The sequence below is a fragment of the Thunnus albacares genome, chromosome 14 (genome assembly GCF_914725855.1).
Source record: "Thunnus albacares chromosome 14, fThuAlb1.1, whole genome shotgun sequence".
Taxonomy (NCBI): Eukaryota; Metazoa; Chordata; class Actinopteri; order Scombriformes; family Scombridae; genus Thunnus; species Thunnus albacares.
The window spans coordinates 4299001-4371089 of record NC_058119.1 but is presented as its reverse complement, the minus strand read 5'-3'; the positions used below and the strand labels follow the sequence as shown (position 1 = coordinate 4371089).

The window sequence follows — 72089 nt, the reverse complement described above, 5'->3', positions numbered from 1 at the left end:
GCCACTGATGGAGTCCGGAGCCTGAGCCTTATGTCCATTTAGTTCTTGGAAAGCCTCCTCCACTTCCCTTTTTAGCAAAGTGTCCTCTGGTGTCTGTAATTTCTGCTGTCCATCACTGCCCTAGGCTGTTAATCCACCAAGTATGGATGTTCTCAACCGTTCAGCCTGCATGAGTTTCTAAAGACTGAAGCTAATAGCACAGAATTCCACTGCTGTGCTCAAACTTATTTACTACTAGCTGCTTTTGTAATATTTATTATTTATCTAGGATTAGGACACATCTAGCCATGTTAACAAAAAGTTGTTATCATAAGCAGTACACAGGCATAAAACGAACACCAAACCAACTCCCACATTTCTATCTCGAAAGCTTTAAGGAAGAGAAGCCGCTTGAGAATCCGGTGGAATAAGAATGAAAATAAAACTTCAGTGTGTCAGTGTACAAGTGCACTAAGTGCATATATGAACAGGAATCGCTTTTAGAATGTTGTAATTTTAAAAGGGACTAAATGTAAGACCTTGCTGAAATTTGCACCTACACAAGCCCAAAGCCTTAACTGATGGAACCGAGGGCCATCATCAAGTCCTGGTGGAACATCTTGTAGGTCTGTTAGTGGCCGAGAAGCATGTGAGAGCCACAGGGTAAGTTGAGGTTACAACCTCAACAATGTGGTTTCTTGTCGGCAGCTCCCACCTGACCAGCAGCTCTGCAACTCTGGTGACACTATGGAAAATTTTATGTATGTGACACCTCATTTCACCTCATTTCATCAAAACTTGAAATTGAGCACATAAAACTTACATACACCAAATGCCAGGACCTTCAGTTCCACGATTGTCAATATACTAAAATATCACATACACCATGCATAGATTAATATCTGTACCCCAAATTGTGTGCATATTATTTTTGCAGCAGAACTGCCATCTCTTCAGCTGTGCTACACTTCCTCCTTTTATCCATTCATAGCTGTCCCACCCAAACAACTAGGTGAAAATTGAGATGAGAAATGCAATACAAGAGGAAATAAGATGAGCATTATCTTCCTCTATGAATTTCCTAAAAAATACAGTGACAAGACTGACTTTTTCCAGTGGAGCTGGGTCATCCTCATCCTTATCACTGTCACATTTGGGTTGTGGCCATTGAATGTTCTGGATCACAGTCTACAGGGGATCAAATACAAACATGTTTCATTTTAAGATTGAAAGACTTGTTAGATGTTGCAGAATGATCTTAAATCGTACAGCATTGTTTTTTAGATCTACATACCTGTAATGGAGACCTAACAAATGAAATTACACAAAGTCTTTGCAAACAAATCCCAGCAATAACATAAATCCAATGAAGACAAAAGGCAGCTTACCTGGGAGTTAAGCTTCTCATTTGACTTCCATGGGAAAATTATGGGGTGGACATCTGGCCTATCTGAAAGAAGCGGCCGGATTCCTGTTTCTTTAAGGCCTTTCTGGATCTGTTTAATAGGCTGCCTAATATGGTGAAGTGTCTGAAAACAGAACTGACAGGACAGAAGGCAACATTTACACTGAGGTACTACTTTATTGGACAGACACCACATGTACAGATGCCGCATGAGTCTCATGTCCAACCTCCAATATACATCCAAATTGGTTAGACTGTCATGTTACCATTATATTGTTTGAATAAGGATATTTATAAAATGATTACAGCAGTTCCTAGAACAGCCAGTCATGATTGGTGGAGGTTGGAACAGGGAGAAACCAGGACAGGCAAAGATCAGTCACACTGGTGGTTTCTGCAGTAAGTTCTACATTCTTGAGCTAAAACAGGTACACACTGACAAAAAGGGGAAAGAATTTAAGAATTACATGCAAAGTTATCTCTGGGCAATCCACAAAAAGGCAAAAGGTACAATATAAACAGCCAACATCTGGATTAAATCACAGGGACACAAAAAGCTTTGGAAATCACGTCTTGCCAAACAGCCCAGCACTGACCCATGAACTGAATGTATTTGATGATGCGTGAGATGACAAACACATGTAGCATTGTGGTGCATTTGGTGTATGGCATGCCAACTTTTAACTGCGTTACTCACAAAACCAATTGTTTCACGATGGTCAAGATCAGGACAGTCCTGCAGAGTCAGAGCTGATGCTGCAGTGTTGGTACTCCCACCAGTCAACAGAGTCACCACGGGCAAACTGAGTCCTGAGAAACCGAAACCACCATGCACGAAGGAATGGCCTATCATCCCACCTGCAATCTCAAACACGCTGCTTTCCTGAAGCGCAGCAGCTGCAGAAGGAACCCGATGTTCTTTTTCCCCTTCAAAATGGGTTATAAGAGCAGAGGGGCCTTCATAAAAAAGGAGAAAATGTATTAAACATCATGTAACGCCATCACATCAATGTAGGTCAAGCAACATTGAGCAATCTGTTTCAAAACATGCACAGTTGAACATATGATCACAGTTAAACCAAAACTCAATCTTTGGAGGTTTATTTAGATTAAACTTCAATAAGTGGTTTATTTAAATTAAGCTGAGTGTTTATATGTCAATACTACTCCCTCATTTGATGAAATCAATGTCAAAGAAATATACTACAATTAATAGAGCAATTAAACATGTTTTAACATGAAAAGATAATGGATGACACCCCAACCCTTTCTGGAAGTGTGTCAACATATACACCTACTCTCTCTCTATGCATGGCCATTGACAAAACATGCCGGTAGATGCCTTGGCCGACTGCTGCATCTACTTGAAAAGATGACCTCTGATGAAAAGTACAAGCAGCCAGATGATATCCAATATACAGTTACTAAGACACAACATGGCTATTGTGCTACCATCTTTTGAGCTTCCACTACAACAATGAATGCAATGCATATTCTGTCTTCTGTGGATTAAGGAACATGCACTCAACTCCAATTGTGCAACTAAGAAAAAAACAGTCAAAATTCATTCCAGATAATAACTACCTACGATGAAAAAAAAACCAAATTACACTGTTTAGCAATACTGCTCAGCTTGCACTTGAATGGAGCTCAGTGAAGTGAGCCCAGTTAACATTATTCATTTACAGAGGGACATCAATGAACAGTCCTGTTCTTCTTCTGCATCAAACATTTAGAGTAACCGAAAGAGGCATGGACATTCAGATTTAGGGTTCAGTAGTTCTTCTCGAAACAATTGATATGCTTTTTGGGGGTCTACCTCATTTGCCCATGCTGAAAATGTAAAATGTAAAAAAGTAGTTGGTGCAAAGGAAATTCCAAATTGTATACTCATACCAGCTTCCATTCCAGAGTCAATAAATTTGTTGTATCGACAGTGATATTTTGGAAGCCCTGCATTTTAAAGCAATATATTAAAGGTAGGTATTTGAAATAAATATTCCTTTTTGACATTACTGGATCAAAGTTCTTGCAGCATTTCTTTTGGGGTTCACTGTTTTGTAACAGTGTTTGTGAGTAGAAACTTTCTCAAACCATTTATAACCAAAAAATGGTCCAGTTTCAAACTACGCCATAGCAGTAATGTAAGAAAGTAAAGTAAGAAAAGCGTCATGGTTTATTAACCTCTCTCAGACATGTAATATTCGCTAGCTACAGAAAATATAATTCTATGATCAAAAATGAGTACATATAGTGTGTGTGTCCTGGTACAAAAAGTCAGTTTGGTGAGATGTGTTATACCCCACCTATTTATATACCTGCAAGCATCACGTCATTATGTACTGAAACATCTGCTACCTTGCTTCCCATGGTGAATAAAGAATAAGGCTTTATTACTGAGTTGCAAAGTAACACAAAAGACAGCATTGATTACCTCCAAAGAATGTCCCATCCCTGTGGCAGGTGGGACTGGCTGCTCAATAACTGGGCAGTCTTTATCAAGAAAAATCCCAGATTCACTCTCCTAAAAAAAAAAGAAAAAAGAAAGAGAGCTAGGGCTATAGACTTTGAAACACTCATTTGTACAAACTAAAAATTTTCATATTTATTTGAGAAATGAGAGAAATGTTGTAATAAGAGCTTACAGTTAATGTGCCATTGCAACCCTCCACATGTAATGGCAACAGCTGTAAAGTCATTTGACTACCACTTGTAATGCAGTTTGACTGTGGCATCTTGGTGTACTCTGCTGAATCATAAGGAAGTGGTTCAGTAGAAAGCTGCTCCTGTAGTGGAACAACTAATACTAAGTTTTTGCCATTGTTGAACACTGCTTTAAGGAGCCTTGTGGAGTACCCCTCAGACTCAGCTGGAATTATGGGCAACTTGCGACGACCACTACCACCTATTTTAAAATGGAAAGTGGTCAAGTGTCATTTAAAACCTTGCAATCATATATACATTAAAATCAGGCAAATAAGTTATACTTTGTCAGGCAAACTTTCAAGTACTTAAGTACTGTCCTCTACAACTTGAAGAGTGATGTGAATGGTAATCCAAAGTAGGATGTCACATGACACATCTCTGGAGCTTTGAATGTGAAAAACATTAACAGCCATATTTTTCATCATTGGAAATTGAGAAAAATACCACCTGTAGAATTGAAAAACATCCAGCCTTCTTTTAAGGTCTTCAGTTTAGGAAATTCCTCTTCAAGTAGAGCAACAGTCTTTAAAACAGAGTGAAATAAGATTCACTATTCAGAAAGTGATTAACATTTTTTAAAGCATTCTACAATATTGTATACTATATGATTACCTCACTGTCTCAAGTGGTCTGGTAGACTTAGCATCCTCTTCTCAAGTTTTAGCCCTCCGGAGCCCTTTGGTGTGAATTGACTGGGTCAGGACATAATGTTTATATGAAAGTCTGCCATAATGCAAGGGGCAGGAGTTGAGTCTCGTCTTTTTCCTCGTGGCTGATCAGTGTTGAACATACACGGGAATTGCCTGATGTGGGAATGACAAAAAGATATGTGAAGGAAACCAGATAGTCTATTAAATCTACAGCAAGATTGGTGTATTATGAAAATGTATGGCTTCAGTTGATGGTTATGTTTACCTTGTTTTCAATAATTGAAATTATAAATAGCTAAATAAAAGTATAAAATACACTCACACTGTTCAGTAATGTTACAGCCACCATGCTTGTGATGTTCTGGACACCAATATTCAATGCTTCAGAAAAAATGAATCACTGGCAGTAAAGTGAAGATGTGTAACTTAATAGACAATACAGGACACTAAGCTATATCTACATACTGAAATCTTTGTTGGACTGACAGTGATTAATCTTTTTTGAAGCATTAAAATATTGGTGCCTATCTTTCACAATTCAAGAACATTTCATGACTTGCGACAATTTGTAACAGTTGGTAACAAGCCAAACATGTTATGTTTCACTTACACTTGGAGCGCCACTATCAGACGCCATGTTGAAGTTGACCTCTGACCTCTGGGCACCTGGATGTAGTTAGTTCATGTGTTAGTATGATGTCCATCCTCCTGCTCATAATTGCAGACTGCGCAGATGTATCACTGTATAATCACATTAAATCATACCCTTCGAATCCACACTCATCTGATTGGCTACAGATAATTCCCTGTTGAAAAAAATATATTTGTGGATCGAGTCTCAAAAAACCCATGCACAAATGCAGTAAAGTTCACAACTGACAAGCAGTTTGTAAGTGCAGTTTCAACAGTTTGTAAATGAATATCACAACATCCAAATATGTTTTTGATGGAAATTGCAAATACTTTTAAATACATATATTTGTGGATTTCTACTATATATATTGAAAACAAGAAATATTCTTGTGCATCAGAAATACATTTATGAAACTTTTTTTTTTTACACTTTTTTTGGATTGAATCCGTCTGTGCATTCATTAATATTGAGACTGATCTGTCCTCATAGATGATTACTGAATGTAAGTATAATGAGCTATTACAGAAGAAATGCAAAACATACATATTATCAAAAATAGGATTCAATCTCATGATTTTTTTAAGAATTATAACTTAAAGTGTTAAAGGAAAAATGTATTTATTTTATAACATTACACATAAAACCTAATATTTAACTATATTTTTATTTGTATAAAACGTTAATGTTTTGACTTTTAGCTACCTTTGACTCAAGCAAAACATTTTTGTTCTTTTTCCACTTTCACTTTTCATTTTAGTTTGGAATTAACAGAACTAGAATACCTAGAGTCTCAAAAGTGTAGTAATACAAATGTGTGTGTGTGACAGAAGGGACAAAGAAGCGTTGCAGGCTATGTAATGCTCTGGCTCTCTGCTGGCTGTGATGTTGTGGACAGAGCCGTGAAGAGGCTCCCAGGCAGCGCACCGTGTCACCATCACTCGCCATCACACACAGACCTCTCTTTCTCCTCCTCCTCCCACTCGTCCTTGCCTCCTCTGTTTTAAGGAGGTGAACAACAAGTGGAGAGAAAAGAAAGAGGTTTGCGTGCATAATTGTGTTGTTGTCATGTAGTCACAATTTGGATAAGTTGGGAGCAGGCAACTGTAAAGTGTGTAAACAACAAGGGAGTTGAGTGGAAGACACCAACAGATAAAACTGGGGAAAAAAAGAGCAGGGATGGGTGGAACAGAGGTGTGAGAGGAAAATGGGAAAGGTACTGCATGAATACAAGTGAAATTAATATGATCTGCTAATAAAAACTATACAATATAACATCTGGACAGAAACCTGAACCTGAGAGCTGACTGCAGACATACTGGATATAAAAGTGAACTTTTCATTTACAAAACAGTTGGGAAAGTGCCATCATACAATTTCTTTTACAACATTTATTTACCCGATATGTAACCAAAATTGATATTTTGATTATTGGAAAGTGGATTTGATGTCCTCCATCAGTTACATTGACATTGCTTTAGGAGGGGATCTCTTTGTGGCAATGTGGACAGGAGGAACATGTACAGCAAACAAAAACTTTCAAAGTTTGTACATGTGGGTATTTGAGTATTGTTTTAAGCCAGCCTTAAAATATGAAGCTCTTCTTTAGTGAATGAATGAATGACATTTGTATTATTGTGTCATGCATACAACTGTATGCCCAGCCCACATGGGCTTACAAGACACCATAAATTCCAACAAGCCAGGACCAGAGTACAGCGTATATATTGTAAAAAGAAAATCTTTCACCTTCAAATCTAGAGACCATCATTAAATAGTAAAGACATCCTAATTTACTGTCAGAAGCTTTCCATATATTACTGAAAATCTAAGTAAATACTAATTAAACAATCTATCTTGCCTTCTTTTCCAAGCTTTTGAGATAAAATTAGCAAACTTAAATACATCAAAATTGAACAGCCATTCCAGTTTTTGCTCATCTGAGTTGTTTAGTAGTTGTTGGAATGAATAGATGAAAATCAGATTAATCAGATCAAATTGTTACAATGGTAGAACAGACAACAACAAGACTTAGACATCACAGCCATGTTAGCACTTCTGTGAGGCTGTACTTAGGTACTGTTGTGTTTTGACCTCAGAGTGAATGTCAGCATGCTAACATGCCCAAAATGAAAGCAGGCGATGTTTACTATAAATGTTGCTTAGGTTAGCATGTTGCATTTAGCATGCTAATTAGCACTTAACACAAACACAGTTGAGGATGATGGGAATGTTGTTAGTTATGCAAGTATTTGGTCATATACCAGAAAGAAAATTTGACCTGATAAAGGCATTAGATGAAAAGTTAAGGGATTACCAAAGTGATTACAATTAATTCTGTAGGAAAATGAGGGTCTGTACCAAATTTTATGTAAGTCCATCCAATACTTTTTGAGACAGACCATTGCGTAGATTTGGAAATATTTTACTGGATGAGTGGAACTTTGATCTGTTGGTGGCGCTAGAGGTGGAGTTGGGGGATAAACAAAGTCTTGATAATGTATCCTCTGGAAACCATGAATTTCTGAACAAAATTTAATGGAAATTCATCCAGTATTTGAGATACTTCAACCTTGAAAAAAGTGGTGGACCAACTGACTGGCTGAAATTGCATCCACTAGCAGGTTGAAACAAGTTCCCCAGCTGTAGGCGCTCGATCAAGTAAAATATCTTTAGAAACTACAATTACAAAAGTACAAAAATCTCTATTGAGTGCTTAGAGGTTCACAGAAGAAGTTCACAAAGGTTGCAAAAACAAACAATTGTCATTCAGTCTTCTCACTCAGCAGAGCTTTATCATATTCCTAAATCCTAACCCAACCTCTTATTACCAGGCAACTGTCCTCTCTTCGGAGGATTTCCTTCATCTTTCTATCCCTGTGTGGACATTTCAGTTCATACATCCTCATCCTCAGAGAAGTCCAACACACACATGCACAGGCACACACACTTAAACCCAGTCCTGCGGGTGTATTGCCGGGTGAGGCAGAGATGTCGCTCCTTCCATCTCTCTCTGGTGTGAGTGTGTCCAGTCCTCCAGGGGGAATCCCATCCTTCTTAATCCTATTAGTGGTGGAACTCACGGATTGGCGGTTTACTCCTCTGGACCTGTCCACAGTCATTATCCTGACCTCCACTCCATAGCCATCTCCATCCCTCTACATTTCTAACTCATACCTCTTTCTCTTTTTTCTTTTGTGTATTTCCCTCCCTTACCCACCCAGCCATTTTCTTCCTTGTGTTTTCTTAGTTTGTACCTTATTCTAAATGGTTATCATATTAGTATCAAAACTAGTTTGAGTGAAAACTTTTGAAGTGAAGGTTTGAAGGCCAATACTCAGAGAAAAAAAAAAAAGAATATTTGATGGGCATGTTTTTCCTGGGTAATTTTGTCCGGTGGGTGAGCTCACTATGAGAAAACATTGAACAGATGTTTGTTTTAACAGAAAGCACTCACTTGTGGAATGGTTTAAATCCCCAAGTCCCTCAGCCACTGCCACACATGTAACCGGGCAGAACCTGTGAATTAGCTTTCAGACTAATTGTGCCAGCATTTTAAGATTTCTGCCTTCGTGGACTGGAGAAAAGTTTGTTTAAAGAAATCTCTACCAGGGTTTGAACAGTTTAATTTTAAAATTTGATACTGTTGACCTGAGCTATGTTTGAGGTGTCCTGATGTGCGAATTGAACAGACAATATACCATACCTATACCAGCCAATCAGAAATTAAACATCATTATATTGATTCAACTGTAGTCTGAAGATCACATAACAATGCCACAGCTGTGCCTGCAAAAATCTGTCATCAACGACCCAGGGTTTGAGCCTGTTTCACATTCCTTCTCATTTGGCAGAGAAAGAAATAATGAAACAAAGAAAGGCAAGAAGGAAAGAAAGTAAGGTTCCCTGCTGACAGGTTGACACCAAGGCTAAGGCATTTTGATACTCTAGAGGGTATTAGAAACACTTATTTGCAATCTGGCACTTGGATTTCTATGATGTAGCCATACACATGGTATATATTACTGAGTAATTTCCTACTTGATCAGCCTTGCGAAAGCCTGCACAGAGCTCCGCTTATTACATCTGTGATATTGCCAGGAGATGTAGAAACCTTAACTGTCAAATAATCAACCTATAGAGCTGTTCAAACTGAAAACCTAAAAACTTAAAAAGAAAAACACGATGCAAACTGAATGAAATGAAACTCAGAAACTGCTTCATACACAAGACACATTGCTAATACGTACAAGATAAATAAACAGGAAGTAGTGTAAATAAAAGGAAGCTGATTCATGTGGCAGCAAAGAAGCAGTGTGATTTGCCCACTGCTAATAGTTAAACAGTGAGCCCTTTTTCTTTGGAGGTATATAGTGTACACCTGTGTGGATATGATTGGATATTACTAGTCAGCTGATAGCCACAGCGGTCTATTATTTTCTTGATTAACTGTTGGCCAATGAAATGTTACAAAATTGTGAAAAATATTATAAAAATATCAATTTGCTAGTTTTGTCCGACCAACAGTCCAGATCCTAAAGATTTTCAAATGACTATACTATGACTAAAATATAAAAGATATATGAGCTCTCTAAGACCTAATTTCATGGGAGTTTTACATTCTACTAACTCATCATGACAAAAGTGATTGGATGTCAGACTTCTTGAAGAAAAACAATCAATTAGACTTGGGAGAGCCTCATGTACACACCTTTCCTTCACACCTGAAGGTTTAGGCAGCACTGAGAGTGGCCAACAGTTTGGATGTTTTTTCATCAAGTGTATGTGAGTGTGCACGAGTGTGTGTGTGTGTATGTGTGTGTGTGTGTGTGGTTGGAGGTCCTTTCCTGTCACTTCAATGTTCTTTACCTGCTGGAGGAGATGATGATCGGTCCCCTGTGCTCTGCTCTGAGCCTGGTGGATGACAGGATCTAACAGAGCTGATAAACACAGACGCCCCACAACCCGGTTGGCCTCGGCCCTGACAGTGACTGAACTGGCCTCAAATCGCCTTTGACAGGGAGCAGTGTCAACACACCTACAACACATACACACACACACAAGCCTGGAGTAAGCACACAAAAGCACACACTCATATGAAACCATATATGCTCAAAAACATATTCAATTCCTACCACAACACACTCAATGACAAGTTTATAGTTAAGTATGAAGCAAGCTCAAAATGAAAAGCATGGACACTTGGAAAGCATGCAAACACACTTTCTCCCTCTCTCTCTCACACACACACACACACACACACACATACAAAAGCTCAGCATGTCCAAACCTATTCTTGCAGAAGTGACATCACCTCAAAGACATGACTGTCACTTCACCTGCAAACACATGAGGGTGATTCGTGGCAAACACCAACATGAATACGGTGCACGTGGCGTCAGGTCGGTAACTGACCGCCTCCACCTCCACAGGGGTTGAAATGCAGCCCAGAGCAGAGACAATGATCTCAGAGCAGCTCATCACACAGCAGGGCAACAAAATGACACTGCCCTGGGTGAAAGGTAGGACCTTGTCAGGCTGAAGATAGGAAGGTGAACTGGCAGCAGACAAAATAAGTGTAAGCTGATATTAATTGGGCTTTCTGGACACTAAGTCATATAAGCAGGCATTCAGGTGAGTCAGCCCACCTCATATGGTGCCACTGAATTTTCTCCATATGATACCATACTGCTACAGTATTTACTAGAGAATTAGTCAGTGGTGGAAATCCTTTTTCAGAGGCTTATTGTCCTTTCTCATAGTGTGTATTGAATATTTCACATTTATATTGAAGATTGGCTTAAAATATACTATAGCTCATAGTACATTATGCTGTAAAACAGAGATTGTTGGCTTCTACGACTACACTGTAGTGTTTCAGCAACATTTTTTAGTCATCCACCTCACGCATCTGACAGAACAGCATGCTCTTCCATTTGAATTAATACGGCTATCTAAACCTGTCACTCACTTTTCACTCACACTTTATGTGTTACTGTGACTCCAGAGCATTTTTACGTGCTACATGCATGTGTATTGGGGTATGAGCGCTGCCAAAACACGCCTGAGCCCACAGCAGTACTGGGGATAAACACATCTAGTGTAGACACTGTAAGGGAATATCAATAGACTGTAAAAAAAATTGTTAAAATTCTTTCTTCCCCTATGGCTGGTGATAATTGTAACATAATTGAAGCACCTACACTTAACACTTGTGTGTGTGTGTGTGTGTGTGTGAGTGAGTGTGAATGTGAGTGTTAATGGGTGAATGAGCAGCAGAAACACTGTAAAGCGCTTCGGATAAAAGCGCTAATGCAGCCATATACCATGATTACTTTTTCAGAAACATTAAGAAAGTAATATAGGGGATTACAAATAAAACATGTTAGGAGTCAGCTGGTTTGCTTTTTTACCAGAAGCTGAATGGAGGGATAATATCATTTCCATCTCTTTCATGCATTTAGGGGAGAGAGTACACATATTAGCTTGGTGCAGAGGCTGGAGGTGACTAGCCTTACCTAGAAGAGGAGGAATATGCCCTCTGGTAAGTCCAAATTGGCCTCATTTATATGTTGTGTCAGGTCAAGAATGACCTGAGTAATGTTTGAACCCTTCAGTTTAAAGGACAGGGTTCAGGCACCAGGGCTAAGCTGGTCAGTATATCTCTACTGACCGTTATCTACAATGTGTTGTATGCTAAACCATAACATCCTGTACTCTATTTTCCATAAAATAAGGAATCAAGTAACGTAACTAATTATTTCTGCTGTAATTGCTTAAGTAATGCAATAAAAAAAATCAAATATCAGCTATACACACACACACACACATACACCTCACTAAACTTTTTTCCCTCCTTATACCTCACACACTTCTTTAAACAAAACTCAACATTCTCCTTTTATCATTGCTCTAATTTTACACCACACGGTTAAAAAAAGTTTCCCCTCTGAAGTCTGCTTTATGTGGCAGCCTGGGGAGTCTGTGTTTTTAATTTTTTTTAACCTAGTCATCTCCGTATGCTCTGTAGGCAGTGGGGACCCGGTCCGTTCGTTTAATGTAGCGCGAGTGTTCTTCGCACAGTGAGATCAAGAGCCAAACGAGCGCAGAGTGAACAAGAGCCCCATGAAAACCTCTCGCCAACTTTAATGGAACGGTTCCCTGCTGAGTACTGAGGACATTGCCAGCACACACACACACCTCAAATCAAGACATTTATCTTCAATGAAGTGAGGGGAGAATTTAAAAAAGATATGGATGCATGCACACACACATACACACTCTGCAAGGGGTAGGCCTCCTTAAGAGTCCACTCAAAGTAATGGTATCAAAGCCATCAATGTGTGAATGATACCAAATGAAATAATGCATATCAAGGTATTTCTTTTTCCTTCTGTAATACAGAGGTCATGTGTGAAGTATTTAAGCGTTTAGATGTTCTTTAAAAAAAGACAATGATCAGATATTTGAGATGAGACTTGTAAGTATATTAATTTCTTGCAAATGTATGTAAGCTAATTTAAAGATAAGTAAGAGTGTGGTGTGCAAAGGGACATAAAGAGGAATAATGAGTGAGAAGAGGCAGAGGAAATAGAAATAGACAATAGACAGCCACAGGGAGAAGATAAAACGAGACGACTGGATAGCGGAGGATATTATGAAGACATGATGACGAAAGACAGGAAGACAAGTTAAAGAGAGGAGAGGGGAAGGGAGGAGTGGCTTGAGGCTCTATGGTCCAGACAAGAGGTCAAACTTACCTGGTTCCGGTGCAGAGGATTCCTGTGCAGATGTTATGTTAGCGTCATTGTAAAAATTACCCTATTAAATATCATAATCAGAATGTTTCCCTAATGTCAACATAGTTAATGTGTTCAGACTAAACAAATAAGAAAGTTTACTCACTAGGAGTGTATAAGGTTTCCTGGTTTTGCCTCTCAAAACCACAGTGGTCAGAAATGACCAAATGCAAAAACTCCTCTCTGCACAGACAAATCAAGCCTTTGGAGCAAAAAACATGCTGCTGCTAAACTGATGAAGCTGTTGGTCTTTTAATTCTTTGGGTATGATAACAAAACTGGACATTTACCACTGATGTCTACAAGAAAATGGAGCATGTTGCTTGGATTTTCCCTATGGTTCTTACCAACAAAGTAATATCTTGACGACAAATAGTTTTGAATGCACTGATAACTACGGATTAATGAAATGATTAATGCAGTTCCTCTAAAATGAATTTTGATAGATACTTATAAAAATATATAAAAACTATATACAACCTGTGTTAATGTTCAGTGCCAATGCAGAAAGTACAGTAGTGTGTCTTTATGTAGTAAAGTGGAAAGTAAATGTGGAGGTCAGTGTGGTGGATGGGCATGTAGTGCATCTAACGGAGGGTGAAGTTCATGTCCTGTCTCACAATCCACAATCTTTCCTTTACCGAGTGTTTTATGTGCCTAGCCCTATCCTTAACCATTGTTATTTGACATAACCATGATTTTCCTAACCCTAACCCTAACACAACATTGAAAGAACATTTCTTCCTGAGCTTCCCAGGAAGCTTGGAGACATCTGTAAACAGCAGAATCTTTAGCCAATGAGAACAAAGCCTCTCTTCTTCTACAGCAAGAGAGCTGCTGTAAACATAGTGATTACAAAGATGACCCACCGGAACATAGTGAGTCACATGTTCAATAAAATAGTTCATTCTTATTGTATAAAACTTTTTCAGGTGATACATTATTTAAAACACAATATTTTTTTTCTTTTAATAAGTACAATATATTGTTCATAAGTTAAATCATTAGGTGGTTCTAGATGTATATTGCTTTATAACAGATTTATAGGAAATATGTTGACACAACAGCACACTCAACATTTGGCAAGTTATCAATGACGGATTCATTGCTGAACAAAAATATTGCTCTTAGCTGACAGGGTGAATTTCTCATTTATTGGCATGGGATGTCATCTTAAAGTCAAGTGTACAACAGCATATTAAAATGCCTGACAGTAAACTGATTTGGCATCATTTTGATGCAGCACAGGTAGGTAAATATTCATCATATTATCCCCTCTTAATTTCCAGCCTTGTCTAAAATCCAGTTTCCATTACTGAAGAGGAACTGGATGGATTCCCAGCTTGCCTCCACCAGGAGGCTTTCTGTCGTGTCCACACCTCCTTGTGGTAACACTTCTTCCAAAACCATGGCCTCCTATCACACACCACCTACTGTACTATACAACAACACATGCATCCCCTCATATATGACAAATACTCATCTTAACCTGCGAATCTGGTATTGAGTCATTTTATTTTTTTCTTAATTTAGGTTAAAAAAATTAAGCCAATATGGGACAAGGCAATTAAATTATAATGTAGATCAACAATGTATCAAGAGTAAGCCAAGTGTAATTTTCTTTTTATTTGACCTCAGTCAGAATATTATTCCATATATGAAATTGTATGCAGATTCAGAAAGAAATTAACTCCCCCCTAATTTTCATATCTAAAAAATCATAAATTAGAGAAATATTTTATAACTCATATTGATGATTGACATTTTTTACAGTGTACGTCTCCGGCACAGGCCTGGTACGACTCACTGCCAGGCAAGTAATATGACACAGCCCATGTACACAAACACATTCACATAAAATTACAGTGCACAAACACACATGCAAGATTTTGTAGACTTGTGTGTAAAGTTGAAAGCAGCACTTATGGCATGATAATTAACTTGGACTCTTTCTCCGTCACAGTGCCCCCTCCCGCCTCTCATTAATCATTAACACTGTTTGTCTTTCTAACTCTTGGATGAACCACTCTCTGAAAATATGGTCAGAAGTCTCCAACAACTTTTTTGCTTTCCCAGACTGGCAGATGCTGACCATTTGGAGCAACAAAAACAGAAAAACAAACATGAAATCCCTCTTGTAATCCCTTCACTACAGCTCCTACTTTAAACCCAAATAAGCAATATTCACAGCACCTTCTCTCTGTTTCGGTATGGGGAAAACATTTATATTCTTTGCTGGGGTTCAAGACAGCTGTCTTGTTGTGGCAGTGATCCTCACAGCTAGTCAGGCGAGAGGTGAAAGTTGAAGGCGATGGCATTAATACCTCCCTGCGCCACAGGGTCCAAAGCCCTCCATGACAGCAGGGTAACTTCTAACCCATTGCCTCCCTGGTGTCAGAACATGTTAGCCCCTTTTTCCACTCCTGCATCCTGAAATATTATGCCCTCCAACACAAATGGCCAAATAACTCTGATTTCTCAACAATGGCAGTGTACATATGGCAGCACTTTAAGAGGTTTGAACAGTGACAGTGAGAGAACATTTGTCTCCAGCGACAGAAATGGCCCAGAGCTTCAAAATATGTCTAAGCTAAAAGCCCTCACACACTGGACTGTTTTAAGTTGTTTGGTGTGGAGTGAAAGGCAATATGTAGGCAAACTGACATGCTTTAGCCCCCTGTTTTAAAGAAAAAATTGAAGACTTTTCATGACTTGATTGATCAGAAAATTTAAATTTGCAATTTGGTTCTCAGATAACTTAGCTTTTCCTACACCTACACTCTGTCCTGAATTTAATCAGTTAAAATGCCATGGAAACAATACTTGTTTCATCTTTTAGGAAATAATTTGCAAACACAATACCTCAAAAACTCACAAAATAAATCATGTATAGGCTATGGCACATCAAAAACTGTCCCGTGTCAACATTCATTTGTTCCTGCTGTCATATTATTGACCATGTGAATGGCAATCTGAAGAGGTTTGGTGTAATAGACTTATGGTGCCAGACATTTAGTCATCTGATGACAACAGTTGTGGGTTAAATGTGGTTTTTAAGGTTAGGTAAGATCGTGGTTTGAGTAAAATGAAGACTAAGATTCTACAGCCATGCTAGCAGCTCTGTGAGGCTGTACTGTAGCTAAATGCCAACATTGGTATGCTACCTTGCTCGCATGGTGTTCAGCAGGTATGTTTACCATGTTCACTAACTTAGTTTAACATGTTAGCATGCTAACATTCGCCAATTAGCATTACACACAAAGTAAAGTTAAGTCTTAACTAGTTTTGCAGGTTTTTGGCCATAAACTAAAGTACTGGGCATATCAAATTTCATGGCAATCTATCTAACAGTTTTTAACAGACTTTTCACTTAAAACAACAAAAGTCAACCTCGCAGTGGAGCAAGAGCAAAAGTCAGGGAATAACCAAAATTATTAGGATTTATTGGCTGGGAGCCATGAATGTCAGAACATAGCTTAGCATGGCTAAACCTACTCTGTTCAGGTTGGAGAAAGATTGTGTTCTATGTTGACATGTTCATCTCCACCTCCTTCCATGTTTTGTGGCACTAAGTTGTTAAAGACAGATGAGGACAGTCTCCATTTGAGTGAGATTTGATCATCCTCAAAGAAGACATCACACGATTGTCCAAACCTCCAGTTGCTAACTTCTACTCTGTATTTGTATTTTGAATGAACTTCAGTTCTCTTTACATCAGTACATTCACTTGATTAAGGTTTTTCCCAAGTCCCTTCTATCCCCCCTGTCTTTATTCCTTTCCCTCTCTTTAGCTCAGTCCCTGGCTTCCTCTTTCATCTTTTCTCTCCATTCTGCACATTTTTAGCTCTCCTCTCTCTCCCTCTCTATCTGTCTCCAGTCATCCCTGGTAGCCCTCTGTCATCCACTGGCCAAGCTGGGAGTGATGCCAGACTGGCTGAGCCTGGCATCTTGCATGGCCCGCCAGGCTGGGCTTGAATGGAGAGGCAGAAAGGACCTTGGCTAAACTGGCACATGCATCACATTATTACCTTATGCCAAACACTATATCCCTCTAATATAACTAATTCATCTGAGAGAAGGGGGTGATCAGGGGGGACAGCAGGGGAGCCAATCATAGAGAGACAGGCTCACAGATCAACATTAATTGGACCCCTGAATGTTTCTGTCACTTTGTTCCAACTAAAAGAGCAGGCTCAGTGTTGGGCATGTGGTAGTGGTAGTATATTATTTATATTATCTTATATTTATTCTCTGTTATACTCTCCAAATTGGCCATCACAGCCGCTCTTCCTTTCAAACACCAAGAGTCTGTTCTCTCTGCTGTGATCTGTGTTGATGTCCAACAGCCCTAGCACTTCAACTAATTATTTAAAGGGGTACTCCTGCAATTTAGTATTGCACTGACAATGACCTATTTGCTGTTTAGTTATGAAGACTTGCTCAATGAGGAAAGGTTTTGGGGCAACACAGGTCCCCAGGAACAGCACTGGGCAGGTGAATTCGGTATTGTTTTCACATTCATCTGGTGAAAAAAGAATGTTTCACTGTGCTCACCTATGAGCATGATTTGTGACATCACAACCAGTTTGGAGACAATCAAGGTCCATTATGTGACTTACACAAATTTAATGTGTAAACTTGAACCCTGCAGTGCACATACCCTGAGACATCTCACATCCAGCAGTTAAACTTTTGAAATGAAAAATATTTACATATTTATAGATTCTGGATTTTTGAAGTATCATGTCTGGAGGGGATCTTCAACAAAAAAGTCTGACCGCAATTGGTGTCAAGGAAACCGGCTTTTGAGAATTTGTAAGTATGTTAAATAAGAAAGAAGGGGAAAGCTGAGCACTCAACTCTGATGCAATGTTAATCTTCATATTATGTATATTATACTCAACACTTATCTTTATTTAAGGAAATGATATGAAAATGTATAGTTTCTTTAAGGTATCACACAAGCCATAGTTTGTGTTATAGTTGCTTTATGTTGTGGTATCTCTACAGACTCTACCCATAATCTATCACCATTAACAGTACCTATACACTTCTTTTTCTGTAGATTCCAATCAATTACATGTACCTACAATTTCATATGGAGTGTTAGTGACTTTTTTGTAGTTTATTTAATCTTTCTTCTTTTCACTTCAATTTGTTCTCATCATGTAAGGCACTTAGGATTATTATTACACCGCTAAGAAACAGAACAACAGTCAGAAAAGGAGAGAATAGAGTGCAGTATGTCACGTCTGGTAGTGTGTCAGCCCAGCCAACGCCTCCCCACTTACCCCAGACCACATACCAGTCTGGCTAGCCGTCTGTGCCAAGGAGCCCATGCTACTGCATTAAGACTTATCCCTCAAAACTCTGCATGTGTGTCTGTGTGTGCATGAGTGACATTTAGACTCTTCCATTGCCATTTATGTTGGCATCACAGTGTATACCACAGAGGCACAGTGCCTGAGCCAAGTGTTGCTGATGACTCTCTTTATCCATTGCAGTATGTAGGGTTGGTAAAATCACACATACACATGCAGACACAAACATACACGCACACACAGTGCAGCGATTAAGAATAGCCAACTGGCGCAGATGGCTGTAAAAATATATTTGGAGCCATAAGCCTTGAGGACACTGTAATGAAAACTACCCAAGTAAGAAACTCAGAATACTAGAAGAAAATGGCACAGTAACATAGCAATTAATGACCAGTATATTACTATAAGAGGTGGATTTCTTTAAGTTATGAACTGTCAGTTAAAAATACGCTTCCACAATGTACTACAGGGAATAGCAAATTATTTAATTATCAATTCAATCATCATTTAATTAATGCTTAATGCAGTACAGTATTTGAGATTGGGAATGAGAAAATAATAAAATGATGGAAAAAAAACAAAATCCATATCTGTTTAAACCTGGAACCATATTTTAAACTGTAGCGAGCATATGGAAACATGGGAATTTATTTATTGTGCCCCCCCCCCACCCCCCCTTGCCCTTGTTAACAAATACAAAAAAAGAAAAGAAAAAGATATATATATATATATATATATATATACACATGCATACATACATACATATATGTACCTATATTTGCACTTATGTAGCACTTTCATGTTAGCAAAAATATGTGGATACACATATCCACATGCTGAACATGTAGTACATATACATACATACATCACAGTCAAAGTTATGAATATGTTTTTTAATTCTCCAGAATAATTCTTCATATACCAACTATACCACAAGTTCCAAACACAAGCATAAACGGCTCAGATTAAGTTGCACTAACACCTAACAGGCACTGCTTTTAACTTTGTATATGTAAGTATACATACTTACATGATGGCTCCACCACCATTCATTATGAGCCTGGTTACACCTCCATATAGTGTATGTATTCTCCCATATAAATATGTTGTACATTACCCATGTGAAGATGTTTTTTCTCAGATAATACTCTGTCACTGCACGTACATTGACTCACATACACTTGAAACAAGTGAGAAAAGTAAAACAATTTTTCAGACTTGTGATGAAATGGTTTTTGAGCTGGGTATTTTGGCAGGGTATATATGTGTGTGTGTGTCTGTGTGATGGAAAGAGAACATAGCAAAGTAGTAGTGTAGTGCCACAGGGCACCTTAACACCCAGGCCAAAACCAAAGTGAAACAATAATTCCACTCTACTTCTGTTTCTGTCATGTTGAGAAATGTAATTTAAGGCCAGTGAGTTCTGACCCCAAGGCTCTACTGTACACCACGCTTCATCCATGAGCTAAGTGTGTGTGTGTGTGTGTGTATGTGTGTGAAGGCCATGCAGACCCCAGGTTATTCTCTGTCCCAATGGTGATTTTAGACAGCTGTGTCCCTTACTTCCTCTGCCCTGGAGACACATAGAACACACACACACATACACACATACACATACAGTTCAAAAACTAAATGACAAGCATGAATTCTCACCTGCATGACACGGCCAAATCATTATAATCTTTGAGATTTTCTTCATATTCCAAATTTCCTACAGTGTTTAAAATGTAATGAAAAAGAGATTTAAAAAAAAGAAAACTAATGACATTCCCATCAGCCTCAGCTGTAGACTACTTTAGCCGTGTTTACACTACATGGTACTGGCTCGGCTCATCTCTACTCGACTCGCTTTTGGTACCAGATACTTTTCTGGATTTCGTTTTCCACTGCAGACAGTACCCTCAATGTGATACTGCCGTGACATCATCTTTTATGCAACACACACACAGGAACAATGGAGGATATTGAAGGGATGGTGTTCTCGATTCTCAGTATGTGGCTGTTTGTCACAGCAAGGAGACAAATTTTGTTTCAAAAGAGGCAGAAGGCAGCAAGACAAAAGACTGCTGACAAAAAAACTTTCTTTTTGAACCAAGTAGTCCAGTGAGTAAAAAGAATCGTGGTCGCTATGAATTTTAGTGATGATTCTCTCTGAACAATTGGTGGTCTGCAGTGTTTTCACGTCACCTTTTAGTATCATCTCAGTTCACTTGGAACCTTGACAGAGGTGATACCAAAAAAAATGCCAGGTACCAGATACTATCAACAACTTTTGTCCATGGAAAACCAAAAAATAACTGTTCCAAGCAAGTAGAGTCGAGTAGAGTCAAGCAGCATTTATGTTTAGTGCTAATTAGCCAATGGTAGCATCCTAACATACCAAACTAAGATGGTGAACATGGTAATTACACCTGCTTAATTCAGTAACCTATGTGAACACTGTTTTTGTGAGCATTTTAGCGTGCTCACATTACTAAGACTTTTGTGCCTCTTTTCTTATATTAACAGATGTTGATTACGCATTCTGCTGGATTTAGTGAAGTCACATGATTTATGTCAGTTTTGTGAGGAAAATTCCCCCACTCTGAATACAAGGCTTAATCATACTGCAAGTGGGATTTACATGAGATACAAGGAAGGAAAAGAAATATAGAAATATAGGCTTGTATATAACTAAAAACTGATTATTTGAAAGAAAATTAGGCAATTAAGATATTATTAATGAACAAAGTAGTGGACAGGGAGTTTTGATTTGTTCATTCAACTTGAATTTGAACTTGACCATCAATGAACTGTAAAATCACTACAGGCAGCAACTAAACTTCTCTTTCTTCTCTCTCCACCGGTTGCCTTACCTTGTGATATTTTGTGTCTTAGATTTGTCTTATTATATCACTTAATCTCCTTTTTGTTTTGTTTATTGCCTTCTGTATGTTTTAATAATTAATTTAATTTAATTTAGTGATATTTAATCAGTTCTTTCAGCAAGTTCCCCAAAATGAAATTTTAAGTTCAAGTGACAGAAGCCCTCTCGTGGCCATAACAATTATGACGGGAACAAAAGTAGTAAATTGGGTGACCGCATAGGGAAGTCAAATTGGATACATGGGTCAACAAAACATTGGACTTTGACACGACAGACTGCTGTTCATTTCCCGTTTCCAACCGCCAGTCGACATTTAGTTGTTTTTATTTTAAACCATGACTTTGAAGATCCCCTGACCTTAACAACCTATTTTAACCAAAACCCTTAACTTTCTCCAGACCTAACCAAGTCTAGGTCCAACTGGACCTTAACCATAGCATTGTCACATCACAAAACATATTTAGTTTTCAACAGTGATGTGTAAGAGCTTTAGAAGGCACAGACAAATGATGTCATCCCACTGTTAACTGTTGATAGGGGCGTCACTGAATACACTCTTTAGACTGTGACCACAAACTCGATGAAAAACCATATCACACATTTTCAAAAAGCCATTTTCTTACTAAATCTGACCCTTAGTCTTGTTTAAATAGTGCTTGGAAAAACTTTGTGATGGATGTACAGTACCAGTCAAACGTTTGGACACACTTTCTCACTCAAGGGAACGGGAAGGAGTGTCCAAACTATTGACTGATACTGTATCTTTCATACATACATTAACACAATAACATGTAAACACAATGTAAATAATGTAAACTGTTTCTAATATAACTGCTCCATGTAAGGTCATGGTGTGTGCAACTCCTGTAATTGACACTATTCTCTCTGTATCACTCACTCTTTATTGGCCTGTCCATTTTTATGTGTGTGTGTGTGTGTGTGTAATCCTTATCAGTCTATCTCTCTATCGCTTTCTGTCTGCCTGTTTGTGTGCATGTGTGTGTGTGTGTGTGTGTGTATGTGTGTTCTCGTCCAGACAGGGGACTCTCTGTGTGATCGGGGGCCAGGCAGGGTCTTGCTATGGTTAGTAAGGTCATGGCAAGCCAAGTTACTGCCTAATTAGATTACTGCACACATCCTGCTTAGAGGCTACACAAACACACACACATACACACACACACAAGCACACACACACACACACACACACACACACACAAGCACACAAAGGCAGGCAAATTCACACATGTACACATCGTCAGTGATACAAACAGATGCACAAAGAAACGGCTAGACTCGCGACCACACATACACTTTCTCTTTTTATCTAGCCAGTGTGTGTGGACAGGAAGCGAGTGGCCCGGACTGCAGCTGACCCTTTAAAGGGCTTGACCAGTGTATAGCTCAAGAACATCTGCAGGTCACACACACACACACACACACACACACACACACACACACACACACACACACACACACACACACAGCAGAATGACATTTCCTGTCCATGTTACAAAGAAGAACACTGGATCTAAACAGGCCTTCATCTCTTTATACATTCATTCATTCATCCTCATTCATTCACTCTATCCCTTCTCCACACAGAGCAGTGGTTTTCATCCTAAAATGTTTCATATCCATTTGAGATAGTTTTTTATTTAAAAAATCTAAAGATTAGCAGCATTTGAACAAAAAAAAGAATAAATAAACAATAAAGATATATTCTACATCATCAGTGTGTTATCTTTGTGTCCCTGGTGTTCATATCTAAATGAAAATACCAGATTCAGGTGCAGATTCAGTAACATGAGGCAGACAACACCTGCTCAAGAACACAGTGGCAACCAATCCAATGTTGCTTTTTCACATGGACACCATCTGGGAGGTCTGAAATGGCTGAGAAGTGACACAGAGCTGCTTCTTTAATGGTAGAATTACAGATAAAAGAAAACCAGGGCATTATTTTTGAAGTTTTGTCATTTCTATGATATGATAACATTTTATTTTACTGCGATAAAATAACAACCTCATTAAGGCAAGCCACAGAAGCAAAGTTTATGTCATTATCTGAAGCACTTCATTTGGAAGTTAAAACATAAGTGAAGCCGCACTGAAATGTCTATTGCATATTTGTTGACTGCATAGTAGGATAATTATAAATTCCCCTTTTGCTTTTAATTATTGCATAAAACGGTTGAATTGTTAAGAACCCGTTTGACTGCTCATACTGTTTGCCTCAAATGTTATATGTTATTTTCTCTCTCTCTCTGCAGCTCTGTATCGCACTATATCCACTAAGCACTTTTTAATGGTTCAATCAAAAGTGAAGGATTTGATTTAAATCCCTCTTGTAACTGTACACCCCCCACATATTCCGTTTCACTGGAAAATACATCACAGTATAGAACCTAACACTAACTTCCATTTCACTGTGACTTTAAATGGACAGTAATTACCTTGTCTCACTAGTTCCTTGACTGCCAGTATCCATGCTAGTTCATGCAAACTTGGGCTGATTTTGAGCACTTCTTTGTTGGATCCTTTTACAAAAGGTAAATGTGACTTTTTATGAGAAGCAAGGGCTAACTTTTTTTCCAGGACTTTAATCATTTTCCCTCATTCTGAAGCAAAGGAGAAGGTTTAAAAAACCCACCAGTTCCCTCTCCAGTGAAACACATCGTTTCCTTGACAATCTCCTGTCTTGCTTTGCCCTCTTTCTTCATCCCTCCTTCTGCCGCATGCTGCAAGACCACCGGTCCTTAATTGTTGCTGTAATCAGTGTGATTCATATTGCCTCATTAATATGCCTGTTGTTCACACAATCTTCCCACGTCTCGCTCCTCACTAATGCATCCCTTCCGTCCTGCACCACTCCTCTCTCCATCTCCTCACCTCCCTTTTTATCTCTCAATCCACTGTCCCTTTCCCCCCTCTTTTCTCCCATTTCTATCTATTTATCTCACCCGCTTACATGACGCCCCCCCCCCCCCCCCCCCCCTTCTTGTTCACTGATCACACATAAATTAACATTGAAGGCTTCCATAATTGCTTATGTAAAAACTCACACTAATGCACACTGTGCTCCCTATTTAACGGGTCTAATTTTATCCCCCTGCACCGTATCACCCGCCCCACTAATACGCACGGTTTTTATGCTAAATGATTGATGTCTCACCATACCACATTTTCCACTTCATTAATAAAAAATGGTGTCTTTATTTATTAATGGGTAATATACATATACATGTATTTATGATTCAATTAGGGCAGCAATAGAACTGCAGTCGGGATCTATAAGAGGGAATTTACTGTGTAAGCTTTAAGATCTAAGTGCTTGGTAATGTATCTGTATTGGGGCATTGCTTCTCTTGCCATGGAAGACTTGATAGCACTGTACAGTAAGAAGCACTGTGCAAAACATACAGATATTTTACATGTATCCCCAGTGTCAGACATGAGTGACTAAACTAAAATTACTTTAGTTCTGAATAAAGGGTGACAAAAATGGTTAAATGACGGATTACAGTTTAAGATAAGTCCTAAATAAAGTAAGAAATAAATTTGAGTAAGGGACTCAAACTGATCACAATTTAGTTATAATGACAGAAGCAAATAGTTAGGTTTGATTAAGATAAAAATACACCTTTATTGTTGGCTCTTTTGGTTTTTAGTGGTCACTGTTGGTCTGAACAAACATAAGATTTTAGCCTCCACTGCTGTCTGCTACTCCCCTCTCCCCAACAATTAAGCCATCTTTCCAAAACTGAAACAGAACTGTAAATGGAGCGTCTGAGTGATTTAAAAGTAATACTATTTAAAAGTAATACTGTCGTTGTGGGTGAACTGGATGGAATTTATATTGTATAGTTTACCATCACTCTACAGGTGTCTAAGACACAGTTTAGGGATTGGGGTGGTACATACAGTATACACTGTAAAAAACCTAAAAAATCCATAGAGTCTACTCAATGAGTGTGAGGTAACATATGCACTCAATTTGTTTGGGTAGATTTCACCCCATGTTTTGAGTAAAGAGTACCTAAATCTAACAGCTATGACAAACTAAAAGAAATTAGGTAAAGTCTACCTAACATTTCTCATTACATTACGCAACAAATTACTTATAAAAAGTGAGTAATATTAACTCTTGATTGTTATTAGGCAATTGTTCATCTACTTATTATTAATAATTTATCAATATGACTAATTAACCATTACTTATTCAGAGAAGGTTAGCTTTACTTGAAAAATTATTGTCAGACACAGGAGACAATATTGATCATGTCAGTTTTTTTTAGTCGACCAAATGTTCAAAATATAAAGAAAGGAGGTACAAAAGGACCCTTTTCACTCTACATATTCAACTGAAACAAAAGATTCTTTAACACTTTAAATGTGGATCTGGGTTTTGTTTTGATTTTTGGACACAAACACTGTCTTATGGTCATGCCATTAACAGCTTCAAATGTCGTTCCAAGTTTCTGGAACGAGTGGATCACAAAACATTTCTAGAACACTTCAGATATGTGAGTTTGGGGTATATAAGATTGCTCAAATAAAAGTAAATATTAAATACATGATAATAATACAAGCATAACTTTTCAACTTTTATTTTTATTTTCAACTATTGTCTCTTTGTAATTTACAAAGTGCTTATACTATGTCTAATTTAGAGAGTATAGACACATTCTTCAGTGTAAACAATAAGGTACATTTTGAAACTTTTTTTAAGTTAACAGAAAATCAAACAATGCTTAGTCACAATTAGTATGGAAGTTACATCTGGTTCAATGGGCATGTTCCTGACCAGACACTAACGATGCAGGACACTTCAGTTTATCATCAACACCAACATAAAGATCGGTTCCTCATTCTCCTTCAGAGGAAGTCATTATTATCAAAGGTCATCCATCCATTTTCTATCCATCAAATTGTTTGAGGAACATGTGCATATTGTATTAAGGGATTGTTGAATGAACCAGTCAGTCTGTGCCTGAGCATAAAAAAGCATTTTACAGATCCCCACACAATGTCCCTTTGGTTAAAGCAAATGAAGGCCCAGTACACCATTAGCCCTACAAATTTTACAGTACATGGATGTAACATGAAGGAACAGGAAGTAAGACCAAAATATGTAAACAAACCCAAAACCCATAGCATCATAGCGTCAGATCCCATTCAAGCCTAACTGGAGCCATATCTGGAACAAAGAGTAAGGCAAGCATCCAGTATTACTAATACTAAAAGAAAAGAAAAAAAAAAACAAAACAAGAAAGTGCTAAACCAGCCAAAAACGGTGTGGTGGCACACCATGCATATTGATTAGTGATTAGTGTCCTCTGAGAAACAGTGAACCAAGAGGAGTATGCATTGTTTGAATGTAGAAAAATGTCAACGGGAAGCTGCTCCTTGGTTCAAGTGTCCACTTTCCAAATATCTCTGTAGTCCTTTTACATTTCCAGGGAGTTGAATTTGAGTGATCACGTTTCACAGTGAGCATCACTCAGCACCAAAACAAACATAAAGATCAGTTACAGTAAGTTCCTAAAATTGTATGGACCAAAAAGTCTTATGGGATGAAGAAGGAAACAGTCAGTCTGTGCCTGAACATGGGTACAAACAGTTCATTCCATTAGCTTACTTTTGAGGCTGTAGACCTTCTTGAGCAGCTTTGCTCCGTCAAGCTCCAAAAACGTTTCAGGAACACTTCAAAGGTGTACTTGAGCTTCTTGGAATACTCAGGGCAGGTTTAGGGCATAGATCAATCCCATCAACAAGCATACATGCCTTGGTTTGGTTTCTACACCCATTCAGCACTTGGTTGCCCTCTATCACAATAGACACATCTGCTGGATCTTCCTCGGCTGTGGGATTATGGATCACAATCACCGTCATAGTTTGGTCCGTGTGGCCTTCACGTTTGACCTCCATGTTGAAAAGAAAGAAACAAAAAGTATATGCATTTTTAATTCAATTTAAGCATGTAATCATAGAATGAAGGCATAACATAGCCACCACTAGACCATCTGACTATAGGGGTGAACCATTCAGATTTTCATAATTAATGTGTCCCCCATATGTATCAAACATTAACTTGTCAGTGTTCCCCATCAAATGTTACTCAATATTAATCAATGTACAAGTAAACAGAAAATTGGGAATAAATGTCAACAACCATGCAATACGTTTCCCATAACTAAAATGTAGGTATTCTGAACTGTTTGTTGAAGTTTTGTAAAGGGCAGGAAAAGGTGTACAGTGATACCCTGGCTGCCTATTAATCAAAGGTTTGCTATTGGATTGGCTGATTGGCTGAATCACAGTTCTGTGATCGGTATCAGAAATGAAACAATGGTATCAGGGCAACCCTATGCGTAACCATGTGAATACCTTGAGTTGATCAATCATTTAATAATATACCAGGAAATCTTGGAAGAGCTCTTCACGGTGTTCCCCAAGGTACTCAATGAGGCAACAAACAATGCATCCCTTTTTTTCTCAACACTCTGGGACTGTAAGGAGATACATTTTAGTAACAAGACTTATTTCTGTAAATAGAGTGCTGCAGGAATGAGTCCTAAAACCTGGAAATCAGTTAGCATTTTTGTACTTCCGGCTCCCTTGTCTTGAAGTCGTTTTTAGTTAGATGCCTGAAATAAGGTCTGTGGTTAACACAGGCTTATGAGATTTTCATGTTTTACTCTATGACATAAAATATGTCAGTAAATACCCCACTTGTGAATTTTGAAGCTTTTATGTGTCTTAACAAAGGCAATTGCTAAAGTGGCTAAATGAGACTAGAGAGGTTGTCGGGGACATTAAATGTCACAATGCCAAACACAGAAACTCATCGACTCACTAGTCCACCCTTAATTGTTTTTATACTTGCACTCTTGAAAACTATTCTAACTCAAACTTTCCAACTTATATATTAATCAACTTATAGTATATTCCAATCAATAGTTTTTTTTCCAATTTTGTTCACTGTGGAATAGATTTAATCTTACCCTATCCAAGAACTTTTTGATTTTGCTGTTGTTTAATAGATTAAAGGCACTGTAATGTGTTTACAATGTTACGTGTAAGCCTACTGACTCATGCATACTTTTAATTGAAAGATTCAGATTTAACCATTAATGAATTGACTATTACTGTAACTTATTTTGAATTTTGAAATATAGATAATGGAGAAAAAGTCCCTCTTACCCAAAGAAAGTTGGTGCCCCAAAGAACTTTTTTCATGACTCTCATGAAACACCATCATAATTATATACACCTGCACCTGGCTACACTCTTCCTCTGCAGTATAAGCACTGTCAGGAATGTGTCAATAACATTCATGGAGGTTCTTCACAGTCTCCTTTTTAAGGACATAACGAGCAGTGTACCCAGCCTGGAGAAAAATAAAACCAGCTTGCCTTCTTCATTTCTGCACTTCTCAAACTGCAGGATGATGTTGGATTGCACTGACATCAAAATCGCTATCCCCAAGCAAATGGATACCCGGAAAGAGACCTACTCTGCATCCCGTAGTATGCACTCCTTTAAACTACTCCTTGGAGTGGTACCGAATGCTGTGATCACATACTGTAGAAACTTTACCCAAGATCAGTACGTGATAAGGCTAGTACTGAATTTTGGCGTTCTGGACGATTTCAAGCCTGGAGACCTGATTTTGCCTGACAAGGAATTCCTGATCCAGAATATTCTGCCTGAAGGAGTCACAGTAAACATTCCCCATTTCCTCAATCATGGCCAACTGACACACAGTGAAGCACATGCTAAGAGCTGATTGCACAGAATAGGGTTCATGTTGAGAGGGCAAATGCCTGTTTGAAAGAATTTAGAATCCTGAAATTTATGTCACCTCATCCGCGGAACTGAGATAAACTGGTTCAGTTATGCTGTGTACTAGTGAATCTCAAAAGTCCTCTCATAAAAGAAGTGGCAGTAAAATAGTGCAAAAAAAGGCTCACTTCCTCTGTCCAGCCAGCAACACCAGGCTTTCTTCCTCCTACTACTTCACTGTGAAGGTCAGTACTCTTGACTCCCTCCTCCTTTCTCTCCCTCCATTTTTCATGAAATCATATTAATCAATAAAGTATATTACAAAGTGGCAATGTACCACACCTGTACTGACTATGTATCCTTGCCTCCCTCTCTCTGTCCCCATCTGTTTTCATTTTACCGCCAACCCCCTACTAAACACACTTGATTCGGGAGCTAAGAAGAAACACTTGCACAACCTACCTTGTTTGAGCCTATGTTATATTGAATTTAGTTGTTTGATAGTTTTAGAATCATTAGCTTTCCTATACAAAGGTATTGACACAAATCCTTTGCTTCCCAAAATAACTGATTATGATTAACAAAACTGTTACAAAAACTATATACATGAAAAACTATTTACAGAACAACCAAGTTTAGAAGTATGTGGGCCTTGAAAAAGTCCTCCAGATCCTACACAATTGACTGTCAATTGTCATTTCGGGTTATGGGGATAATGACACTCTCTTTGTAGTCCAGACCACAAAGTAGTAGGTCTGTCTTGCAGTGAGGTGAAGCAGCCCCTGTACTTGGTGCCAGCAAGGATGGTCCTCACACAGGCTGTAACGACTCCCTTCCTTGATTTGCAATGCTTCAGTAATAGTCATTTCCTTGGCACCATCGGGACACTTCACCTCCAGCACAGTGGAAGACCCCACCCGACCACCTGAAGATGCTATCAACAATTCTGATTAAAGGAGTCACAAGCCTGACTCCTGGACTGGCATCTGTGTTGCAGTGGTGAATGCCCTGATGCCATCACTCTCATTCACAGTTCGGCACTGTACAGACAAAACACCATCCGGTGCTTGCTGCTGTCCCAGCGCCCTGGCAAGAAGTGAAGCAGTCACATACTTTGAGTTAAGGTAACCTCCAAAGTTGCTGGCAGTCAGCCTCCCTTTCCTAAACAAATGCCAGTTTGGGTGGTGCGCTGGCCAGATGTTGCCACCTGAATGACCCTCTGTTGCTCCTCTGACAAGGCCATGCTGGCCAGGATAGCCTCAGGTCCCTGATGCCCCACAGACTCCACAATTTTAGGAACCGAAAGTGTTGCCATGGTGTATGGTTTCTCTTCTGGCTCAGGTGAGAGAAGCCAAGATATTCCTGAGAACCTGCCCCTGAGTCTATCCCTCAGCCAGTCGCAATTTATATGAGAATTTTCACTTTATGCTACTTCATACTTCCACTCCACTACATTTCAATATTGAACTTTCTGTTCCACTACATTTATTTTACATCTTTAGTCTTTTATAGATTAAGATTTTACACAATGGATAATATAGCAAGCTTTAAAAATACACATTGTTAAAGATTAAACCAGTGGTTTCCAACCTTTTTGGCTTTAGGTTGGGAACCACTGGACAAAAGTAGCTAATAGTATATAAAGTAGTTCAAAATAGCTCCACTTCCAGCATCTACAACAGTAAAATGCTGCTTACACAATAATGTATCAGAATTAACAATCTATAGATGTCCTATATAATAAAATATCAGTCACAGGGATGATATGAGTACTTTTACTGTAATATGTATTGCTGCTAATACTTATGTACTTGAGTAGAGTTTTTCGCTGTGTTACTTGTCAAAGTTGGACTACGGGTAGCAAGCACTGAGAAGAAAGCTGGCTAGCAGCACGGACGCATGTGCAAGTTGCAGTGCAGGGCTAATAGTCTTGGAGTATATGATTTTTTTTAATGTTGCAGTTGTTACTGTTAACAAATAGGTAGTGTGGGTGAAATTTACCCACTATTATATATTTAACTTACTGACTAATATACTTAAGAACATTTTAAAGGATTTGCATGGGTTGTATTTACCAACCTTCAAAATCCTTTTTTACAGTATAACATCAGAAAGATTAAACAATCTTTCATATTATTCCTTCCTTCCTTGTATTCATAATACATGAATATTGGTCAGAGAGTAGGTAAATGCAAAAATCATTATTGTGAATTTACATGTGTGAGATAATGGTTTTTCCAGTTATATGTATCAGCCTTTTCCTTTAACACAAAAATACACTACATTTGTGCATACACACACACACACACACACACACACACACACACACACACACACACACAGAATTACAGGTTTACCAGCCTCGTAAATCAAGTCCTAAGAAGGACACTCATTTGCTTGAACCATTGCTGTTGGGCAGTACTGGCTACTAAATTAGCCTATATTAGCAGGGTTTTTTTTTTTGTGAATGTGTGTGTGTGAGGGTGTGTATCTGACCGCTAACCTAATAGAAGTCGGTATAACCCTGCTGGCAGAGAGCGTGCAGCGACAGAGCTAATAGAAAGATAATGAGTCAGTCCATACTCACGCCTCTATTAAATCTCTCCTTAATACTCTCCCTGGAACGACGGCTGTATTAAAGCCCCGCTCCTCCTTTATGACTGCAGCGTTATGAGAAAAATGAACCAGCAATGAATATTCATGGTCCAGCTGAGCTAAATACTTCTTACACTTTCTGTTTACAGTGAGAATAGAAGGTGTTTCCAAGCTAAAGCACTTACAGGGGGCTGCAGTAATGTCTGTGAGAGGGTTAAAATTACCCAGCCTTTAGATTAATGCAAAAAATACAACACAATGGAAAACATGTGGTAACAAGTTTGGGCTATCAAACCAAGGCAACAGTAATGCATATTTTATAAAAAAAATTACACGTAATAGCAGCCAAAGTTGTAGCCATACACTGCAAACTACAAGAAGAAATGTCTGATGACTTTTTGATGCCACAAAACGTTTGGAAGTTGAAGACAAGTGATTCCTGTGTGTCCTCCACGTTAACCTTTTTCTTTTAGGTTAACAAAGAAACATTTTGGTGCAAGGTGTGCAGCAGTAAATCAGAGAGCCATTGGTCATAGATTAATTGTTTATTGACGGTGACAAGTTGTGCAGGTAGGTGACACTTGCTAAATAGTAAATGGTAAAAACAAACTGAAAAACAAACATGAAAACTACAATTTTGCAGTCATGCTAGAAATTTTAATGATAACAAGAAAATAATGAAGCATACCAGAACAGATTTAATACAAATTGTGAATATTTACATTCATAGTCATCTTCAAAAGTAAATTGGCATGTGGTAAACTGCTTATTAGCTTGAAAGTTGTGTCTACGTTCAGGTTTATTTCAATTTGAAACTTTTACAGAAACATAGGAGGAAATTTGCAGTATAATAAATTTTCCACTCTGGAAGTTGGCATTTAATATCTAGAAGTTTCCATGATGGGAAGCTTTGGAAAATAGTCAGCTGTAATGTAAAGAAGGTTATTTGTATCGATTACTGTTTACTGGTCTCAGCAAAAGAAAGACTCATTCGTTATTCCATTTACAGCCATCTATACTACAAATATCTCCTAATGAAATCACTCATCTGAACCCATGTCATGTGTCAACTGAGATATTTTACCTGATGTCTGACATCATCAACATACTGTATATGCGCTGTGGGTTTTAAGAATGAACACATCATATGTCTATATGTTTATAGTTGACACATACATGACATCCATTAATAGGACATGGAAAAAATACACAAACATGAGTTTACAAAAAAAAAAAATCAGATTTAGCCTAATTTCAACATGGGAGACGGCTAAAATGTAACTGGAACAAAAATTTTGTAAGTGGTAAAATATGGTTCATGGGTTTAAAAGGTTAAAAGATGCAAAAGACTATAAATGAGTCTTCAAAGACTAATTCAAGTTTCTAAATTTGTGGTCTTAAAAAGTTTAAAAGATGATGTTAGTAGCAGCCTTAATAGCAGCAACTAACAAATAACCCAGTCATACCACCCTCTTTTCCCCATATTTCCTGTCTGCATCCAGATGATTTATCCAATAAATAAAAAATGCTAAAAGAAAAAATCTTTGAAAAAGAGAGAGAACGTTTGCCTCCACTGACATGGCTCTGTTGTGCAAGATACACACGCTAAATAATGCTACACGGACTCTTCTTGTCCCACATTCCGATTCTGTAGATGTAACTCATACATGTACACAAAGTCCAGTTAATGGATTTGTCCATCCATCATTCACAACACCTTGGAGAAGCAATGTGGCTTTTGTCCGATGTTACCAATTCTTTAGCATTGAATTACAGCACAAAACACATGCACACATATTCACACAATCTGCATGGCGCTTCTTTCTCTCTCAAACTCACACATGCAGTATGGCTGCATGAATACAAACCCACAGAGGAAAAGCACAAAAAATATCCCACAAGAGAGTTATTTAGATATGTGTTGGGGATGAGGATAATGTGATGTCACCTCTAATACCCAGATAGAGACACAATGTCCCTGCCAGTGCCTTGCCTTTACATGTAAAAACAGCGGAGGAGGCACATATGAATGACAATGCGGCTTGTGTCAGTGCAGGCTGACTTATTGGGGATGTGTAGTGCAGGCCAGGCCAGCTTCATTCACGCCGCTGTGTTATTTACCCCTTTTTTTCTATTACTAGTGCATTTTTATTGCAGAGGGAATCGGGAAGATGTAATTGCCTACCAGGTATCTGCTTGCATTATCAGGCCTAGGATGGCATTAACTATAAATAGATAAAGGACATTATGCAGCCATATTGTGTACTGTGCATGTGTGTATGGGTTGGTGGGTGATAGGGCCAGAGAGTGTTTTTGAAAGTGTGTTTTCTTGTGTGTGTGTGTGTGTGCGTGTGCGTGTATGTGCGTTATTTGATTTATTCAAACTACACAGCGTGTGGTTTATGACAGATAGGATATACAAATCTATTGTGAGGTTAGAATTAGATATTTGACCAGACAATGGGATAAGCTGCATCTCCAGAAGTGACCTGCATAAACCCTGGGTGTGTATGTATGGTGTATAGGTACAGTGTGTGTGTGTGTGTATATCATTGGATGTGCTTTAGAAAATAATGCACAGAGCAATTTAAGTTTCTTTGCATGAAAAGGAAATGTGTGCTGTGTGCAGAACTGAATCTCTCAAGCCAGCTCAGCAGGGAGTTTAACAACAGTCTCCTTTCTTTCTTTCTTTCTTTCTTTCTTTCTTTCTTTCTTTCTGTCTTTCTTTCTTTCTTTCTCTATCTCTCTCTCTGTCTGCGTCAGTCTGGCTATGTGGGCACAGACAAAGTCAAACTGCTGCTCGCACATATTTGGGCGGCTATTTAATTAAAAGTGGATTACAAGAGTGTTGGGTAAACAAAGATCAGATTAACAAATAGGCCGTCGCTGCTTTCCCATTTGCTAATGCAAATTTGACTTGACGATGGGATTGGTCGTGCAGAAGAACGGCTCCGCCGCTCCGACGGAATATTAAGACCCGGTCTGGAGCTCAAGTTAAGTCGGGACGACTCGCAGAAGTTGGCTAAGCCCCCATCCTTATGCCCAGTGTGTGTGTGAGAGAGTGTGTTTGCGTGTTGTCCTGCAAGACACTATTTCTCATTTCTTATCTCCGAGGTGTGGGTCTTGATTTGAATGATGCCGTTTATGCAGCAGATGAACCACAGAATGTGGTTGTAAACGTTTTCATATCAAACCCAAAAATATTTAACAGAAGCACAAGAGAGACGGCAGACACATTTGATTTTTTTCTGTCCAAACATTTCTGATTCAGTGTTGAACTGTAGAACTCTCTGTACTATATGTGATGAGACACCACTGAAGCCTGTGATTACAAAAGTCCTTTTTAAACATACTGTAAATCATTCCAGTGATTTAAATTTAAATTCAATTAAACTGTTCATTATTTTAGTAAGGAACCCTTAGAACCCTCAAGGACCCCTTTAACTGCCTCAAGGACTCAAGGGTAGAGAACCACGGCATACCTAGAAAGGCCAGGATGAGGGGACATGTCCTCCATCTCACTTTCCTATAAGTCCATTTGTCCCTACTGTTTTACAGTTGGATTTTGGGTAAATGACTAAAACCATGCTGAGTATTCTTCTCTTACTGCCCAGCCATCATAATACAGATAAGAGAATATGTTGGGCTGACAAAAATCCAATTGTTACCGTCCCCCCACGCTAAAAGCTTCATGGTCCATCAGTGAGCACAAGTGGAGCATTTTTGCCCCGAGTAATACCTCTCAGGCCTAATACTGAAGGCCAATTCATAGTTTCCAGATCCATGTGGGTCCACCTGAGGTAAATTTTGTCATCTGCCCATGTATGCAAACAGCACAAAATTTGTGACCATGCAGACTGTATGCACTACAACTGTGCCAACTGCACAAGCTAGAATAGCAAACTAGATACTTGTTTCGTATATTGTATGTATAGACTGTATTCCCCACTATTGGGCATATTCTCATTAAGCTGGTGCACACACAACCTTTTTTCTTGTTGCTTTGCCAGACACAACAAAGAAGAATCAGCTGTACTGTCATTGTCCAAGACAATGGAATTACAAAGGAACTTTTCATTAAAGTCCATGTAAAGGAAAATCTGAGATTTCTTTTTAAACACTTTATACATGTTGGAAAATAATTGTCTAAAACATGTGACAAGTGTTAAACTGTTTTTCACCATTTCCATGTTCAGGATTTTCTGGGCGGGCCTGAAATGGTGGCTCAATCACATAGAGGATTTCCTAGCATGACCCCTCCCCCACTACATAAACAGTAGAGCTCATAGTTACTATTTTTATACTGGGTAGTTTTACAGACTTTCATTGGAGACAACTGGGATTCACTTCATATAATCCGCTATTACTGGTGAATGGGGCCATTTTTGCTCAATGTTACTGACACTGGCCACCACCCGTGGCTTCAGTGTCAGTGCCGGCTGTACAGCTGGGAGGTCCCCGGCCAAAGTGAGAGTATTTGCCACTTCACCAAAAAGCATGACATGTGAGGCAATTGGGTGACAGCTACAATGAAGCTGCCAAGGACTTTTCAGCAGAGAACTGACTCCATTGAAAAAAACGTCAATTTAACGCAATGATGATCGCTTGTTAACTAGTCATTTAAATTACATTTTTACTGAAACAAGAGATTTACCCACAAAATATTTGCCAAATTAAACAGTGGCTCCTAATGTTACTTTATTTCTAAAATATCATCCATGTTGCTTGCCTTACACATAATGTTTTTCATTTTCACCATCTTTAATTTGGCAGTTAGCACTACGTACAGATGAAGTTGACGGGAATGCTATTAGTTTTGCAGGTACTGACCCGATGATGGTGCTACAGGAAAAGTAAGAGGATCACCAAAGTTATTACAATTCATCTTGTGGGGGACATTAATGTCTGTACCAAATTTCTTAGTTCCATCCATTTTTAGTTCCAATCTATTTGAAAGAGTTGCTATATTTACTGTATAATTGAAAACTTTGATTTCTATCTCCCAACGGACTCACAACATTGTTATATTCACCTTTAACAATTTCTTCTTTATTACATCAGGAAAATTACAATGTTTCAAACAAACCGCCTTGCTGTCAGGTACAGAGGAATCAAAAATCTATCTATCCATCCTGACAGAGTTTCTGCCTCTTTGTCTTTATTTCTGTCCTCACATCTATTCCCATTTTTCACCCACCCTCCACATCCCTCACAACCTCTTGTCCATGTGTCCCAGAGTTTTGGACACGGTTCGACCTTGCCGTGATAGACTGTCGCTGTGTTCATTCTTCTTTTTCAGGACACCTCTCACCTCCCCGGTCACAGGAGAGTGAGAGAAAAAAGAAGAATGGAGCAGAGTCGGAGGAGGACGGATGGATTTATTGACGTGAGACTCGGGCTCGGGTCGATGCATCAGAGTCTGGATCATGGTGGATGATGAGGCCTCTGGGTGTCAGGGACAACTTCATACAGGGCCGCACATTTATCTATGCAGCTCTCTGTCTAATCTATGCAAACTGACTATTTTTTACCTACAAACTTCTCCTTATAGTTTTTTCTTGAAAGCAGTATTCTATAAAATCCTACATTTAAGTTATATTTTTATCTTTACAGATCCTTGAATATTAAATCACACGTTGAAGCAGAGGTTATCACAAGAGGTTTATTTGTGTAAAATGTCTTGGAACATTAGGCTACTTTAAGATTGTTTAAGGACTTTGACCTTTTTACACAGCACAGGAGAGGAGCAGGAAACATGAACCACTGAGCGCAAGACAGAAATTCAAAGTGCTTAGGTCTTCAAGTAGGAAAATAAGACAACCTTGATAAAAATTGTCACAGTGTTGCTTTTAGCCCATTCATCTCAGAGATGAAGTTTACCACCTGATGAATGTAAGGTCAATATTCGCTCTCCTTTTAGCTCCGTTTTGGTCTCCAGCAACTCCTGCAGGAAATATCTGACTCTTTAGCTGCTAAATACTCCACTATGTTCACCGGCTGTTGTGGTTTGCAGTGTGGACCCAAATGCAGACACAGACTAGAGTGACGTTAAATGAAGTAAGGCTTTATTGCCAGGGAAGTGGGGGGAAGTTGAGGTGGATGGAGTGGGGATGAAGCAGGCTGAGGCCGAGGACTTGAGGGCTGAGAGGTGTGAGGGAGAATGGCAAGGGCAGGCAGGAGGGAGTAGGTGTTGGTGGTGGTAGTGGGCTGGAGAGTGGGCAAGCTGGCTGGCAGGCAGGTGAGTAATGGTCCAGGAGCACTGGATAGAGAAACAGCAATTGGTAACAAGTCCAAACTTTGAGAAATCACTAAATATAAGTGAGAGGCCTGAAGTGTAAGCTACCACTTGGGCAGAAACAACGATCTGGCGATGAGTGGATGAAGAGCCGGGGTAGATATACTGCAAGCTGATGAAATGATGACAGGCAGGTGAGCAGACTGGGAGAGGTGATGAGCTGATTGCAGCCAGGAGTGTGGAGCTGGGAGCCAGGAGAGCCACGCCCAGGCCAACACACACACATACACACACACAGACACACACACACACACACACACACACACACACAGACACACACACACACACACACACACAGCCACAACAGAGAAAGACAAGACAGGGGAACACTGGAAACACAGGGAAGGGGAAAAAACAGGGAAACACTAGGGACACTTCAGGTACCATAACACTGGCTAAACTATGACAAGCTAGTAGCAAATATTATTCCGGCCTGGGATCTTTGTTGTAAAGTTCTGAAAACAGTAAAGTTGTGGGCCAACCAAAACAATGAGCTGAAAGACGCTAAAATGCTCCATTTGTGCTGAGGGGAACTGTAAAGTTGGGTGATAATTCTATGTGAGTTTGTGACAATGAGCAGCCCCTTTTCAAATTATATGTTTTCATTTGATCAATTGTTAAGATTAAATATTGATTAGGATGGCTTTAAAGTTGTGAAATACAAATTAAATTAATATGATACATTTTAGCTTTCATTTCTTATATCCATCATTCTCTTTTGTAAGTTTAGCAGTGTTGTCTTTATGTATAGTTTGTAATACACTATAAGCTATGTTTACTAATAGTCTAGTGTCTATCTTTCACTAGCATATAACACAAGCAGCAAAACTTTACTGTATTTCCCATAAAGAAGATTAGGGCAGCTGATCAGCGAGAGTCAGAATGCTAAAATTACACAAGAATATCATTGCAAATGCACTGTGGGACTTCACACAGAATACCCTGAAAAAATAAAACTAAGATCATGTGACAACTGAGCAAACTCCATCTGCTGAGGAGGACTGTAAGCTGTGGTTGAAAGCTCTGAAAAAAGCTAGCAAGTGGATCTTGAATAACCGTAAGATTTTTTTTATTCATTTATTTATTTTTGCCACACTACTGATCATAAGCTCAAGAACAAACTTTCATGCTCAAAAATGTTTCTGTGTTGCACAAGTTTAGGATAACTGCATAGTGCGTAGAAGGTGCAGTTTGTTTCTTTAGACAACTTTCACCTTCCTTTCATTTTTCACTTCCCCGCTGAAAGTCATGTAAAGACAAGATTCATCCTCTGGGCACCATGTAAACCTGTACCAAATTTAATGGCAATCTGTGCAATAGTTGTCAAAACATTTCACTTCAAGTCAGAAAACGTCACCCCATGGTGGTGCTGGAGGAATAGTCAGATAATCAGAGTCAGGAGGCTTCATCCTCTGGGGACCATGAATGTGTTCACCAAATGTTATATCAATGTCTACTTCTAGTGGACTGACCAACCAACATCTGCATCCCTAGAGCCATACACTAAGAAATAAAATGTTACATTTACTTAATTTAGTTGTCAACCAGTCCCATATAACTATATGAATAAATGAGAAAAAGAACAGAGAATTGATCATTACTAAAGACTGTCAAGCAAATCTCACCAAACTATATTAACTAAATGGTACATCATTAAGTCATGTGGAATTAACTTACTTAAGACATTTAGGTTTTATTTACTAAATGCAGTTATTTTCAATTTACTACAGTTAAATTTACCTTTATTTTGTTGATTGTATTAAACATGACTGCATGACTATATGCTACATGGAGGTGAGTGAGTGATATAAATACAACTTAAGTAATTGTACTTCACCTGACTTTATTTAACAGTCTCAGGTCAGAAAAAGTTGAGGAATGTGCTTCACAAAAAATGACATCAATATATCTGTCATAATACATGAAACCAAGGAAGCAAATGCAGAAAGATTTACCATTTTGTACTGTTTTGCCCTTGCTGTCATGCCTTCCTTAAAATAGATAAAAAATATACAAAGAAATACATAAATTAATTTTAAAAAAAACAATATACAAGGAAATTAACAAATAATTACCCTTTTTAATATTCTAGTACATTGCCTGGATTATTTATTCTTTAAAAAGTCAAGAATTACTAGAGCTCAATATGATCAAATTGCCATTTTTGTGCATTCAAACATCAGCCAATGCTCATGACTGAAAAACTAGAAAGTTATTTTTTATGTCAAAATGCACATGTGCTCAGTTTATAGTGATATGAAAACAGGTAACTGCAGTGAGTAACTAGAAAAGGCAATTTCTGAAGAGACTGCAGTATGAATGCTGGCTGTTAAAAGGCTGCCGTTAAATCCCTAAATTTGGGTGAAGAAGCAGCTGATGGAGTATGAATGATTTGGAAAAGTGGAAAATAGGTGGGTCAAATTAGGAAATATCAATCAGCTGTGTTGAGCATTTTCAAAAAGTATGAATGGGATTTAAAAGTTGAATAAAACTCCTAATGTATGAAAGATATGGAACATTTTAAGGTTTGAATGGAGTATGAATCAGTTGAAAATGCATGAAAAAGCAGCTGAAGCAGTATGAATAGGTGGAAAGTGGGAAAGGGATGAAGGATACAAAATATCGACTAAGCAATGAAAGAAGTTCAAATGTGAGTTTTAGAGCAAGGACTTAAATGAGATTAAGTGTACTGAGAAGGAGTTGAGGTTTTCTTTAATTGCCTTTGTTGGAATAAAGATAAAACATCAGCTGAGGTCTAAGCCCTGACAAGGGTTGAACTATAGGCACTTTTATTTTGAAAAACTAGGTCCATCGGTAGTTTCTTGTTAACATATATTGATCATTGGGGGCTTTTATTTTGAAAAGCCTCTCATAACTCTCATGTTATGATAAAGTTACCATCTTGGACTTTTATTTTGAAAATCGGAAATTACTGTGTGTGTGTGTGTGTGTGTGTGTGCGCGTGTGTTTGTGTGTGCGCAGTGTGTAGACTGAGAATTTAACCACTGAATTAGCCCATCACAGACAGGTGTCAGTTTCCACTTAGAGACAGAGTCACAGGTTGCTATGGTGACAGGGCCCCCTGCGGCAAGGGTGAAACAAGCACCAACATTTATATTCCATTGAAATATTTCAGCCATTAAGCCAAAATTAGTCACTGAACAACTTCTTATAACTCAAAAACTAAATGTCACATTGCAAAAAAAAAAATCAGTTTGAGCAACCCGAGACTTCACTGGCCAGGCTGATGCATGATATGTGTCTGTATGATTTAAAATAAAGGAGCTCTGACAAAATATATATCACCATCATCTCTGTTTTCTTCTGCCCTTCCTCTGTTTCTCTGCCCTTTTACGTGATTTATTCAAAAAACGTCCTGTTTCAATGGAAGCAACATAGGTTGAGAGAGGACAAATTTGTCTACATTTTTAAGTATAAACTGTGCTTGTTGAAAGGACACTGTGGGAGTAAGATCATAATGTGTTGAAGAATTTTGACAAAATTTGAAGGCCTGGACCTACAGCGTGAAATGTCTCTGGGTCTGAACATTCTGTGCAATACACATTAATGTAAAAATCTGAGAAGGGCTGAAAATTTTATGAAATTTGAACTGCAATTGTGTAAAAAGTATGAATGATGTGAAAATGTTGAAGCAATGTGAGAAAGTCTCAAGTCTTGTGACCCGTTTAAGGTGTGAATGAAGTTTCTACTTGAATGTATGAATGATTTGGAAGAGGCTGAAGATGAGTGGGTTTGAATGTCTTTCTAATTGACTTCCATTATAACTAAAGTTCAAACAAAGTTGAATATTTTGAAAAGTTTAAATGGGCTTTGAAAGTTGAATGATTCCTTGAATGTATGAAAGATGTGGAACATTTCAAAGTTTGAATGAAGTTTGTAGCTGAAAGTATGAATGAGTAGTAGAGTTTAAAATACATGAAAGTGTGAAAATGTATCAATTTTGAACATTCTGTCCATTCATTTGAAACTGCCAGAAAATGTTGAAAATTTCAAAAAGTATGAATGAGAAAAACAATAGCACACGTCCTTATTGAGCTGAATGTTTTGTTTGAATGAAGTGTCTACGTTAAATAATGTGAGAAGAGTTAAGGGCCAAAAAAGTGGACAAAGAATAATAATAAAGTAGAATAAAATATGTTGTGAATGCATCCAACATTCACACCAACAAATTACAGCAAATGTTGGCTGTTTTGGTTGATGGATGAAAAAAATCATAAAAAATATATTTTATGTTTAGAGATCTTTTATCTAGCCAGCAGTCCAAAATGCATGAATGCTCAGTTTACATTGACATATCAGAAATATCAGCAAATACTATAAATTAGATAGAAATAGAAACTTCAGTTTTAGCAGTTAAGGCTCAGATGATTGAAATTGTCAGATCGATTAATGTTCTGTCTTTAGATATTTTTTGTCTGGCCAGCAGTCAAAAATGCAAAACTGCTCAGTTTGCAGTGACATAAATAAAATATCAGCAAAAGAATGAGAAACACCATTCTTTCTCTCAATATCATTTTTGTTGAGCCAGCAGTTCAAATAATCAGTTTGCAGTGATATGAAAACAGGCAGCAGCAAGTGCTAACAAATAAATAAAATAAATAAAATATTTGGCAGTTTTGTTTGGAGGGATGACAAATATGATAAAAATCTATCACTATTCTCTCTTTAGACATTCTTTTGTCTAGACTGCAGTCCAGACTCTGAGGATGTTCAGTTTGCTGTGACATAAAATCAGCAAATGCTCAAAACTGAACAACCGGAAACAAATGTCTGTTGAAATTGCTTTTTTGGTCCAAAGATATGCAGTTCACAATTATTCACTGAACCTAACCAAAGGTTCACAGTCTCATCAATTACAGGTGAGTTTATTCATGTAGTCTGTTTTTGAGGACCCACACCTTTGTGGAAAGCCTGCTGCCATCCAACTCCATCAACAAGATGGAGAACAAAATTTTGTAGAAATTCATATGTGTATTTCAGATCCTTGGGGTAGCTCAAGTTTAGGCTATAGATCAGGCCAAGCGGGACTGCAAACCCATTTGCCACATCTCTAAGATCGTTCACCACCTCCACCCCCCTTATGATGCCAACATCCTCAGGGCATTGGTCAGCTCTGCTCCATCGTGTCTAATGAGAGATTCCAAAGACCATCTCCTCCATTTCTCTCCTTGCACCAGTTTGATTAATATCCTCAAAATGGAGGAAGAACAAAATATTGAGTGCAGCTGTCACTTTCAATATGAATTCTCATTTGATTTCTCAAATGTCTATAAATTGTCAGAATATAGTAAAAGTGGTCATAAGAATTCCCCAAAGCCAAATGAGACATTTGGACAAAACAAAATGTGAAGACAATAGTTCAAAATCCAAATATGTTGAATTAACAATGATATAAAAACAGAAAAGGAGCAATTTTTCACATTTAAGAGGCTGTAAACAAGTGTCATTTAGTATTTCTGCTTGCAAATGACTTATTTATAATATTATCAAATAGTTGCCAATTACTTTGGTCAATAAACTAATTCAATGAATCAACTTATTGTATCATCACTGACTAGAACATGGAAGATTTGGACTTGCACCGTCAGCATTAGCCAAACTAATTAAGTACAATACAATGGACACAAATAGTAACAGGTCTTACTAGACCCTGCGTGAAAAAGTGCCCAGCTGATATACCAGTAAGAAATAAGAGGGCAGAAATTGTATTGTGGTCGTATTGTATGTATTGAGGTCGTAGTGGGTGGTGGTGGTGTACTGGACTGCATTATATTGAAAAGTGTTTATAATATTTTGTCAACCCCACTAACATACGTAAAGTGGGCAAAATATTAGTAACAATCCAGTACACCACCACCACCACACACTACGACCTCAATAATAAATATAAAGTGGAATTATCACCTTTCTGACAATGTCAACAAAAACTGAAAATGTATGAGCCTTGTAAAAGTAGAATTTATGGCAGAGCTGTTGTTTTGGATTGCATTAGATTGCTCAGATTACTCAGCAAGCTCTTCTTTGCTGAGTAATATAACAAAATAAGATAAAGCTAAAAAGAAAAGTTAAATACACTATACATCACCTCGGGGGAACATTTAATATTTTGCTCTTACAAGACAAACACGAGTAGGGGAAGATCATTTAATAGTGTGAGAGTTAAGCTAGCGACAACCGGCTTTTCAAATCTAACATTAAAATATACAACTGATCACATAAAAGTCAAAAATATGCATAGTCCTGTGTCTTGTTGTTAATGCATCGATAAATGATATTGTTGAAATAATTCACATAATTATCAAAATCAATGGATTGCTTTAGATTGCAATAAAAACTTTCAACCAACGGTTGCTGTAAACACATGGTCCATTTGCAGTCGCAAGAGAAAATTGCTGTTAACGTGTGTATATTGAACATGTGTAGAGAAGTACTGAAAGTGTGTTGGGACACTCTTTTTTCAGTCCAATGCCTGCAGTATGTTTTAAATAACCTGATTACGTAGCTTCAAATCATTCCTGAAACCATACGCTATTATGTTAATGTAATGAAACCTTCTTGTTTTGATGGGCAAAACTGCAATTATTTAGTAGTGTCACCATAAAACAACTATGTAATGCAAACATCCAAGTTTAATTTCTTAGAGTGAGCTGTAGCGTGGCTAAAAGATCAGATCAAATCATCATTAAAAGAAATTTAGTAAATCCAACCCTCTGCCTCTCTGTGTGGATCGCACAGCTTAGTTTGGTTGTAAGAGGCTCATATGAAAAGGTCAGGGACCAGTGCTGCACAGAGGGAGGGCTCGATGTGTTGAATAATACAGTAGATGATGTTATGGGGGGCACATGACGCCTCCTCCCATGATGCGAACATGCTTCTGTGTTATTTTAGTCTCTGGCAGAACAGGGATAGTCCATCTGGGTTAGCTGTAGAGTCACCCTGTACAGTCCCAGTGAGGAGCACCATGGCTTTCTGTAAGGACAGGACAAGACACGAAGGGTTCAGCAGGAGTGTCTTGACACGAAATGCCAGGGAAAGGAGGAGGGAGAGGGAGAGGACAGAATAAAAGAATTGGGGCAGGAAGAAGAAAAGATATAAACCAGAAAGATGAAGACTAACAAGGGAGGAACTGGGAAAGTGAGTAGAAAGAGAAGCAGAGCTGGGAAATCAGAGAAAACGAGACATTGAATAAGTGAGGAAGGAAATGGATGAATGTGGGAAAGTCAGAAGGGAAAGGAAGAGGGCAAGAAGAAAATGATGAGATGGAGAAGACAGAAGGATGCTGAAAGAAGAGTAGGATGTGAGGCTTGTCTGGTTTGAATTTAAGTACAGAATGGACAGATTGGATTTAACGCTGACAGTGAGAAGATAATCACTTTTCCAGGATTGTGAGCGATATTGGTTAAATAAAATGATACATTCTAGTAGCGTACACAACACAATATAATACACTTAAGTCATGCAATACCAAAGTGTTACAGTTTAATACAAGATCAAAATATACTATGTAATATAGGATGAAGAAAATGATATGATCAGATATAATATGAGTATAGCATACAATATATTATGATTCCATGAGATGTTACAGTGCTGACCTCTAATATCACACAAAGTAAAATAGTATACTATATAATAATTTTTAATCATAAAATATGTAATCATACTACACTGAGATGTGATGGTACAATATGATATGATATATGACACAATATAAAATAATTAGTGGTGGACAGTACATTCACACCATTACTGTACTTGAATGTACAATTTTGCAGTACTTTATGGGTATTTCCATTTGATGGTACTTAAAACTCCACTACAGTTCAGAAGGAAATGTTGTACTTTTTATTCAACTACATTTATTTGACAGTTATAGTTACTACTTAACTTTGTAATGAAACTAAGTACATTTACTTAAGTACTGTATTTACTGTAAGTACAACTTTGAGGTACTTGTGCTTCACTGAAATATTTCAATTTTATGCTCCTTTAAGCCTCCTTCTCCATTTTTACCATTTTAATAATCATATTGAATATGATTGTTTTTTACAGATTAAACTGTTCAACATAGCACCATCTTGACCAGCTACAGTGTTTCCCTTGCAGAGTGCACTGACAAGTACCTGGAGCAGAGTTGTCCTGAAAATTAGTTAGGTTATGTAAAAATGTAACACGAACATGTGCCATAATGAGTGCATAGTACTTTTACTTCTGTACTCATGCACTGAGATTGAGATTTTCAACATAGGATTTTTACTTGGAGTGGATAATAATTTTCCTGGATTTATTGACAATTACAACTATAACAGCAACATTAAAATGCTGGTTACATTATTGCATTAGCAATGATAATCCAATATACTGTATACTCTAATATAGATTATAACACTATATTAAAAGGCCATTTACATTTTGGTGATTAGAATTATGGAGTAATTTAACATGGTGGTATTAACACAGATGTTTAATATATGATACTATTTGAAATACAATTGAAAATTAATTTAGTACATGAGACGTGACGCATACAAGTCAGTAAAATATAAAATAAAATGTATCAGAGAATCGTTTCATATGGGTTACACATGTTAAAAGTTATGATATTTTTGTGATAGAATCAAAAAACATTAAATAACATAAAAAACTGAAAATGTGAATGGGCAATGAAAGCAAATGATAGACAACTTCTTATGCTAATTGTCTAGTTTAGCAGCACTTTGAAACATGTGTGTGCATGCATTGGGGGTGTATGCCAGCAAGCTGGTGAGGAGTGCCAGAGGGAACAGTATAAACACTGTCTCCCACAAAACACACGTGTGCACACACACACCCACAGACTGTGGGCTACATTTTCATGGAGGCGCAACAACCAGCACAAGCAACGCTTGCTGGTTGACTATTTGATATTTTCTTGGCCTTGAAACTTCCTTTGCGCATCTGTGCACGGGATGAAAATCATGCCATGTTTTGAAACTGAAAAAAAAAAAGCATCAGAAAGTTTAAACTCAGTGTTTGAAAGCTTAAATGTAGTAAAAAAAGGTTTTCCAATATTGAAACTCTGTGTTATGGGTAAACACAACATGATTGAACTATACCTCAGCAGAGAGCAAACAGTAGGTTAAGAGCAAATGCCTGCAAGTAGGGGTGTTGTTTTTTCAGACCGTCCGTTTCAGAGTTTCAGACCAGAGCTGCGACACAATGCTGCCAGAAGTCACTTGATTCACAAGCCCGCAACTGTGTGGGCAGATCTCTGAAAAGTGGGTATTGTAAATCTGTAAACTTAGCTCTGAAAGAACAGTCTGCAATACGAGTGTAAATGTACATCTGCAAAAGTTTCAAAATAAAGATTCGCCCTTTTGAAACTCAAGTTTCAACGTTTCACAACTTTCTTTCCAACATATGCGCACCAGTTTTCAGATCAGCATGTATAAGGTTTCAAACCTGGAAAACAAACTAATACACCGGGAGAACAATGACAAATTTGAACTCTGAAAATGTGTTGGAGAAACACTAAAAAGAGTTCTGCAGTAGTGATGAAGGAAAACTCCAATACAAAATAATGTTTACAGAGATTTGACATTTTTTTCAGCATTTCAAAAAATTATGCAAGTACCTTTTTTATTAGATTTCAAGCTTTCAAACACTAACACTAACCTTTTGAAGCTTTTCTTTTCATTTTTGAAAGATGGCACGATATCCAGTATTTTCAGTTTCAGTATCTGTTGTCCACAGCTGCTTTATACTATATGAAAAGCTTCTCCTTTAGTTCATTAAATCTCTGCAGCATCTGAAGGGAGCAGGACTGATATGTTGATAAATCTGCAGCCTCTGAGAAATGCTGTGCCAGAGTTCAGTGCCATTACGCACGGCCGTTCACTGTGTTCACCTTCATTAAATAGCCTGATGTCATCAGAGTGGTCAGTTATAATGTGATACTCTGCTTTTATGAAGGAGACATTGGGTTAGCAGGGCTCATCAAAGCCTCTTTTCAAACTTTCTTTTTAGCAAAAGTAGCTTTGATGTTTTATCCTTGAAATATATTTCAGTGGAAACACTGCTGTCTAACATTAATTACCAAACTGTGACCATGTACAAGGTGAGATACAGGACATTAGAATTATTGCTTAAAATAGCGTTGGTCCGATATAATCATAGAAATGGCTTTACCAAATCAATTTCTTTATTTTTACTTCCATCGTTATTATAGAAACTAACTCATGAAAAAAGTACTCTGTCTGTCTTTGGGTGCAGATTTTTTGGTGATGTTTGTTCATGTTGTGATGTTCTGAACCATCCAGACATTTCCTGAGGAAAAACTTTGTTTGTTGAGCTGTCTTCATGCTTAACTGTGGTTGGCACAACTGTTTCAGAGCTATGAGAGTAGTGATGTGACTGGCTGAAAGAGTATTTAATAATCACCACACCTGCTGATCTCTATTCACCTTCATCCAGCCTTTTTGCACATTGCACTGCTGCACATACATGAACCAAAATAGCAGGTGTGCATGGAGATGTCCTCACAGTCCATGTGTCTAAGACCTACCACCTTGCACTTTCACGGTTAAAATAGGGCCTAGTATATATGGTGACCAGGCATCCCGATCTGTCCAGGATTGTCCCAGTTTCAAGCTGGGTGTCCCGAGTCCTGACAAATATCTGTAAAACACTTCTACTACTAAATTGTCCCAGTTTTCACCACAATTAAAATAACTTGTTTTCAGCACTTACACAGACATGTATCATGTTCTGTCCCACTCATTATTCTCTAACCCAATATAAAAACACAAACAATGCACCATGCATCTGAATTCAACACTGATTTGTCTGTGTGTGGCGATCAATGTGTCTTTGTCAAGGCTGTTGCTAGCCTATGAAGCTCTTTCTGACAGAAGCTGCCAGCATGCTAACGGTTAGCTGCCATGCTAATGGTCTATTCTAAAGAACTCCAAGAGGCTTACTCCTTCCTTCGTAACGCCTTGATTCCACCACACAGCGGTTTTGTTCGATCCTCCACATGGCTTCATACCCCATCGGGGGCGTTTCAGAAGCAGAGCATTTTGCTCCGGCAACGCCAGAGAGAAGAGAAGCACCCCTCTTCCAGGAGAGGAAGCCAGGGAGTGGGGCAGTGATGGCAGCAGTGGTGCCCTAAAATCTTGTGATTTTCCACTTCCAACCTCTCATCACCAGTTATAATGTAATGTTGATGTAGTGATGCGATATACGATCGGGAGTCTGCACAGGGTGTTTTATTTTGAAAATGACTGTATGCTCTATGCCGTTGCTGTCTGACTTCCTCTCCAACTCATCTGCTCAAAAATAGATTAGATGCGTATGGTCAACGGAGCGGAGAGCTGCTTCTGGGACACTTCTGAAACACACTGCAGCAAGTGACTAGAGCAGCCGCAATCAGCTCCAGTGACTGTGTTGGAGCCAGAACGCAACAAAGACACACCCAGTGGGATCAAGCCATGAAGTACCCGCCAATGAAAATGCTGCATTCTACAAACACTGCAAGAGTACATTTTTGGTTGCGCACAGTGGCTGATCATATTAAGACTGTCAAACATAAGTGGCGATTTTCCTGAGAGCTGAGGGCTCAAGAAAAGAAACTCTAACTAAGAAGAAAGACTGCAAAGCGTAAAGTACGCTTTAGACGCTTTTGATATTTTAATCTTAATAAACTTGTTGCGTTGTGAAGATGTAAGTTATGTAAGTAAGTTATTTTTATGTTATAAAGTTATTTATAGGCCACAAAGAGATCTGCATCGTGTTTTGTGTAAAAAAAAAAAAAAAGCTGGCAGAGAATGTATCACAGTCGGACGTTTAGCCAGCAGCCTGTGCTTTGTCCTTGTTTACTTCTCACACTTTTGATGCTAACATAAAAGATCTCTAATGTTGTATTTTGCACCATGTTTCAGCAAAGAATCTCTCACTTCCTGTCAGTCACCCCCGCTCCCCTGCTGTACGTGTGCACACTCACACACAAACACACATGGTTGAGCGCCAATACGCGCCACCCAGTCTGCAAAATGCGTTAACCAACCACCATCCACCGACCCGCAAACCAGCCATGTTTACTAAACACCGATAGGCTCAGCAAGCTTTTGTTGTGAGGTGTGTGTTTATTACGATCTTTGGACTACAAACAGAAAAAGCGTAAGGCCCAAGCAAGTTATGTTCTGCTGTAACTCTGGAGCTTGATTTCTGTACCTTTGTTGAGGAAATAATGTTGTTTGAGGTGTGTGTGTGTTCGGGAGTGGGCGACTCGTCATTGCGGGGGTGTTTTGTTGTGAAATATGTAGTGGTTGACGGAGGTAGCTAGCTGTCTCATTAGCTGGAGAGCTTATATCTGCAGGGTGTTTCTACTGGATAGCACAGTTTTTGTTGTGTTGTGTTGTTGTTTTGTTATGCATGTTGTTTGTTGACGTTAGCGGGAAAGAGTAAAGGCACTCGGGAGCGTGCAAAAATGTCACATCCTTTGGATTTTCACAGAAAATCCAGACCGGGTCATTCACATAGAAGTCAGTCCACAGGCTGTTACAGTAAAGTCGGGGAAGGTCTAATTTTTTACGTTACGTTACAACCACTCATTCATTGGCAATAAAAAAACATGTTAATTGCTTCACAATTCCGCATATAGAACCTTAAACAGCCCTCAAGTTTTCAGAGTCAAAAAAGAAGGAGTAATGAAAATATAGAGAGAAAGAGAACACAGAAAGTGTTGGGAGAGGGAGGGGAAAAGTAGAAAGGTTAGAGGGGACAGAGGGCAGGCTGGGCTACTGCTGCCTGTCATACTATGTCATAGTCACTGTTGCTTTGTGTGTGTGTGTGTGTGTGTGTGTGTGTGTGTGTGTCCAACATAAAATGTTACTTGCAGCAGTGTTCCGTTCCTCACAAATCCATACACGTGCATGTGTGTGTGCGTGTGTGTGTGTGTGTGTGTGTGTGTGTGTGGTTTGGGTTGAGGGCAGCAGACGGGCAGGAGGGTAATTTGGTTTGGCACTAATGCAGGGCCGAGGATCTATGCTCTGGGTGAGAAAAATGTCTCTCACACACACACGCATGCACGCACACACACACACATACAGGCACGCACATACACTTTTTCCAATGTTATCTAAATGGAAGCGGACGGTTCACAGAAGCTCTGCTACTTCCTGTCATACTTCACAGCCTCTCAGAGTCCCACTGTACATGTTTGTTTGTGTGTGTGTGTGTGTGTGTGTGTGTGTGTGTGTGTGTGTCATTGTCACTTTTAAGGCCTTTCTATGTGTCCACACACTGTATGGATGTTTTTAGATATAAACATTTTATGTACTTTTTGTGTAAATTTCTGCTGTACAACTGTGTGAGTGTGTGTAAGCACTTGTGTGTGAGCTTTTCAGTATGCACACACATGCGCACACACACATTGATGTGAATGTGTGCATGTATTTTAACAATTTTTTTTTTTTTTGTGCATGCATTTCTGTAGCTGTAGGTGTGTGTTTGCATGTATGCATGAATATGTAGTTCCATGTGTGTATGTGTGTCCATACACTTTAATTTGTGACGGCCTCACACCCTGTCACTGCAGCTCTTCATCCTCCTCTTCCTCCACCTCTTCCTCCCTTCCGCTCACACCACCAGCAGGACGATTATAGCCCCACCACCGTCACCCTGTTTACACCTTACGCTGCCACCAATTACCAGGCTTTGACACCCGAGCTGTCACCCTGGGGGGGAAGGGTGGGTTGGTTGGTGTGGTGGACTGGTGGGGGGCAGATTCACACCCTTGGCCACACTGTCACAGCCTTACCTGTGAATAGATACATAGGGAGGGGCGGGGCCGAACACGGAAACACACATCGGTTACACTGATATGAGGTTTTCAATGCAATATTTAGTGCTGTTAGTGTACATAACACATTTTTATTAGGACAGGATTATAACAGTATTTTAATTAGTGATAATGTCATGGAAACAACTGTTGGCTTAAATTGGTTATGAGTGAATGATGCTGATTATTGTGCATTTTTCTAATATTTTTTTCAGGGAGATACTGTGTGTATTCATTACACCCCACATCATGTGTGTTTTGGATAGAACAAACATTTTTGGTATTTGTGGAGCCTCACTAACAGTTTAAAAAGAAGAAAAGAAACTTTTTCTAACACTGCTGTACAGCCAAAGTGGACTGAGTGTTTTTGTAGTTCCCACAACTCCAACAGAGTGATACATCTTCTCTCTGTCTGATCACTTCACATCAATTTCAGACATTGCTTTTTCCCAGTTAAATTTTTATTCATACCAGATGAAAAGTTTAAAAAGATCAACTTAATAGTTTTGAACCAGGACCTTCAATATTTGATTCTTACGCCAGAGCCTTGTATAAAACACTGTTAGGTGTGCCAAATTTAGTAGGCTACAACTGCGTTTTCAATGTGTCAGATACATATTTAATCAACATTTAGCTAAATATAAGTATTGCACCAGCCTCTGTATCAGCAGACAGCTCTTATTAAAGGGGACATATTGTGCACATTTCCAGGTCTGTATTTTTTAATCTGGGGCTCTACTGGAATATCTTTGCATGAATTACAGTTAAAATACTCCTTATTTACCTCATACTGACCCTTTACACAGCTCCTCAGTTCAGCCTCTGCCTGAAACAGGCTGTTTAAGCTCCTGTCTCTTTCGAGCGCCCCTCCCAATGAGCTCTGTTCTGATTGGTTAGCTTCCGGAGACTGCATCACAGCCTCTCCATGGATGTGTTAAGAAAAACTGGATACTGTGTTCAAAGATTGTGCCCCTTTCAATCCTATGAAAGTTGCTCAGTTGCACATGAAGCCAAAAAAATCAGCTTTAAAGCTGTAAAGAAATGATCCAGATATTGTTCATGCTTGGTGATTTTTGGGCCCATAGAGCATGCGCACTAGAGACTTCTTCCGGTTCTTTTCCAATGATTGTGTGTGGGGAAAAATGCTTTTTCAGCCAGTGTGCCTCATGTGATGGACTCAGATTGTAATTACACGGATGGCCACTATGTCAAAGTGGCTTCACTGTCCGGAGCTGTTCCTGGGCCGCTCAGGATGCTACGTCAACAAACCAGGACACAAATAGTAATAGGATTTCACTAGTTTTTCTCATTCTTTACATGAAATATCAACTTATATCAACAAATATATCCGTACATGTTCGAGCAGGAATCTGATCTAAAATATGAGGGTGATGCAAACAACACAGAGCAACAACCTTAGCAACCAAGGCTACGGAACGGGTGGCTGTTTATGGTCATGTGCGTCAGCAAGGTAGACTTGCAGGGAACATTTCTACCTACATTCACCTCAAGTTTTGGACCTTTGACAATGTTTAACATAGATATCCGACATCATAACAGTATGTACAGGACAGTTTGTAGAGAGAGGACAAATGTTTTCGCACACAGTTAAATGAATACAGGAAAATGGCAATAAAGAGAACCTTTCTAAAGTGATTCGTCGTACAACCAAGTAGCATTCTACAATGGAGTATGACTAAAGAACAATTTACTAGTACTATACAGGGACATTCAGTGTTGTGTATCATGTTTAGTGACACCTAAAATGGGCGTTTATCATTGATATACTTTAAAATAATTTTTAATCTAACATGTTTTACTCCAGAGTAGAATTGCTGTGACTGAATCTCTACTGCGCTCTCTCTCCCTGCAGTGTGTTTGTGTTTGTGCACGCATGCATGTGTGTGCGTGCATGCAGAGGACTGCACAGAGAGGTGAGTGTCGTCCATTGTGTGATAGGATGGGACAGAGGGCTTGGCCTGGAGCACAGCTATGATTAATGGACACTAACACACACCATCTCTCCTCTCTCTCCCATACTTGGGTCATGTCTTTTTAACCCTTTTAACACAATGACACACACACATACACACACACACACACACACGCCTGAGCCGGCCTGCATGGAACAGTCAAGCTGTTTTTTTTACACACGGGAGTGGAGCAGTAACCTCGCGGCCACAGTAATGTCACACTCAAACATTAAGCTAAAACAGGACAATGGTGACTGTGTGTGTGTGTGTGTGTGTCTTAATGAGCTGACCTGTTTGGTCCACCTGCTCTCCCCAGCTGGCCAGGCTGAGATGGAGTCAGATGCCGTAAATATCTGGAGGAGGCTCCGCTGGGCTTTACTTCACCTTTCTCATCCCTCTCTCCTCCATTTCTGCCCTCTCGTCCCTTACTGTCTCACTTCACCTCCTTCCCTCACACCATTTTCTCTCCTCATGCATATCTCCACCATCATCATCTTCTTTCTCTGTCTCCTTTCTTCTCATCCCTCCATCTGACCTCTTTCACGTCTCATCTCCTTGTTTCAGTGATGTGTTCTCCTTTTGCCCTCTTGTCCTCTCTTTTTCTCATCTTCACCTCTCACCTCATTTCCTCCTCTTGACGATAATCTCTCTCTCATGTCCTCTCCTCCCTTCTCCCTCACCTCTTTAGTATATTTCTTTCCGGTCTTCTTTTTCTCCTCTCCTTCTAACCATCTTCCGTTCATTCTTCCCTAGAAAATATCTGGTCAATGTCGAAGGTACAATTTCAGCAAGAAACAGCCGATCACCAAGCTTAAAATCATCTTAACTCATACTGTCTATGCTTTAGCTAGGTTAGCACATGTATTCAATATGTTAGCAACTGGTAGTTAGCAATGCAATGCACCTCTTCTTTTCTCATGTAGAGTCGATATATTCAAATGGATAGTAATTGTTTTATTTTTGTTATCGTCATTCACTCTATTGTGATTTTGGCATATTTTTTCATTTGAGAAGAATATAAACTAACTTAAGTTTTTAACATTACATTACATCCATTATACACTCATAGAGCGCACCACAGCCTGGTAAAATATGAAATAAAATATGTTAAATTTAATAAAACACCAGCACAAGGTTTCATAGAAAGGTGATGGTGTTTTCTTTTCTCTTTCAATCAACAGGACCCAGAATTTAAATTATTGTTGACAGCTATAAGGAGACCATTGGGACCAACCTTGGTCTGGATGCCTGGGTCCAGTGGTTTGGCTGAGGTGGCATGGTATGAAAAAACCTCCTCCCTTCTTTCATCGGTGCCTTGGAGGAAGAGCTGTGCCAGATGTCCTGTTGATCCACTCTGACGGAAATGATCTCGGAAACATCAAGAGCGCGAAGCACGTTGCAGGGATCAAGCAGTACTTAAAAGATCTCCACCGCAGTTCCCTCAGATGAAAATCATCTTCTCTGCCATCACAAAGCGGTGCGGTGGAGGTCTGTCTACCCCAAGAAGATGGACAAATCACCAGGCACTTCAGTAACTGTGTGATGGCTACCTTTGTTTTGTCTATTGGTGGAACGTTGTACATCATCCTCAGATAAATCGTAAAGGTCCTGGCCACTTGTGTCTGAAAGACAAATTCCAGTAGGGTGATGGTGGATTTGGATTTCCCACCAAGTTTTGGCACCAGAAAAAGAGGCCAGAATTTTTATACATAATGTGATGTTTGATGTGCACACTTTATTTATTTTATTTTTTTTACATTCAAGGGTAGCCATCACATTTATCAGTTCTGTCACAGCTCTTCCTCTCCCTTCCTCTTCCATCTTCTCCAAACCCTTTGCTTTACCCCAGCCTTTCCACCTGATGGACTTCCTCAGTTGTTTTTAACCACAGTGAATGTAGCCAGGGGTTTGTAGGGTCATCCACAAGTCCACTTTTCCTGTTCCTGTTTTTGTGCAAATAAATGCCTCTGATTTACTGTAACATCACACACTGTTAGAGGAGCACACGGTATATGTGAAAGAATTCCACAGTCAAGTTTTTTGCTCAACATTCAAGTAAAGATCTTTACCTTTCATCACATTAGGTTTTATTTAATGCTGTCAAAGAAAACATAATATTACATAACAAAACAAATGCATTTCTTATATACTCCTGGGGTCAACAGCCAGTTGAAAACAGACGCTGTGCTTCTCTATGATCAACTGCTTTTGAACTTATTCTTAAACACCAAACTGAGTGACAGTTTATAACAACAAGTGTAAAGGGCAGCATATAAGTAAGGTGAGAGGTCTAGCAGTATAAGGAGACATAAGAGAAGACAATTACATTTTCATTATAACTCAATTAGTATTGACTTATCCATCTCCAAGTCTAACTTCTAACTGTCTTACTAAAACTATTGCAGCTTTCACTGACAATACATAGTGTGGCATTTCAGACTTAGTTCAATTCTTCCAAATGGTGGAAACAGTTATATGAACATTAACACAACATTAAGATTGATATATATAAATTATATATATACAGTATATCCATACATTATAATTATGTCCCTGACTTATTACCATCCAGTATTTATTTCAGCACACTACATACCTTTGCACTACTTGTATCCTTGTTCCTCCTACATCCTCCTACATGGGGCATGTCAATTGTTCACACCAGATAATATAATGGGACTAGAAAATTTTAGAGAAATCTTGAGTGTGCCTGCTGCTTGGTGCATATCACAATAAAATTGGATGTAGTCCTTCCAAAGATAGACACCCTCACACATACACTTACACACAGGTCAAAACCTGAAATTGGTCCTCTGTGTATATATGTGTGTGTGTGACAGAGTACAAACATACATAAACTTTCCCCTATCAATAGGTTCATAGGCCACACACAGGGAGAGAGAGATAACACAATGGTTAAGTAAAGGTCATTATTGGCTATGCTGTATATTTGTGGTAATGTAGGCAATAGCTTATATTTTTTTTCACAGTTAATGCTCAAGCAGATACAAAGTTTTTATACTATAATTTTAACACTACTTTTACAACTTTCCAAGCCAAAGAAATACATCTTGAACCAAACAATTTTACCAAAATAAACAACATAAAAACAACTACAGGATCTAAGTAGAAAGAAAAAAAGTCCCGGTGTCTTATCTGATTAATGTCAAAGATGGAAGAAACAAAAGACAGAGCTCAGACAAACACATTCAATTCATTACTGAATGGTACAGTTTTGTATTTTGCCAAAGAACTTGAACATGAACCAAACATGTTTATGTAATAACTCGTATGCTGTGAAATGTCATATAATACAATTAGAATGCTGAAAATAGATGAAAAAAGTTCCATCAGGTAAGCCTGTGTTTGTTAATAATATGATATATATAATATAAAAACAACTACAGGATCTAAACAAAAAAAAAACAAATTACCAGTGTTTTATCAAATCAATGTCAACGATGGAAGAAACAACAGAGCTCAGACAAACACATCCAAGTACATTGTTCTGTGTAAGATTTTGCATACATTCAAATCAAGTCAGTTTTATCCATATAGCACACAACAGAAGTTATCTCAGGGCACTTTTCATATAGAACTGGTCTATGTGGTTTGTCCAGGTTTGTCCATGGTGGTGGACCTGTCAACTAATTATATTAGGGATACATGGTGACTGTGTCCGCCCACTTACTGTCAAAAAAGAAAAACCACTCGCGAACGAGCGCTTAAAAGTTTTGCGAGCAGGAGAGCAATGATAGTAGTCGTGTGCTCGGGGATAACAGTCACACGCTCCTTCAGATTCTGCGCATGCTCAAAGCATGATTTTCTCCTCCAGCCTATAATACTGCTTGTGCAAGTGCTGTGAAAGTGCTCACAAAAATAATATGCGTGCATGGCTGTTTGAGTTGCATGCGCAGCTCCTCTATCTGCATGCGTGGGTCTCATTTCTGCTCACAGACAATGCAATCATAGTTGAAACTTACTTAAATTCGTATCACTCACCTCCTCCCACCCTCACCAAAGGAGAAATATCTGCAATTACTGTTTAAATACTCTTTTTCTCCTCAAACTACACAAATCCTAACATTAAACCTAAATAATTCAAATGCTTCAGTAATAATGATGTACAGACAAGCTGTCACCAAACTACATCTACAAGTATGTCAGTTATTTCTGTTGATTCTACCAGGATTTAGTGATTCCATTACCACCCCTATGCCAAACTAAGTTATGTAGGCCTTTAGTCACTTTGTTTTACTATCAGCTTATCCTGGTCTCAGTCTATAGTGTTCATTGTGATAATAGTAATTTTCCTTCTGCTAGAGACAATCAAGTAATGCTAAAAAAAATTCTGTGAAAAATTCATGTTCACCCCTTTTTATGATGTATGTGGTTGAGTACTGAAAACAAAGCGGCATCAATTAAAAATTCTAGTCTTTTCTTCTGCTAATTTTTTAATAGTATCCTTGACTACAGCAACCTAAGCATCAAATGTGTAGTAAATTGCGTCTTTAAAACCTGTTGCAGGTCTGACTGGTGATTCTAAACACGACAACTTCTCCAGGAGAAAAAAAAAACCCCGTAAAAAGCAGAACAAAACATAATTTATTTAACACATAAGGAAACACATTCTCAGCACCTTCAACACAATGCATCTGTAGCTGAATAATTAAACAGTAACAGACCCTCTCATCTGAAATGAATGAACTTCGAACAGAATGAAATATATTCAGATGTAAGTGTGATGCTGGCTCACACAGTACGGCTACTGTGTACTATTACTGTAACACAGTCTACATGATCAATTGTGTAACTCTTCTGCTTCATTTCAAAAGATTAACCATCTAATGAATGATGACATGAGCCAAGACCAACAGGGACAGAGAGCTAGTAGCTCACTCCAATGTGTTGTTTCAGTTATTTGTTTACCCATTGAAAATGAAAAGAGTTTTCTTTTTTGAATAGCAGCACAGGTATAATGTATCCCACATTTGTGTACAGCATTTAATCAATAGCCTTAGGAATGCATAGCAGATAACTATTCAGTGAAGGACATGACAGAAGGCATAGAACTGAATTAAAGCATCACAAACATGTTTTTTTTTTTTCTACTTAATATGGAAGTAATATGAAAAGAGGTTTGTTTAACACATTCTGTGAAAGTTTGGTTATTATAGACATCCACTCATCATTTAATCAAAGTTCTATGGCATTGAATTGACTCATACTTACACTAGAGTTGGTAGAAAATAAATCCATTTGTGTGATGGGAAAATCATCCTTGTCAGGTAAAGCACATCAGGCCACAATTTTAAGCGGAAGCTGTCATTTTAATATCTTAGCAGTGACATTTTATTATCGTATTAATCATTCAACATGAAATAACACATTGAAAGGCTGACATTCTTCAGTCATTTTAAAGTTTCCAAAAAAATATGACATTAAAGTTTGGGGAAACTTTCACATACAGTATTGGTGTTTGTTTTATATAATTTCATCCAGGAGGTTCTAGCTGCGGTTGACTGATTCTTTGATTTAAACCATGAAATCCTGGTTATTTGTTGCTAAACTGTAGGTTCCGTCACTGTTGTGTCATGGCAGTTAATCATATATAGCATACAAGTGATGTTCTTAATGTAAAACATTGCAACATCAATAGTGAGATGTACATTCTGTAGATCTGCTGTCTTACTGAAGGCCTGCCAGTGTTCATGTGATGAGTAAGAACATAAATACAGGCTTGGGCAAAGCTTCAGCAAAGCTGTAGCTAATTTGACCAAGCCACATTGTGACCAAATTAAAAAAGAAAATTCATACTGGGAAGAAATAACAAATCCCAGACTAATACTTTGGGGGTCAAACTGAGGACGTACTTGGCTAAATCCACATTCCAAAATATAAACTGGATACACCCTGCAAATAGACACACACAGCTGCTTTGAAAGCTTTTCCTGTGCTAAGAAGCATTAATGCATGACTTAAAAGTATAAAAATAAACATGTTTGCAATAAAAAACACATCATACATTATTATTTGATTAATTACAAATGAATAATCGTTGAAATGAGATTTTATTGATACAGTTGTTGCATTGTGTTGTAAAGATTGACCCTCTCTGCTTTGAAAACAGCGAGAGATAAGGAGAGACTGTGTGTGTGTGTGTCCTGACTTGCTAATGAATTCAGTTTTGACTCAGTAACAACTGACACAGTTAGGAGACTGTGTGGGAGACCTGTATATGTGTGTGTGTGTGTGTATGCATCTACAGTAGTCACATGCAACACATCCGATGGCTGTATAGAGTGTAAGTACACACCTTCATACACACTTTGCAAATAAACAGCAGTGTATGTGTGCGTGTGCATGCATGCGGTGTATGATCACGCACACTTAGCTCAACTCCATCCTCCCACCTCCACTCCCGTGTGTGTGTGTGTGTGTGTGCATGTGTGTGTGTGCTGTACAGTACAACGAGTGCCTGCTGGTGTGTTCTCAGTGTGCCTTTATGCAAGGCAGGTGAAAGAGGTAAATTGGGCCGTTCCATCATGCGATGTGGGGAGGCCAGGCTGACATGCTGATCAGGTGTGCATGCATAATGGCCACCAAAAATAAGATCTGTTTTGAATAATGCCCCCCTATCCAAAAAAAAAAAAAGAAAGAGTAGAAGAAGAAGAAATGCGGCGGTCTGCTCTTGGTCCGGCTGGGATCTCATCCATCTTAACAATGAATGGAAATCAGAGACAGACTGCCACCGACCGGGGCCTCCGCAGAGCCCACTTACATCTCTTTCTCCTTCTCACTCTCTCTCTCTCTTTCTCTATCTCTCTATCCCCTCTTTATTCTTTGACCCTTCACTCTCCCTCTTTTCCTCCACTCTTGCTTTTTTCTTCCCTTTTTTTTCACTGCTGTGAGTTTTTCTCACTTGACTATACAGTGTATTTTTTTTTTTTCTTCTTGCTGAACTCCCCCTTATCTTTCTTGCTGTCTCCTCCTTTTACAGAGGTTTAGTGGTAAAAATGTGTGGATTAACTGCACTATGTGGTCAAAAGTATGTGGACACCAACATGGTCAGATTAACTTGTTTGGGGCTCCAGGGCAAAATTTTGCTATTAGGCCCCTATTGACCCCCCTCATCTCCTTCTCAACCAGCACTCCTTTGCTGAAATTACACTACCTGACTCCAGCTTTTCTTTGTTAGTTTGATTGTGGTTATTTGATTAAACACAACTTTATTTAGGAATATGATTAACAATTTGAGCAATATATTATGAATTTGTTTTGACACAGAGGCCTTGACAACACAGAGCCACAAGATTAGGTAACAATCAAGAGCCTCCTTCACGGCTGGATTACCTACCTGGCAAAGTGGGAAACTGCTCCCTGAAACTCCTGGCTTATGGTGTGTCAGCTGTTTGTGGTAGTTTAAAAGAAAATGTGTTTATGAATATACAGTATATAACACTAAAGCACAATAATATAAGTAAGTAAGTGATTTTTGTGCTGCTTGGAAAGAAACAAGTAGTGAACACAACATTGGCCAATGACCACCTTTTAAGTTGATATGTTCAACTTGTTACAGCAAACAGTTGCTTATTTCCACATCCAGCAGTTACAGAGCAACATTATTATTCATTTGGAGTCGTGTTTCTGTCCACCTGGTGAATATAAGTCCAATATTCACTCTCTTTTAGTTCTGTTTTACTCTCTACCAACTCCTGAGGGAAATCTCTGGCTCTTTAGCTGCTAAATGCTCCACTATGTTCACCGGCTAGTCTATAGCTAACTGTATCCGTTTGCCATTTGGTGCTGAGCAGGTAGTGTGCAGTGGGTTTTTAGAGCTTTTTCTCTGAAGCTGCCTGCTGCAGCCCACAAACAATACTATGAGAGCGCTGAGAGTGAATAAAAGCAGTAAAGTTGCAGCCAGACAGCTAAACAATGAGCTGAAACTCGCTATAAAGCTCTGTAAAGCTGAGGGGAGCTGCAAAGTTGCTGATAATTCTCGGTACGTTCATAACTACGCACAACGCCTCTCACACACATTGTCAGCTCATACATTGTTATTAGAAATATATCAATTATCGCCACTTTAAGGTGCAGGCTACTTTATTACCTGACCTCAAGATCTGTTCTTCCCTGGGAGTCCGGGGGCCACATGGAAGTTGCTCACTTTGCCAGGTTGTAATCAAGCCTTGGAGGCCTCTTTCCACAAATTTTAGTGTACTTTTGGTCTGGGCCTGTTCTTTATGGTTTGGTCTAGGCCACTTGGTTGCAGTGAAGGTAAATTTTATTGCTACAGCATACAACGATAATTTAGATAATTAATCTTCTTCTGACTTTGTCCATTTCCTGTTTCAACATGACAGTGCCCCTGTGCACAAAGCCAGCTCCATAAAGAAATGGTGTTCCCAGTTTGGTGCTGAAGAACTTGAATGGCCTGAAAAGAACCCTGACCTCAACTGCATCCAACTCTAAATTCACAGTTTGGGTTAAAAGTTAAAATGTTAGTCAAAAAAGTTTATATGAACTGGAAAGGAGAGTAATCTGTCTTTAGGTGGGCTAACCTTCCACTGCATCTTCTCCCACTATTCTTTTTTTCTGTATCTAAACATGCAGTTTTTCTTAATTTCCTTGCTGTCTTCTCCCTTACCCATTCTTTTCTCTCTCCTGGGTAAAGAAACGAGCTGGCAGTATAAGTGTTATTCATGGCTTGGACAGAGGGTGAGTTTTATTGCAGGTAGATAAAAAGATATCGTCCTTCTGCTGCTGTCTACATGCACTATGTACACTGTCGTTAATATGTGATGTGCTTCTCTGCAGCAAATAGATGTGCAATTAAGATGCTGCAACAGTGACGCTTTAGCATGAAGAAAAAGAGTAAAATATAAGTAGTGTACTTTACGTGGTACAGTTGGAATGGCCTGTGTGCAGACAATTTGTATGTGTGTGTGTGTGTGTGTGTGTAGACCAATATATTAGTCTGCTGGTATATCAGTTTGGTGCTGAATACAAGTTCATTTTGTTCATCTATGATGCAATGCAGTAAGTTACAATTCATGTTTATTGTGATAGATTACTATGTCTTTATAGTATTTCTTGTGTATAGATGGTGGCATGGTGGTGTTTCAGAGGCCTTTCCACCTTCACAAGCAAATACAACTGTAAATATAGTCAAACTTAAGGACTCTGTGAACATTTTTAACATTGATGAATCTTTAACTACCCTTCCAACCATTTGTGGTCCACCTAAATTAAAACAAATTGATTGTTAGACCCTTATGATGAATTTGGACATTAACTTTTATAGAATGTATTATGTTGTGGGATTGACAGAGTGAAGGTAGGAATACATTTTTGAGGTTTCACTTGTATACTGTGTTGTGCCTTGTACCTGGGTTATTGCTACAACAAGTCATTCTTTTTGAAAATGACCACAATGACAGAAACAACACAAGGCTAATGTATCAATTCCTATACCTGTTAGGGTTGAGCCGAATACTCAACTGAAATGAGTATCTGGTAGGGATAATGTACTTTTTACATGAGCATGAGTATCATCTGAGTAAAATGTGTCAATATCTGTACTCATGATAGGCCAGGCAGCCACACACAGAACTCCTCCCCTACACGGAGTCTATGTAAAGTTCACTGCTGCTGTGCCACACAACACAATCTTGCCATCATCATAGCCTGTCCACAGTGATTAACAGCTCAAGACTCTCACTGCTTCTACACTGGTTACTCATGCATTTTATTTCATACTTCTGTAGCAACTGGCCATCTGAATTACATCACTGCCCACCTGTCAAGAGTTCATTCATGTTTCCAACAGTTAACACCCACAATCTTCCAATAATCCAATCACAACTCCCAAAAAAACTGCACAGTTTGAAACCAACCTCTGGCAAATTTATAAGTGTGTCTCCAACGATATTTTTGGTCAGTGGAGGTGAGATACGCCAGCTTTACCCTCAGCATCAGATCACACTGTAAAGTCCGCAACATTGTAGCCAACTCATGGTAAAACATAAGCCTTGACTCTGGAGTCTGTGTCAGGAGGAGGAATAATCTGGTGGATGTGTGTATTTAGCAGTTGGAGTTAAAAGGTAAAACAGGTAAAACCCGGAGCAGATTTTGAGTTGTCTTTCTCTTTGTGGTTGTGAACTGGATTAAACTGAACTGTTTTAGGGTTGTGGGGAAAACAAAATAGACCCTTTACCAAGTGGATTGACCTCTGAGACTGTGGGGCGAGTTTCACATGTACACGCACACACCAATATTGCTTTATTTGCTTGATTTAATACTCCTATTGAAAACTGAATTGAGTTGTGGTGTCTTTGTTTTTGGCTCATGCTGGTTTTTGATGATGTATATTTCATTGCTACTCGCTATTTGTTTTATTGTTTTGTATGGTTTGACAGAGCTATTTTCTTTCTATTTTATAATTACTAGTGCAGTGCCCATTCAAAACGTGCCTGAAGGTCAATTCTGATGATGTTCTGTGAATAGTTTTCTAATAAACAATAAATATAGCAACTTCTGATCAACCCATATCTATTTCAAGCTTAAAATGTCAACTTCCGGTAAGGCCCCACCCACTTCCATTTTAAGTCCCACCCATTCTGACTACAGATACAGATACAGATCATTTAGTTGGTTGAACAGATACAGATACAGGCAATGGTGTACTTGCTTATCCCTAATACTTACTATTACTTTATAATAGCAAACAGCAGGGTTTTTAAGGCCCTTTGTAGTTATAAAGCACAAATGCTTCATTAAGCATCTTTAAATCTGCACAATCAATATTTTCATATTAACAATGGACCAAATGACTTTGCGCAATGTGAAAGCCATCACTTGAAGTGATGGACTCAGTGAGAATGAACAGCTTTATGAATTTTTTTAGCATCTTTCAGCTCCTTTTTTTGGTTTTACGACGCACAACTTTACCGTTTTGGTTCAAGCTCTCATCAATTACTGAAACTTTCCTTGGAGTTAGTGTAGACTGAAACAGAGCTAAAAGGAGAGTGGATATTGGGCTTACATTCCTCCGTTTGGTAGAATAAATCTCCAAAGCAAACTAACAACTTTAAGGCCATAATATATACAACGTTGTGATTTTTAACCAGTTAATGCAGGTTCACAAAGCAGAAGCAGAGATGATTGTGTCATTCAAGCATGCATCACATGAGGGTGTATACGTATTTGAAGGAATCTTTTTAACAATGGAGAATACTAAACGTTTCATCCAATCAGATGCCATGGTGATAAAGCATAAAAATGGTGCCCTACGCATTGTTGATTGATTCCTTGATTGGTATAAAAAGGTAGAATGAGAAAATGGAAAGACAGAGGAAAAGAGATGATAGAGGTATCAGGAGAGGCAATGGGTGGCACAACGTCAAGGAATGAAAAGAGGTCACCGAGGGCAGTGCTGACGAGGAGAAAGAGAGGAGAAAAGAAAAGAAACCAACAATCGGGATGAAGAAAAGGAGAGAACGAGGACAGCGGTGCTGGAGGGGAGCAAGCACCTGAAAGTGGAAGAAAGGCAGAGAAATAAAGGAAGAACCAAGCGAGTAGCAAGGACAATGGTTGCGAGGGGAGGAGGGATGGGAGATGGAGTGGTAAAGGATGGAGTGTGGATAGAGAGCGGAGGGGAGGACAGGAGGGAGGAGGAGAAGGCAGCGGCGGTGGCAGGGCGTGTTTCTATGTGTAAGCGTTTCCTTCAGCTGGGGTGATTGAGCACCTCTGCCCTGAACTCTGGGTAATGAGCGGAGAGAAAGGGAAAACTTCTGCCCTGGAAACTTCCCAAATTATTTAGAGGCTTATGGTGGCGGGAAAAAAATTACAATATGCACAATCCACCTTCTCAATATGGGATGAAAAATAATGAAATTCTTTGTGACAGCCCTTCCAACCTCTAGCTGTATAATGATTTTTTTTGTTGCCCCCCCCCCCCTCCACCCCTTCTCTCTCTCTATCTATCTCTCCCTCTCCCTCACTCTCTCTCTCTCTCTCTCCCTGAGCCTGTAGTATCCGGGTACATCTGTTTTGCATGAGATGCATAAAATGACAGGACTTAGACAGCCACTGCATCTAGTGACAAAGATTACTGTCAGCCACCTTCGCCAGTTAATACATCATTGCCACTGGTCCGTTCCCTGCCTCTGTCTCCTAGCGACAGCCTATCCCTCGGCGAGGCCCGGGCCATGTGATGAACCCCCCACCAACTCTACTCCCCCCCCCCAACACACCTCCCTCCACTACTCTTCAGCTTACCTTTTACATTACAAAAAAAAAGGAGAAGAAGAAGAAAAACTGTTATTTTCAACTTTACATTTTTATTGCATTACCATAAAATATTGGTGAGAGCACAGCATCGGCATTCATATCGCAGGAATTTGATTCTGCTAGTGATTATGCCGCGTTCAGACTTGTTAATCTGCAGCTGCAAGAGAGAGAAGAAAGTGGGGGCAGAGGTGGGGTAGAGAATAATATTTGCTTTTGGATATTAGTTTCCCCCCCTATTAGATACAGGACATAGAAACTTTTAAATGTGTGCAAGCAAGCAGGGTGGAAAGACAGAGAGGAGTGTGGGGAATAACCTCTTAACATGCAAATTGTATACAGGGTTATCTGATGGTCTGCTGGTTAAGGAATGGTTGCTTTGGTTTAGTAGGTTTGTTCCTGGTCTCAGTTTTTTTTGAAAATTAATACTTCCTGAAAAGATAATGGAGTATAGACATGGCAAAGCAGGAGCAAAATGCAAGAGTAAAGACAGTAATATAATTCCCAAATTTAATTTAAAGCTACCCTGTGGAGTTTTCTTCTAAACAAACAAACAAACAAACAAAACTGTGTGTTTACATTCAGTGTTTCTCTTCAGAACACATTGTGTGTATCCTTGAGGCCTGACAGACATGTTGAGTGTATTCCCTTCCTAATAAAACAGTTGCTGTTTTTGAAAAATTTGAGACCTGCATTGTTTTCTTCATTTTTTTTTGCTAGCAATCTCCTTCTTTTCTGTACTTTGTTTGCAAATTGCTGATTTTCGTGGTGCATTACAGCCACCTATCAGTGGAATAGTATGAAACCATTGGAAGGTCTGTGTTTTGCGTCCCCCACTTGTGCATGTATTTGCACAACAGGCACATGAATTAAAAAAAAACAAAAAAAAACATAGTCATCAAAACATTGCTCCCTCACACTTCTGGTGGTTCACAGGGCACCTTTAAATGTCAAACAGAAAGAGACACCAATATCCCTTGGTCCAAGTGATATTCAGTGTAGTAATGATCAATGCTACAATAAATGTATAATCAATTAAATTGTACAACAGGCTAATATCTGTTTGACAAAACATTTGTAACTGAAAATCCACTTTAGGGGCTCTCTTTTGTTGGTAAAATAAATCCATCCGCTGAGTCCATGAGCTTCAACTAAAAGCATCACATGAAATCTAGTAAGTGGACCCTGAGTTCAGAATTTTTCATAAATTACTATTTCCACTGTCAAAAATTAACCCTTGAGTTCAGGCTCTGTTTTCTATTAATACCCTGATGAAGACAAAACATTTGAGAGATAAAGCATGTTATACTGGAGAAGAACTGTGCTACTTGTTTACTAGTCTATATTCAACCTATACACCACCTCAATCATAAGATTCACTCTCAGTAGGTACTGCAGCTATTGTCTTGCATCACTTTACATTATAGTCATGCCTGTGTGCAGCCCAAGCACACTTATTTAAGTTTATTTTTGGACATGGGACCATCAGGTATATGTAGAAAAAGCACCCACCTACCACCAAAGCAGGTCATGTAAGGATAGAATTATCATGTCAGTAGGTTCAATTTCATACTTTCACACGTGCTACTTTTTTCATTTGAACATATCACAGGGGTATGATTGAAAATGATTCCTTTCTGTTGCCATTTTGTTTGCATAGCTTCCACAAACCCCTAAATTCTTGGTAGCCTATTATTAGCTAATATTTCCAACACAGAAGTTATGTTTTCAGTCTGTCTGTTGGCAGGATACTTTTTTTAAAAATTACAGTTGCAATGCAGCAGCAGTTTCTAAAAGGACTCTAAGGTAAGGTATGTCTTGTGAACACACGTTTCCTACGAATGTCTGTTTGTTTCTCGATCTGCATCCAACATATATATATTTTGATCCAGATGCAGACTAAATATTAAATGACAAATGTAAAGGATTGGGCAGCCTCAGTGCTTTCTAGTTCAGATTTTATCACCCTCCAGGCTTATTAATTCCTCCAACCTGTAATATCAGAGCAGTACACACACACACACAAACACTGATCCTTGCTGTGTGATGCTTACAAAGTGATGGAACAAGACAGAGAGAGAGAATCTCCTTTTATTTCACTCTGTTCTTGCTCTTATTCCTTTGTCTTATATTTCTGTGTTCTCATTCGCTCTGGATATTGTTGTTTTTATTGACTCATGCTGCTTTTCTCTTGACATTATTTTTACCTTTTTCCTTCTCTCATCCCTCTCTTTTTCATCTCGTCCTCTCCGCCCCCCCCACCCTCCTCCCTCCCCTCCACTGACATTGTAATGTTACTGCACACGACTTTATCTCGCCTGAAAAGGTGAAGCCATGAATGATCTCTCCAATTTAAAAGCACTCAACCCTCACGCCGCCTGAAATGAATATTTTGCATATATTCATGCAACAATGATTCAATTTGAGGATATTATTTGCAAACAGTGGCTGAATTCTCCGCAGCATTAATAACAGAGCGGCGGGCCGATATCACCGGGATGAAAAATGTATTTATTCTGACATGTTTAGAATGAACCGGCGCGATTAATTAAAAAGTAAACAATAAAGAGAAGAGTCAAATGGAAAAAGAGAGATGGGAAGAAGGTTCATCGACAATTTGTGTTTCCTTTTTTTTGCTCGTTTGAGTCGTTTGGAGGTTGTTTGATTCCGGAACATGACTTTGTTACTATCTGAAGTTGTTTTTTATGGCCTTTTAGGCCAAAGCAAAAGGTTGGATTATTAGATATTTCAAAATGCCTGATGGGTTACCCTGTATGTTACTGAAGTGATTTATTTCCTAAATGATAAGGAAGGCAAACAAGTGGTGCTTTATGAGCTTGCAAGCGCTTCTTGTACTTCACCAAAACACCTCTTATCTTTGAAATAAGGCGAGAAGGTGGACAAACATGTAATTTCACAAAGATTGGACAAATACTATGAAAAATCATCTTCTCTGCCAAGTAATTCTGAGAAAAACAGTACCTTTTCTGGATTGTTTGGTATCAAACTCTGAAAAGCTGTAAAAAAAAAAAAATATATGAATTGCAGGCTTAGAAATCCCACAGTGGTCAATCCTTGGTAGAGATTTCTTTAAACAAGCCCTGTGCAGTCCGTGACGGCAGAAATTTAAAACTGGCACAATTAGTCTCCGAGCTAATTCACAGGTTCTGCCCAGTTACATGTTCGGCAGCGGTTGAGGGAGATGGGGATTAAAGCGGTTCCACAAGTGAGCGTTTTCTGTTAAACAAACATCTGTTCAGTGTTTTCTCATGGTGAGCTCCAGTGCTGCAGTCTAACCTCTAAACAAAATTACTCACAAATAAACAAAGTCTATCAAAACAAGACTTGATGCTTTTTAAAGTCTCAGTTTAAAAAAAAAAAAAAAGCCTCGGTTTGTTTGTATAGTGCAGTAGTGGAACAATATAACAGAGAGCAAAGGTGTAAAACACATGATGGGGCACGTCTCCCAATCCAAATGTTGAGCCTGGCTGTTCCATTTCTGACTGAAGCATCGCCAAAGCAGACAGCGTTTTAATGTAACTTACTGAAATTACTGCTAAGCAGTGGAGCCTCCTCCCTATCTCATCTTGTGCTGACAACAACAGCAGAAAAGAACAGAAATATAACACAAAGAAGAAACAAAGTACAATTTTTTACATTTGGAAACATTTTCCTTCTTTCCCTTTTCAAGTGAAACTTATTATTACATGCAAAATATACATCAGCATCAGAAACAGCATAGAGATCTCTGGAAAAAAGGTTGAAAGTGAGACGTTCACCAATGGGACATCAAGACTTTGGCTAGACATTTACAAAAATGATAATTGAAAAAAAAAACATGAATGTGAAGTTGTGAGGCATTGATAAAAACAATCTAAATTTTAACATCTACATTTTTAGGACAACTGGGCAACTCCATCTTCTGAAAAAGATCACGTGATATGATTGAAAACAAATGGGACATGTGAGATTAGGTTTAGGGTTAGGGTTAGGGGGTTAGGGTTAGGGTTCCCTGTCCTCAAGAGAAACAGAATTTACAGAATTACTGACATGTGCCTGCTTGAAGTGCAATTCCATAGTAGGAGAGTTCATTATTGGTACCTAAGCATGCTCACTGGCTGGTCAATTAAATCAGTGATGAATAAAATAAAGGTATATGCATTGTCACATATCTTGACATACAAACATAATAAAATTGTTTGTGCCAGCTGGGACCATGTAGATTCACATGCTCTGTAAAAAAACTGCTATAATAATCTTAATCTACTAAAAGGAGCATGCCGGCCTGGGCGTGACTGCACCTTTAACACCATCTGATGCTTTGCTATTGTGTGTGTGTGTGTGAGAGAGAGAGTGTGTAATGTCAATGTGAAGTAAGTTTTCAACTGTGATGGTTGGTGGGATAAAATTGTGAGGATTACTGATCAGTTAAATTGGTAAATAATTTGGTCATAGCATTTTGCAGTGGAAAGATCTAATCCTACTGTTCCTCTTTTATAAACAGGAATATAGTAGGCTGTGTGCCAGTGTGTGTGTGTGTGTGTGTGTGTGTGTGTGTGTGTGTGTGTGGGCTTTACAGAAGTTCTCTCAGTGTGAATCAGTTTCCTGTGTCATTAGTCTAGATCCACTCTAATGATGGTCCCACTGGAGCACCACTTCATACACACACACACACACACACACACACACACATACGCACACACACACACACACACACACAAGCTCAAATCCAGCCCGTGTTGAGTGTGGCAGATACGAGAGGCTGCAGTTGCATATGCGAGCATATGTATGTAAATTCCCTCATTTATGGCATTATCTGGAGGAGGTATTGTCTCTCCAACGTAATGTATGACTGCCAGGAAAACATGAAAGAGACAGAGAGGAAGAGAGAGGCTCATATGCATGCAGAGAACCGATACGCCATAACATATAATGACAGTTCCCGCGCATGGAAGAAGAAACAGGGAGGCAAATGAGAAAGAGAATTAGAGAGAAGGAGGGTGAGAAATAGTGAGACAGAGGAAGAGAGGGGGAACTGAAGAGGCATGGAGAGAGCAGGAGAGAAAATGAGGAATAGTGGAAAAAGCGCAAAATAGGACTCAGCTGATATGGGACTTTTGAAGCTGAACACAGATTTTTTGGATTAAAGATTGCTGATTTTATACTATGACCAATTTCAGGCTTGTAAAGGTATAAAAGCCTAGACTGTAATGCATCAGGAGTGGACAACACCGACTGGACGAGATCTGTTTTTTAAACCAGGCCTACATATCAGGCACTTAAATCAGCAAATTGAAATATCGGTCTGTTCCTTGAATGAATCGGGAAACAAAGGGGTACAGGAAAAAACACAGTAAAAGAGACAGAGGTGAATATGTAGTGAGGGGTGTGGAAAAATGTCTACAGTGTGTGTGTATGAGCATGAGCAAGTATTGTGTGTGTATTCTGGGTCGAATAAAAAGAAAGACGTTGTCTGGCTTTGAAAAATAGCCAGGTGGAGAATATGACTACCTCAGCCTTTTGGAATATCCCGAAGATAGAGAGAGAGAGAGAGAGAGAGAGAGAGAGGGGGGGTTCTGTCCTGTATTCAGGTTCAGTCACATATAAACAGACACACATATTCAAAGGCAAAAGGTCATTGTGATGTCCAGTTTTAAATGACTTGTGCACTCATTTGTTCTGAATTGTGTTATTAACTTTGGTGATGTTTAGCCTAGCTTAGCACAAAGACAAGAGGCAGGGAGAATAGGCCAGCTTGACTGTGTCCAAACTTAAAAATGCACCCATCAGCAACTCTATATTTACATGATATATATCATACATGAACAGAAATGTAGAAAAACTTTTGTTGGGAGTTACGTGTTGGAACTATTTCTTGGCAAACAGCATTTTATCCATTTGGGTTGCCAAATGTGTACAAGCATGATGGTACCAAACCTGGCAAAATATTTCACAA

The 72089-nt window shown here is 38.7% G+C and overlaps 2 long non-coding RNA genes across 2 annotated transcripts; both read right to left on the bottom strand.

The window, feature by feature from the left end:
• Window positions 1-37785: 37785 nt before the first annotated feature.
• On the bottom strand, window positions 37786-38222 carry LOC122996571. Its single transcript, XR_006407031.1, has 2 exons — window positions 38081-38222; window positions 37786-37996 (listed from the first exon to the last, which is right to left on the bottom strand). It is a non-coding gene; the product is annotated as an uncharacterized LOC122996571 (long non-coding RNA).
• A 5912-nt stretch (window positions 38223-44134) lies between these two features.
• LOC122996572 lies at window positions 44135-49619 on the bottom strand. Its single transcript, XR_006407032.1, has 2 exons — window positions 49012-49619; window positions 44135-45022 (listed from the first exon to the last, which is right to left on the bottom strand). It is a non-coding gene; the product is annotated as an uncharacterized LOC122996572 (long non-coding RNA).
• Between the last annotated feature and the right edge of the window lie 22470 nt (window positions 49620-72089).